This window comes from Ochotona princeps, chromosome 11 (genome assembly GCF_030435755.1).
Source record: "Ochotona princeps isolate mOchPri1 chromosome 11, mOchPri1.hap1, whole genome shotgun sequence".
Classification (NCBI taxonomy): domain Eukaryota; kingdom Metazoa; phylum Chordata; class Mammalia; order Lagomorpha; family Ochotonidae; genus Ochotona; species Ochotona princeps.
In genome coordinates this window covers 3429089-3501177 of record NC_080842.1, presented here as the reverse complement: position 1 = coordinate 3501177, position 72089 = coordinate 3429089, and the positions used below count along the sequence as shown (strand labels likewise).

The 72089-nt window shown below is 41.4% G+C and overlaps 1 protein-coding gene and 1 long non-coding RNA gene across 2 annotated transcripts; both read left to right on the top strand.

Annotated features, from left to right (window-relative positions):
• Positions 1–31655: 31655 nt before the first annotated feature.
• Positions 31656–52079, top strand: LOC131481475 (putative cTAGE family member 3). Its single transcript, XM_058670465.1, has 7 exons — positions 31656–31668; positions 32714–32730; positions 33756–33777; positions 33862–33950; positions 41155–41274; positions 48755–48839; positions 51937–52079. Exons 1-7 carry the CDS (start codon positions 31656–31658, stop codon positions 52077–52079), a joined length of 489 nt encoding a protein of 162 aa, XP_058526448.1.
• A 3465-nt stretch (positions 52080–55544) lies between these two features.
• Positions 55545–60894, top strand: LOC131481377 (uncharacterized). Its single transcript, XR_009246264.1, has 4 exons — positions 55545–55576; positions 57039–57099; positions 57930–57965; positions 60829–60894. It is a non-coding gene; the product is annotated as an uncharacterized LOC131481377 (long non-coding RNA).
• The last annotated feature ends 11195 nt before the right edge of the window (positions 60895–72089 follow it).

Below are 72089 nucleotides of genomic sequence, written 5' to 3'. Positions count from 1 at the left end.
TCCATTGGTGGTCTTGGAATACCTACTCTGTGTTGTGGTTCTACTGTATGTTTCTGTGCAAATCTCGGTAGCACACTACTTTGAGTACTGTAGCTTTAAAGTAACTATGGTATCTGGTAGTAGAAGTCCTTTTTTTAAAAAAAAATTCCCAGCAATTTATGTTTCCACATGAAGTTTAGAATGATGTTTGATTTTCTACCAAATAAAAATTCTGAAATTTTGATAGGGATTGCCTTTTGTCTGTAGATGAATTTGTAGTGGAATTGTCATCTGGTTTCATGAAGTTTTAGGAGGCTTATTGGAAATGTGTTGTTCTCCACTGTTTGTCAAACCTTATTTTTCTCAGGAAACTTTCTTTGCTCTGGTCTTTTAGGGTGTGCAGATGCCTAATTTAGATATTTTTATTATTATTAAATTTATTCATTGATTACATTGTGTTGTAATTACATAGAATCTGGGATTCTCCCCCCCACCCTCCCCCCATGGTGGGTTCCTCCACCCCGCTGCATAACCATAGTTCAAGTTTAGTTGAAATTCCCTCCCTGCAAGAATTTGCCAAGCGTAGAGTCCAACATCCCATAGTCCAGACAAGTCCAAATACTTATTGAGAAGACCCTCTCTGGTCTGAGGGCAGAGTCAGCAGAGTATCCTCCCAGTCAAATAAAAGCACTAATGTACCATCTACAACAATTAACATCGTTATGGAATTAATTGACATGATATTGAGCAGTCAACATGTTAAAAATAAATGCGATTTCTTAACCACTTTCTGTGACCCCCCATTCACAGTTCAATTTTAGTTTATATACTACAAATGACATAATATCCATAACATAACATGATATGCTTAACATCATATCATATTAAATTAAGGCAAACATGTGGTATTTAACCTTTTGGGATTGGTTCATTTCCCTTAGCATTATGGTTTCCAGTTTGGTCCATTTGGCCACAAAGAACTGCATTTTGGTTTTTTTAATAGCTGAGTAGTATTCCATGGAGTAGATGAACCATAGCTTTCTTATCCAGTCCTCTGCTGATGGGCATTTTGGCTGTTTCCATGTTTTTGCAATTACTGATTGTGCTGCTATGAACATAGGAGTGCATGTTGGTTTCTCATAAAACAAGTGTTCTGGATATATTCCTAGGAGTGCTATAGCTGGGTCATATGGTATGTCGATTTTGAGTTGTTTGAATATTCTCCATACTGATTGCCATAGAGACTGTACCAATCTGCAGCCCCACCAGCAGTGGAGTAGGGTTCCTTTTTCCCCGCAACCTCGCCAGCAAGTGTTGTTGGTGTTTTTCATGTGGGCCAGTCTTACTGGCGTTAGGTGGTATCATTGATGTTTTAATTTGAATTTCCTGGGCTTGGCGGCGTGGCCTAGTGGCTAAGGTCCTTGCCTTGGTCCCATATGGCTGCTGGTTCTAATCCCGGCAGCTCCACTTCCTCTCTATCTCTCCTCCTCTCAGTATATCTGACTTTGTAATAAAAATAAAATAAATCTTTAAAACAAAACAAAACAAAACAAAAAAATTTGAATTTCCCTTATTGCCGGGGAGCTTGAGCATTTTTTCATATGTTTATTTGCCATTTGGGATTGTTCCTTTGTGAAATGTCTGCCCATTTCCCGGGCCCATTTCTTGAGTGGCTTGTTTATTTTGGTGTTTTGGCTGTTTTGTAATTCTTTGTATACTCTGGAGATTAGTCCTCTATCACCTATGTCGTGCGCGAAGATCTTCTCCCATTCTGTGGGTTGCTTTTTTACTTTGTTGATTGTTTCCTTTGCTGTACAGAAGCTTCTTAGTTTGATGAGGTCCCATTTGTTTATTTTGGTCTCAATTTCTACTGCTTTTGGAGTCTTTTTTAGGAAGTGAGGGCCTAACTCCTAAGTGATGCAGTGTGTTTCCAACATTTTCTTCCAAAAGTTTGAAGGTTTCTGGATGTAGGTTTAGGTCTTTTATCCATTTAGATTTGATCTTAGTATATGGTGAGAGATGTGGGTCTATCTTTTTGTTTCTACAGGCTATCAACCAGTTGTCCCAACAGCATTTATTGAAGAGACCTTCCCATTTGCCTGGATTATCGTTTGTCCTTTTATTGAAAGATTCTGTGTGGGTTCCCTTCTGGTGTTTCTATTCTGCTCCATTGATCTTCCTCTCTGTCTTTGTGCCAGTACCACGCTGTTTTGATAACCACTGCCCTATAGTATGTCCAGACTTCCGGGACTGTGATTCCCCCTGCTAACTTCCTGTTCTTCAGGATGGTTCTAGCTATTCGTGGTTTTTTGTGTTTCCAGATGAACCTTTGGATCATTGTTTCCAGTTCCGTGAAGAATGTTTTGGGCAATTTGATTGGGATTGCGTTGAATGTATATATTGCTTTTGGCAATATAGACATTTTAATGATATTGATTTTACCTATCCAGGAGCATGGGATGTTACTCCATCTTTCTAGATCTTGTTCAATTTCTTTTTTAAGTAGTTTGTAGTTTTCCTCAAATAGGTCTCCTACATTTTTGGTTAGGTTAATTCCCAGATACTTCATGCTTTTCCCTGTTATTTTGAACGGTATCTTGCTGGTTAGATCTTTTTCCAACTTGGGGCTATTAGCATACACTATGGCTGTTGATTTTTGTTCATTGATTTTGTACCCTACCACTCCACCAAACTCTCGTGTAAGTTCTAGTAGTCTCTGTGTTGAGCCTTTTGGCTCTTCCATATAAAGAATCATGTCATCTGCATATAGTGAGAGCTTGACTTCTTCATTTCCCATTTGGATTCCTTTGATTTCTTTTTCTTGTCTTATGGCCTCAGCAAGTACATCTAGAATTATGTTGAATAGCAGTGGAGAAAGCGGACATCCCTGTCTTGTTCCAGATTTCAGTGGGAAGGGTTCTAGTTTTTCTCCATTCAGTATGATGCTGGCGTTGGGTTTTTCATATATTGCTTTGATTATATTGTGAATTTTTCCATCTATGCCTACCTTGGTTAGGGTCTTTAGCAGGAAGTTGTGCTGGATTTTGTCGAAAGCTTTTTCTGCGTCTATTGATAGTATCATGTGATTCTTGTTTTTCCGTTTTTGATGTGGTGTATCACATTTACGGATTTCCGAATGTTGAACCACCCCTGCATTCCAGGGATGAATCCTACTTGATCCGGATCAATGATCTGTCGGATGATTTTTTGAATTCTGTTGGCTAAGATTTTGTTGAGTATCTTAGCATCAATGTTCATCAGAGAGATAGGTCTGTAGTTTTCTTTCTCTGTAGGATCTCTGTCCGGTTTTGGGATTAAGGTAATGTTGGCTTCATAGAATGAGTTTGGAAGGGTTGCTTCCTTTTCTATTGTTTTGAAGAGTTTGTAGAGGATTGGGGTTAGTTCGGGTCGGAATGTTTTGTAGAATTCTGCAGTGAATCCGTCTGGGCCTGGGCTTTTGTTTGTTGGGAAGTCTTTAATCACTGATTCAATCTCTGCTTCAGTTATGGGTTTGTTCAGGTCGTTTGTTGCCTCTGGGCTAAGTTTTGGCAGGTTGTGTGAGTCTAAGAACTTTTCCATTTCTTGGTAGTCTTCTGATTTGTTGGAGTACAGTGCTTTGTAGTAATTTCTAATTATGTTCTTAATGGTTGTAATGTCTGTTGTTATGTTGCCTTTTTCATCTTTGATGCTGTTAATTCTTGCTTTCTCTTGTTTTTTCTTTGTCAGTCGGGCCAGCGGGGTGTCTATTTTGTTTATCTTCTCAAAAAAACAGCTTTTTGATTCATTGATTTTTTGTATGGTTTTTTTAATTTCTATCTGGTTGATTTCCTCCCTTGTTTTGATGATTTCTTGTTTCCTGTTGTGTGTGGGGCTCTTCTGCTGTTGTTTTTCCAATTCCTGGAGGTGTGTGTTTAGTTCCTGTATTTGGCGCCTCTTTTGGGCCTTGACATGAGCTCCAATTGCGATGAATTTACCCCGTAGCACTGCTTTGGCAGTGTCCCACAAGTTTTGGAATGTTGTGTCAGGGCTTTCATTGGTTTCCATAAATTTTTTTATCTCATCTTTAATTTCTTCCCTGACCCATTGTTCATTCAATAGCATATTGTTCAGCCTCCAAGAGTTTCTGTATTTCCTTGGGCTTTTTGAATTGCTGATTTCCAGTTTCATTCCATGGTGGTCTGAGAGGGTACATGGTATGATTCCTATGTTTTTGAAGTTATTTAGATTTGCTTTGTGTCCTATCATGTGGTCGATCCTGGAGAAGGTGCCATGCACTGCTGAAAAAAATGTATAAGCTGTTGTCTTAGGATAAAAATTTCTATAAATGTCTACCAAGTCCAGTTATTCTAATGTTTGTATGAGCTCTGTTGTTTCTTTGTTGAGATTTTGTTTTGTTGATCTGTCTATAGTTGTTAGCGGAGTGTTAAGATCGCCCACTATTATTGTGTGTGTATCTATGTCTCCCCTTAAGTCTGTAAGTAATTGCTTCACGTAGCTAGGTGCATTGGAATTTGGTGCATATATGTTCACAATGGTAATTACTTCCTGATGGATCAGACCCTTCACCATTATATAATGTCCTTCTCTGTCCTTTTTGATGTCTGTCAGCTTGAAGTCTAGGTCATCTGAGATTAGAACAGCTACTCCAGCCTTCTTTTCTCGTCCATTGGCATGAAATATCTGTTTCCATCCCTTCACTTTAAATTTCTTACAGGCTTTTCTGGTTAGATGTGTCTCTTGTAGGCAACATATTGTTGGGTGCTGGTTGATGATCCATTCCGTTAATCTGTGCCTTTTGATTGGTGAGTTTAGGCCATTTGTGTTTAGAGATAATATTGAGAGAAATTGATTTTGGGCTGCCATGAGTGTGTGTTGTTGTGCAAGTGTGTATTTGCGACTATTAGAGTTTCTGACTGGTTGACTTTCCTTGTATGGGTTTCAGTGGGGAGGTCTTCCCATTTGCCATCTTTGATTTTGGTTTTCATTTTTTCTTTCTGGGTTTAGCACCTTCCTGAGGAGATTTTCCAGAGCTGGTTTCGTGTTGATGTATTCTTCGAGTTTCTCTTTACTGTTGAAGTATTTGATTTCATTCTCAAATACAAATGAGAGCTTTGCTGGGTACATTATTCTTGGTTGGCAGTTGTTTTGTTTCAGGATTTGATAGGATTTACCCCATTCTCTCCTTGCTTGGAGTGTTTCTTCTGATAGGTCGGCCGTGATTCTGATTTTCCTTCCCCTGAAAGTAATCTTATCCTTTTTTCTTACTTGTCTTAGAATATTTTCCTTATGTTCACTTGAGGGTAGCTTGAGGACCACATGTCTGGGTGATGATCTGTTTGGATCATATCTACTGGGGGTCCTTTGTCCTTCCTGGATTTGTGTTGGATTTATATTTCCAGTGTTCTGGAAGTTCTCCTGTATTATCTCATTGAGCACCCGTTGCAAGCCTGTCTCCTTTTCCACTCCTTCGGGAAGGCCTATTATTCTAATATTTGATTTTTTGAGGTTGTCTTTCATTTCCTGCATGGACCTATTGGCTTTCTCTAGATTTGTCTCCAACTGTTTGATGAGCTGCTGCCTTTCATTCTGATTGTCTTCCAATTCTGATATTCTGTCCTCTGCTGTGTTCATTCTGTTGGTTAGGCTTTCAATTTTGTGCTCTATATCGAGGATTCCCTTTTTGACTTGATTTATTTCTGCAGTGACATGGTTTTCGAATACCTTGGACTCTTCCCAGCGCTTCTCACTGTCTCTGATGAATTTTATCACTAGTTTCTTAAATTCCTTATCTGGTATTTCCTCTGTGTCTTCATCTTGCATCTCAGATATTGGGATTAGTTTTTGGTTATATTGTGAGGGAGTGCTTGATCTTTCCTCCGGGTCATTGCTTTTTCTGATACTTCTCCTCATTGTGTTTTTGCTTCTTGTTGTTTTGGGATTTTAGCGTCGATTCAGCTGAGCTGGCTCTGGTTTGGGGTCTCTGGCTGAGCCCAGCAGGGCGTACTGCCTGAGTCACCAGCTACTTTCAGGGTCTGTAGATCACAGCCCCGAGCTGGGTCAGGAGGCTTTGTGGGCCAGCCCAAGTGCCAGGCCCCTTCCCCTGTGGCTCCCTCTCAAAGGTGGTGTCCCACAGAGATTCACTCTGCAGAGCCGCGCCTCGCTCTGGGTCAAGGGGCTAGCACAGCGGGGGTTTCTGCCTCAGTGCTGAGCTGAGACTCTCCTTCAGGGCTTGAGGTTAGCACAGCAGAGGCCCCTGCTGATTGAAGCCTGATATCCCCAACTCTGAGCTGGGCTGGGCTAGAAATCTCCGCTGGTCCCTACTCAGGGGCGCTGTTCCACTGACACTGCAGGCAGGTCTTTCCAAGCGGGCTCCTGCTGGGAGAACCTGTCGGGCCAATTCTGCCTGACAGCTCAGGTCTGGCCTTTCCAGCTGCCCCCAGCATGGGACTCCGCCCCAGAGAAGCCACTTCCTCAGCTGCACTCTCTCAAGGGTGGAAGCGGATTCCCGAGAGGCACAGAGCTGTGGGGGCTTGCAGACGTGCCACCACTAGTCTGCTTTTCCGCCCAGGACGTGAGGTCCCTCCTCTGGAGCTCAGTCCGAGCCCAGCAACAGGATCCACTAGAAGGAGCCAGTCCACAGCTCGCAGCCCATACGGGGATCTCTGAGCCCCAGTCCCACAGCGCCACTCCTGTTCCCTCTGCACTCTCCCAAAAACGCTGAGAGGCGCATTTCTGGGAAATCTCCCCTGCTTGTCCTCCACTTCTGCAGGGGATGATGCCCCCAATGATCAGTCCAGTAGCCTCCTCTCCGGGCTCCTGCCCTCCAGAGGACTGGTGCCCCTGTCAGTGTGGGCGCCTATCCTTCTAGCCGCCTCTGTCCTTGGGACGGTTGAGTCTCTGCCGCCTTCCCCTTGCCTGGGATCGTGACTCACCAAGTTCCCCGCAGCGTGCTGTATTTTCTTTTCCACTTTTTGCGGCTGTTCCTTCACGCTGTGTAGATCTTCTTGCTTTAGTGAGCTCCAGTGACCTTCTCGCACTTCTCCCTACAATTTTCTGTTTCCTAGCCTGTTTCTCTGCTGGATCGGTTCCCCTCTTTCCCTACTCCAACCTACACCAGCTCTCTGTGGTCGGCCATCTTCCCGCCAGTCCTCTCTTTGCCCATTTTTAACGGTTTTTTTTTTCTCCCTGGATTTCTGAAGCTCTTTATAAATTCTGGGTATTAGTCCCCTATCACTTGTGTAGTGTGCAAAAAATTTCTCCCATTCTGTTGGTTGCTTCTTCACTTTTTAACTTGTTTCCTTTTCTTTACAGGTGCTTTTTAGTTTGATGTAGTCCGATGTTTTCATTTTGGCTTTGACTGCCTGTGCTTTTGGCATCTATTCTATTTCTTTAAGGTTTATTTTATTTTATTTTATTTTTTAATTTTATTTTTTTAATTTTTAAAATTTTCTTTATTTTAAAGTCAGATCTACAGAGAAGAGAAGAGATAGAGAAGAAGATCTTCCATGCATCGATTCACTCCCCAAGTGGCCAAAGACTGGAGCTAAGCCAATGAAAAGCCCAGGAGTCAGAAGACTCTTCTGGATCATTCACATGGGTACAAGGTCCTAAGACCTTGGTCTGTCCTCCACTGCTTTCCCAAGCCACAAGCAGGGAGCTGGATGGGAAACCGAGCTGTTGCATTGGATCCAGTGCCCATATGGAATTTAGGTATGTGCAAGGCAAGGACTTTAGCACTAAGCTATCATGCCAGGCCCTTGGCATCTTTTCTAAGAAGTCTTTCCCCATTCCTGTTTCTTGGAGAGTGCTTCCTATATTTTCCTTTAACCGTTTGCTGGTTTCTGAGTGCAGATCTCAGTCTTTGATGCATTTAGAGCTGATTTTTGTACAGTGTGACAGTGCGAGTCTTGCTTCTTAATTCTGCAAGCTGCTATCCAGTTGTACCAACAGCATTTGTTGAATGGACCTGGCTTTTTCCCTGGATTGTTTCAGTTTTTTTTTTCTTTGAAGTTATTTTGAGGTATTTCATCAGTCTCTAAATTTTCACATTCTAATATTGACATGTTCCTTTTGAGGAGTTATGTTGTCTCTTTTTTTCCTGTATTTCTACATTTGTAGGCATTTGTGGAAAGAGTTGTTTTTCTCCATTTCTGATTTTTAAAAATTATTTCATTTATTTAAACAGAACAAATGCTGCAGATATCACAGCACAGTTTCAGAAGCGTCATGATACTTTCCCCATGACCCTCCTGCCTGTGTTCTCCTTGCTCCCTCCCAACTGTTTTCTTTCACAGGTTTTTAGAATGGCATACTTTGAGTTCACTTCTCAGTCAGCTCTACTACTCTCAACAGCTAGAAAACAGAAAACAAAACCAAGGTAAGAACCTAATGTTCTTTAGGAGTGTAGATAAAGGCTGAATTTTCAATGTCCATCTCACTTCTCCATTTTAAAAAGATTTATTTGCTTTTGTTGGAAAAGCAGATTTACAGAGAGAAGGAGAGACAGAAAGGTCTTCTATCTGCTGATTTGTGAGGCTGTGGAAAACAAGAAAATAAAGTGAAGTTAATGGCAAAAAATGTGTAGGAGTTAAAAGATAACATTAGGTGTTTATAGAGATTAAGGTCAAGAGATAGCATTAAAGAAGGGTTAGTTTTAAAGGTTTATTTCATTTTATTAGAAAGTCAGATATTCAAAGAGGAATGAGAAACAGAAAGAAAGATCTTCCATCTGTTGATTCAGCTCCCATGCAGCCCCAACGCCTAAAGCAGAGCCAGTCTGAAGCCAGGAGCCTGGAGACTCTTCCTAGTCCCTCATGGGAGTGCAGAGTCTCAAGCCTTTGGACCATTCTCCACTGTTTTCCCAGGTCACAAGCAGGGAGCTGGATGGGAAGCAGGGCTGCCAGGATTAGAACCAGTGCCCATATGGGATCCTGACGTGTGCAAGGCAAAGACTTTATTCACTAGGCTACTGTGCCAGCCCATGATGGTGGAGAGGGGTAAAGGGAAAAGATGCAAATGTTCAGTAAATGTACCCTCTTTTGGTAAAAATTTACTTGTTTTTATTAGAAAGCTAGATTTTCAGAGATATAGAGAGGCAGATCTTTAAACCTCTGGTTCACTCCCCAATGGCTCAAAACTGGAGACAGGCTGATCTGAAGCTAGGAGCTAGGAGTTTCTTCTAGGTTTCTCACCTGGGCTCAGGGTCCCAAGGACTTAGGCATTCCTCTGTTGCTTTCTCAGGCCTTGAACAAGGAGATGTATAAGAAGTGAACAGCCAGAACACCAATCAATGCCCAAATGGGGTGTAAGCGCTTGAAGTTGGAAGTTTAGCCGATTGAGCCATGATGCCAACCACATGAACTCTCTTTTATTGGACAGAGTATTACTCTCACCAGGTGGGTAAAAATGCTCGTGCTCTATCACGATAACTATTAAGTTTCAACATGAATTTCAGAAGGCACACAAACATTCAAAGTCTAAGATGTACTGTATGTTTTTCTTTGGAAACTTGCCTTTTTAAAATTTGTTTTTGTTGATTTATTTGAAAGACAAAGCAAGAGAATCATATACAGCCTTTTCATTCCTCAAATGAAAAGCCAGGTCTGGACCAGGCCAGAGCCAGGAGCCTGGAACTCCATTCTGGTGCCCCATGTGGGTGGCAGGGACCACAGGACCTAGCCATCACCTGCTACCTCCCACTGTGTGCAATAGCAAAAAGCAGGTTCAGAGGTAGAGCTGGGACTGCATCCCAGGCATGCCAGCATGGGAAATGGGGATCACAGTCGGTGGCTTAGTCCTGGCACCACAATTGCTGGCAAACTCCCACTCACACACACACACTCACAGGCACCAGAATGCCACATTCACATACAGATTCACACACAAGAAAACCTGGCACCACAATGCCACACACACACTGACAACACAATGCCATACACAAACCCTGGCACCACAAGGCTACTGCAAACACACACACACATCCTGGCAACATAATGCCTGCCACCCACACACCCTGGCATGAAGATACCTGTGCCCCCCACACACAATGGCAACACAATGCACACATACACACACACACAGGCCCCGCAATGCCAGTCACACACACACATACACCCTGACATCACAGAGCCTCTCACACACACAGCCTGGCACCACAAAGCCTTGAACACACACTCACATACACCCTGGCACCACAGTGCCCCCACCACACATGCATACACACATACACACCCTGGTTCGAAAACGCCTACTACACACAGACTCACACAAACACCCTGGCACTACAATGCCTGCTCCTCCCCACACACCCTGAACCACAATGCCACACAGACACACACACACAGTAAGACACACTGACACGAACACACTCCCTGGCGTCACAATGCCTTGAACACACACACACACACACACACACACCCTGGCACAACAGTGCCCCAAACTCCCTCACTCTGCCTCTCTCTCGCTGTCTCTCTCTCTCTCCCACACACACACACCCTGGTGCCACAATGCGCCCCCCAGATGGATACTCACATACACACCCTGGTTTGACATGCCTGCTACACAGACACACATACACACCCTGGCACAAAAATGCTTGCTCTTCACAGCAAACATCCTAGGACCACAATGCCTGCCTCCCAACACACACTGGACCACAATGCCTCGAACACTCACACACAACCTGGAACCACAGTGCTACACACACATGCATACACATACTGGTTTGACAATGCCTGCTGCACACAGACACACAGATACACACACACACTCTGTGGCACCACAATGCCTCGAACACACATACACACACACAGTGGTGCCACAATGCCTTGAACACACATACCCTGGTTTGACAGTGCCTGCTACACAAAGACACACACAAACACCCTGGCATTGCAATGCCTTTCCTCCCCGCACACACCCTGGCAACATAATAGCACACACACATACACACAGTGGCACCACAATGCAGACCACACACACACTCTGGTACCACAATGCATGTTGCACACATACAGACACACACACACATTCACCCTGGCATCACAGTGCCTGCTACACACACACAAAACCTGGCACCACAGTGAGTTCTATACACACATGCACACTCAAACATAGACACACACACATCTTGGCACAACAATGCCTTACCCCTAAGCACACTGGCACCACAATGCCTTGAACACACATACACACCCTGGTTCAAAAATGCCTGCTACACAAAGACACACAAAAACACCCTGGCATCGCAGTGCTGGCCCTCCCCACACACACCCTGGCACCACAATGCCACACAGACACACACACACCCTGGTACCACAATGCCTGTTACACACATACAAGCACACACACACCACGTGTACCACAAAGCCTGACACACTCACACACTGGCACCGCAATGCATTATACACACATACACATGCACATGCAAACAGACACACACAAACACACACGCACTGGCACAACAATGCCAGTTGCACATACACACACATACACAGACACATACACACACCCTGGCACCACAGTGCTTCACACATACGCATACCCAGGCAGAATAGTGCCACATAAACACTTAGAACACACATCCTCACAACACAGTGATTGCCCCCGACACACCCTGGCTATGCAATGTCTCCCGCTTTACATCCAGGCACTGCAGTGCCATAAACATACACATCATGGCACCAAAATTTCTGCTACAGACTCACACTCCAGTCCACCACAATGTCTGCCCCCCACACTGTGTCACACACACACACACACACACAGAGTGACTGCACCTCCACACACATTGGCATCACTCTGCCTGCCTCTGCCCAAGCACACACACCCCAACACCACAGTGATGCCCCCCACACTGGTAACACAAAACCTCTCTCTCTCTCACACAGACACACACACACACAATGCCTGAAACACATAATGCCTCAAACAGACACACACACATACAATGACTGCCCATCCCCCCCCACCCACACACACACACTGGCACCACAATCTCTCTCTCTCTCTCTCTCTCTCTCACACACACACACACATAATATCTCCAAAGAAGTATGTAGAAATTGTTATCATTGCGTTTTCCTCCTATTTTCTTCTTTCTCTTTCTTTCCTCCTCTTCCCTTCCTCCTTTCCTCCTCATCCTCCTCTGTTCTGTTTACTGCTGGAGAATATTCCACTGTGACGATACATGCTTGTGTAGTTACCTAATCATCTGTCAGTAGGTCCTTGAATTGTTTCACATCTCTGGTCACAATAAAATTTGGAATATAAAACTGTATGTGTGAATAATCCTACATGTGTCTGGATGTACCCATGGCATATACCTTTATATTTTACATTAAAAACAAAACAATACAAATTGATCACCATTGTTTTAATACTTTCTGAAACAGATACCTAAATATGCCTTTCACAAAAAAGAAAAGATTAAATCACAACAAAAGCAGTATAAGTGAAGACTGTTAAGGCCAAACTTGCACTTTCCTAGGTTCACACACAGCCATATAAAGGTAAATAAGTCATTTTATAAATGTGTATGGTGACAAAGGATGTCAGAATATTTACAGACACCGAGGGTGAGGGAGGCTATGTGAGAACCTGGGGCTGTGGATCTGGGCTAACACCCGGACCCTGCCCCGGCACACAGTCAGACTGGCATGCTGAAGCCAGCAGCCAGGACTGTCTGTGACCACAGCGTGGACTCAGGTTGTATCTGGCAGCCTTGGGGGAATCTGCTCCACAGGCCTGGTGGGAAATCCTGTAGCTTTCTTGTCCTGCCTCCTACCCAGGGGACTTCCCAGTCCCCTCAGGCCAACTCAGAGGACTTTCCGGGAAGCACTGACCTGGGGGGTGGATCAGTGATGACCCAGCCAGCCCAAAGTGAGACACACGCACAGAGTCCTTTCACAGAACTGCATGGAAAAATGCTTTTTTTCTTTCTTATTCTGCTCTTTTGCTTGTAGTTCTCTACATTTCCATGCTTATGGCATTATTCATGTTTGCTATTATTTTTTGTTTTGTCAACAGTGACATTCATTGAAACAAACATCTGTGAACAGCCCACTTCCTAGAGCGGTCAGAGGATCCCAACCCAGCCAACAGCGGCAGTGGTTGTAGCAGAGCCCTGATCTGGTTCTAGTCCTCCTTAAAGGTCAGTCTGAGGGATCTGAACCCAGGGGGGCTGGGGTGCAAAACTGTGGTCCCTTCCTGACACTAACATCCTGGACACCACCACCAAGGAACCAACTCCGGAACAGGATCTTAACCAGGTGTGTGTGTAGAGGGGGTGGGTGCTGCTACATACGGACTGTTGGAATCACACTTCCTTGTTATTACAGGAGATACCAGGATATAGAGAGGCCTAACACAAAGGGAAAAGTCACAGTTGGGAGAGGCTTCAGCTGTAATGAGAAGGGGCCTCCTTTGAGACATGGTTCTTGACAGGAAAAGGGGTTTTCTGCTTACCTAGCATGTGGAGGGCCCCATGCTCCCAGGAAAGAGAAGTGCCAAGCCCTGGGGCAGCTGCACAGCTTGTAAACAGGACTCAGGAGGGTTAGGGAGGACCTGTAGCTCTTTGTGTGTTGGGAATGAGGGGTAATCCAGAAAGGCAGGGGCCTCCCAGCCCTTGAAAGCCCTTGAAACCAGCCTGAGTCTTCAATGCGCCAGAACCCAGGATGGACCCTGATAGGGTGGGCCTGGGACTGTGAGTGGGATGCGGTCAGGGTAATGGTCAACCTCTCCCATGTTGAGGTTATTACAGGAGTACCAGTACTCCAGAGAGGGCAGGGGGTCACGTGGGAGCACTGGGTGAGTCTGAGCTCCTCTCCTCTCACAGTTTTGTTGCCTAGGGGCTTCTGAGACCCTGAAGGTACCTCTGTGCTGCCTAGGTACCCTCTGAGAGAGATGGGGTCTTCAGAGGCAGCTGGATGCATAGTTGTTGGAATGTCTAAGGAAACACACACCCCTTGGTGCACCCAAGCCTTATGCACATGCCAGCACCCCTCCCCAATTCTCCCACACAGTTGCTCGTATTCTCCAGTAACAAAGGAGAACACAGGAAAAGGTCAGCCCAGCTTTGGAGGCTGATGTGTTGCATGCCAATGAAAACCCAGCAGAATCCCAGCCTGAGGTCAGCTTGCTGCTGCCTGGGAAGGTCAGTGTAGACCCTTGAATCTGGGGGAATAGCAGATAAGGGGAGCTGGATCTTCAGGGGGTGTGAAAACATCCCTGCCCTAGAGCCCTCAGGACTATGGGTGGGCACAGGCATGAGGTGGAAGGAGGAGGGCTATGGGAGCTCTGCAAAGTCTGGCCTGATGTAGTCACCCTTCTTGCAGGGCCTGAGATGGAACATGAAGTAGTCACTGGGGGCTATGCTCCCTGCAGGGCTGGGGACCATGCTCCCTGCAGGGCCGGGGACAGGGGCACAGAGGACTTCCTGGGGATCGTGTTCACTTAAGGGCTGGGGGCAGGGGCACACAGTAGGCACTGGGGGCTGTGCTCCCTGTAGGACCCAGGACCATATGCAGCTGTTAGTTTTCAGTTTAAAATAAAACAGATCTGTAATAAAAATAGCAAAATCGTGGTAGATTGAAAATGATTTGGTAAACCATCAGGGTGAGAAGATGGAAAAGGGAAGATCTGTCTTAAAATGTTAATGAGATTTCTGTGATTTAAGAAACAATGGATGATAGTATTCATTCTAAGTGTATTTCTTTCAGTTTCTCTTTTAATATAAATAAGGAGACTAGATACATTCTCAGGAGATCTTAAAAGATATTTCTTCTTTATTGCATAGGTAGATTTACAGGAAGAAGGAGACACGGGGCGAAAGATCTTCTGTCAGCTGGTTCATTCCCCAAGTGGCTGCAAAGGTCAGAGCCAGCTGATCCAGAGCCAAGCACTTCCGGGTCTCCCTCATGGGTGCAGGGAGTCCAACTGGCCTGGCTCTTGGCCGCCCTTCCCATCCCACTGGGCTCGGGACCCACACCTAGGAAAGGTGAAGGCGATGCCCCTGTGTGCAGAACAGAGCACCCCTGAGGATCTGCGTCCCTCTTCCTTGGGTGGGGTGGCCTGCAGGTCCCTCTGTGCCAGGGAAGCCCACCGTGACACCCCATTAGGGACCCCACGCTGCATGCTGTGGCACAGAGCTGCTGGGTTGTCCAACGAAAATGGAGGCATGGAAGGGAGGGGGTTGAGTGCAAGGAAGATAGTTCCTAGTGGGAACTGCAACCCATGCCCCTGCAGTCTCACTGGAGGCAAGTGCCCAGCCATGGCCACAGGCCCAGCACCCTCCTCATGCCCGTCCCCACAATCTCACTGAAAGAGGCTGCCCAGGCCCAACACCCACCTCATCCATGTCCCTGCAGTCTAGGTAAGAGGCCACTGCCCTGCAGTGACCACAGGTCCAGCACCCCAGTGCCTGTCCTTACAGTCTTGCTGGAGGCTGCCACCCAGGCCCAGCACCCCCATGTGCCCATCAACAGCCTCAGTGGAGGAGGCAGTCAAGCCGTGACCACAGGCCCAGCACCCCCGCGTCCCTGACCAGCGGCTGGGGAGACTGGAGGATGCTGATCCACATCACTGCCTCAAGGACTAGGGCGAAAGCACCTCTTCCTGGGAGACCCACTCCCAGGGCTCTGCCTGCAAGAGACCCCAAAAGGGCAGCAGGTCTAGGGAGAGCAGGAGCGGGGAGTCAGGTTTCAATTTTCCACAGCCACTATAGCTACAGGGGCCCAAGGCATCTCACGGGTTTTGCTGGGGACTTAGCAGATGAGGGTAGTCACCACTGCACAGAGTGCCAACTGCCATGCTGCCCGCAGCTGCAGTCATAGAGGTGAAGATGGCTGGATGGTGCAGGTGAGTGGGCGGGGCCTCGTGAAGGAGGGCGGGGCCGTGTGGAAGTCTGCGTGAGGGTGGGGCGGGACTGCGTGTATGTGCGTGAGGGCGGGGCTGCGTGTGCCTGCGTTAGGGTGGGGCCACGGGAAGGAGGGCGGGACTGCCTTTGCGTGAGGGCGGGACTGCGTAGGTCTGCGTGAGGGCGGGACTGCGTGGGCCTGCGTGAGGGCGGGACTGCGTGTGTCTGCGTGAGGGCGGGACTGCGTGGGTCTGCGTGAGGGCGGAGCTTGGCGCGTGGGTCCGGGTTCCTGTAGCGCGGCCGCGTGATGCGTCGGAAAGCAGTTTTCTGCAGCCACGGAGAGAGACCCGGCTTGAGGTCTGAAGCAATGTTCTTCACCAGGAGGAAACTTCCTCAGGCGGTGCCGGGACGGAGCAGCGAGGTCCAAGGTCCGTGCAGGAGCCGGGGTGATGGGGTTGGTGCTGAGCCCCCGCGTGCAGGCGGCCTGCGGAGACTCCCCAGGAAGCCGAGCTGAGACGCTGAGCTCTGTGAGGGCCGCCAAGGGGAAGCGGGAAGTGGAGGAGGGTGTGTGGGCCTTGAATACTGGCCGGGACATGTGGGAGTGTGGTTGGCGGGAAGTGGAGTGTGTGACAGGGACAGGGTGGCCTGGTGGTGGAGCTCGGGTTTGGTGCTTGGTGCTGGTGAAGCACAGGTCAGCTGGAGGGCGGTGAGGAAGCGCGGGTCTGCGGGGGAGAGAGGCGCAGGTCAGTGGGCACTGTGGGCATGGACGTCCAGGACTTGCTGGGGGCTGTGAGGGAAGCATGGTCTGCATGGGGTCAGCAGGGCAGTGCAGGGCTGCCTGGAGCAGGACTGGAAGCTGGGGTGAGATGGGGGAAGCTGGGGCCTGAGGCGGGTCTGCGTGGAGCAGCGGTTAGCTGGGGTCTAAGGGGGTGTCTGCGTGGAGCAGGGGGAAGCTGGGGTGTGAGGGGGATCTACATGGAGCAGCGGGAAGCTGGGATCTAAGGGGAGTCTGCGTTGAGCTGGGCGGGAAGCTGGGGTGTGAGGGGTGATCTGCATGGAGCCAGGCGGGAAGCTGGGATATGAGGCGGGGTCTGCCCACAGCAGAGCCCGCAAGGCTGAGGTGAAGCGGGACTGTTGGGGTTGGTGGAGACACTGGGCAGGGTTGGTGGTCGTGGCTGGTCCTGTGTCCGAGGTGGTGAACTCGGGTCACCCAGGAGGCTGCTGCAGGGAGCCCAGATCTGCACCTTAGGTGGAGGGTTCCTACGAGGCAGCAGTGAAGCTTCTGAGATAGAGCAAAGTTTGAGGAGAAGTGTGGGTGTATTCTAGCTCAGCGGGGCAGAGGCAGGGTCTGTCTGGGGGCTTGTGGAGCTGGGCAGGAAGGCAGCATGACATGTGAGTGCCTCCATCAGCAGGAGAAATGCGTGGGTCATGGTTGGCAGACACGTGCGGGTTAGCAGTAAGGCAAAGCACAGGTCTCTAATGCGGGGATGAAGCCCAGAGCCGAGGTGTGGGTGAGGTGGACAAGCTCCTGTTCTGAGAGGCACCAGCGTGGATCTCCAGGGTCAGCGATATCCATGGCGCTTGGAGTTGGGACAATGGAGACAGGCAGTTGTGCTGTCTGCATCTGGTAGACCTGCAGCAGGAAGCCGCAATGGAGTGGACAGAGGTGCAGAACTCTTGTTTATGGTGAGGGCTCAGCTGTGACAGTCTACGCCTCTGTCTGGGGGCCATGCACCTTGTCCTGGGCGCAGAGCTGTGCGCAAGTTGAGTTACCTCGTCTCTCGTGAGGCTGCTCTTCAGGACACTGAGATTCCTGGACTTCCGTCTCAAGCAGGCCAGCTGTGCCTCCTTCCACCTGCTGAATTATCCTTGTTGGATGGTGAGTCGGGTTTTGGTGGGCAGTGAAGGGATCACCCTCCCGTGGGAGCAATGGCAGTGATCAGAAGATGTGCTTTTCCTTGTAGCCCGTGAGTATGAAGGAAGAGTTTTCGCAGTCAGAAAGAAGAACTTCAAGTACTTGATCGTGGAGGTGATGCAAATCTGGAACTTTCTGCCTAGGACCCTCAATCAGGAAGTCCTGGAGAGCTCCCAGAAGTTGAGGATTGTCAACAGAAGTGAGTCTCCCTGTGTTCTCAGCAGGCATTGGAGTTGGGAGGTGTATAGTTCATTCTGCACAGGTTCACCCTAGATGAACAGCAGCAAAGTAACTGTGAGTGACCAGAGAGGCTGTGAGTGACCAGAGTTATGCTTGTGAGGATGGGTGCCAGGCAGAAGTGGGCTACTTTCTGAAGTACCTGACATGACCTCTCCCTTTCTCCTTTGTGCTGGCTCTGCTGCCCAGCAGATGACGTTTAGACATCTGAAAACTGGAAAAGAATTAGGTGTTTTACTTGTGTAAATGAAGGACTTTGCTGTGTTCTTGTCTGGCATGGAGTTACTGGCTGAGCCTTGTCAAGTGCAGACTTTAAAGTCACAGTGGAGTTGCTGTGAGAAATAGCCATCTAGGATCCTGCTGACATTGGAGATTACCCTGAGGAAGACTTGGCCCTGGCCTCTCTGAGAGCAAAGTAGGATGAAGGTGTTCTTTTGTGGTTGAGATTGATTTATCAGGCCCTGGTGGACAGGTTGCCATCATGGCATGACAACTACATGGGCAAGGAGATGTCAGAGGTCAAGGGTGTGATTTTTGTGGGCTGAGCAGATGAATGACCCCATCAGCACAAAGCCAGAGACAGAATGCTGGTGGTTGCTGTGCGAGGACAGCCTTATGCTACAGGGGCCGATTTCTGCAGTGACGACCTTGGCTCCTCACGGGCCTGTGGGTTTAGGGACAACCTCAGGGATAGCTTTGCTGGACAAGGGTCGGTGGGGGCAGAGATGACCTCATGTGACAGGATTCCATGGGTAAAGTAATGACCTCACCCATCTGGGGCCTGTAGGTACAGATGAGGTATTGCAGTACAGGCATCAGTGCATTAAGGGGTGGTCCTGTGTGACAGTGGACTATGGGTATAGGATGACATCCCACCATGTGGGATGTTGTGGAGTTTGTTGTCCATTTCCTTGGGATGTGGTTTGGCTTTGCAAGCCAGGGCCCGTGGATGAGGGGCAGAGCAGGTGTGATTGTGGCCTGTGTTGTGGACTGCCCCACCATCTGATTCCTCTGGGTTCAGAGATGGCCTTGGATGACAGAGGCCTGTGGGTGTAGAGATGACCTTACACAACAGGGATCTTTGGGTTCAGGCTGGCCTGATGTGTTAAGGGCCTGGGAGGAGCAGCATTGTACAAAAGGCATCAGTGGGTGCAGGATGACATCTTATGCCACAGAGGCTTGTAGCTACAAGGAAGGCCTCATGTGTTGGGCTCTTAGGTGCGAGTACAGCCTCAGTGTCTGTGACCTGTTTGTGCAGGCCACTCTTGCGTGATGGAGGCCTGTGGACTACAGGGTAAAGGGTTTTTGGGTGTAGGGACAGCCTTGTCTTCCAAAGGCTTGTGGGTCTGGGGAGACCTTGGCTTGTGCATGTGTTCACAGTTTACATGCCCAGGGCCGCTGTGTTCATGACAGCCTAAGCTATCTTGGTCCTTTAGGTGCAGGAGAGCCTCTCACAATATGGATCTGTGGGTGCAGGGTCTGCCTCAATGACAAGGGTGTGTGGGTGCAGGGTCTGCCTCAGTGACAAAGGTCTGTGGGTGAATAGATGGCCTCGTGCATCTGGGCCCTATGGGGACAGGGAAGGCCTCAAGTGACTGGGGTCTTTGGTTCTGGGTTGGTCTTTCATGTCCAGAGCCTCTGGATGCAACAAAGAGCTCACACACATCTGTGACTGGCTACAGTGATGGCAAAGCATGACAGGGGCCTGTGGGTGCAGGGATGGACTCACATGAATAGGGTCTGTGTATGGGGATGGCCTCATGGCTCCAGGGCAAATAGGAGAAGAAAAGGCCTCACCCATCATTTTTATGATCAGGGATGGCCTCAAGCAAATGGTGCCTATGTTTGTGTGGCGGGGGGGATGACCGTATGTATCCAGGGTGTCTTGGTGGCCAGAACGCCTCGTGTAACAGTGGCCTTTGGGTATAGAAGTTACGACACATGTCTGGGACCTCTGTTGTGGGGTTGGCCTTACACATCAAGGGGCTGTGGATGTAGTGATATTTTTGCACATCTGTGGCCTGTGGTTGCAGGAATGTTAAGCCATGAGAGGTCCTGTGGGTGAAAGGATGGCCTCGTAGGCCCAGGGTCCCTGAGGTCATGGATGGGCTTATATAACAGGGATTATAGGAGATACAGGGCTGGTCTGTCTCAAAAGGGTCCTGTTGGTTTAGGAATACCCTGGCATAGTCTGCCTGTGGGTGCCTCACATGTCTGGGGCCTGTTCATGCTGGAATGGCCTTGTACATTCATGGTCTATAGATGCATGGATGGCCTTGTATGGACAGGGGCTTGAGGTAGTGATGGCCTCTTGTGACGTTGCTTTTGTATGCCATGATGGCGTCATGTGACAGAGACCTGTAGTTGCAGCATGGCCTTTTACTACGTTGGCCATTGGTTGTAGTAATGGCCTTCTTTGACAGAGGCTGTGTATGTGTGCCTGGTGGGCTCCTGTGACTTGGTCCTGTGGTCCAGCATGGCATCAAGAACTGACCTATGTGTTTTATCAGTGCATGTGCATTCAGGTATGGTTTGGAGTGACAGTTGCCTTGGGTATAGGCTTGGCCCTACATGAAATGCAGGAATGGGTTTATGTGACAGGGGCCTTTGTGTGCAGAGATGATCTCAGTTGACAGGGGTCGTTGGATTAGGACAACCTTATGTGACAGTGCCTGTGTGTGCAGGGAGGGTCTCATGTGACATTTGCCTCGTGTGCAGATGTGGCCTCACGTGATGGTGGCCTTTGTGTGCAGGGATGGCCGCCCAATGAGAGTGGCCATTGGATACAGTGATTGCCTTATGTGACAGGTCCTTTGCATGCAGAGATGACCTCATGAGTGTGGGATCTGTAGATGCAGGTGGGGTCTATGAGTGCACTGATGAGCTTGTGTGACAGAGCTGTGGGTCTAAGATGACTTCACTGGCCTTTGGTTCCGGAGATGACCTTGTGTAACCGGAGCTTGTGGGCACAGGGATCGCCTCATGTTACAGGGATCTGTTGGTACAGGATGACCTCATGTGTCCAAGTCCTCTGGCTGCACGGATGGCTCACAAGATAGCAACCTTTCTGCTCTGGGATGGCGTCATGTGAGACATATCTGTGGCTGCAGGATAGGCTCATGAGATAAGAGCCTGTAGGTGCTAGGATGGCTTTGTGTGACACAGACTTGTTGGTGCAGGACAGACTCCTGTGACATAGGCTCTTCTTGCAGGGATGGCCTTGTGAGACAGAAGCATGTGTGTGCTGCAGAATGGTCTCATGTGACATTTGTCTTTGTGTGCAGGAAAAGTCTCTCCTGACAGGGGACTTTGGGTGCAGGGATAGCCTCATGTGAGAGAGACTTGTGTGCAGGATGCCCTCATCTGGCAGGTATCTATGGGTACGGCATGGCCTCCAGCACCAGTGGTCTTTGGGTATGGGAGATTGCCCCTGGATCTCTTCCTGTTTGACCTATATGGGAGTTCATACGGACATAGCATACTGAATCCCCAGGGGAGCCCCTGTCAGTGATATTGGCAGCCTGAGACTTCAGCTTGACCTGATCACTGGCCATACAGGCTAGAACAGTGGGCTGCACCCCAGCCTTCCTTCTCTGTCCTTGGATGAGCTGTGCTGGGTCTTCCTTGATAAGCAACTCTGACAAGTTGGTGTGGTCCCACATTACCTGCCAGGCACATGTGGTTTATGTGACCTGCATCAGGATTGGAGGATCTAGAGAGGTAGAGCTGCCTTCTCGCCAATTATATGCCATTGGTGGGTGAAAGGATTGTCAGGGGATACCCTCCTGCCTTCCCTTTTTCTTTTTCAATGTAAGTTGTACTTGCTTTATGATAAATAGACATGCTTAACCAGACTGTATCTGGTGATTCTTGCTGAGGAACACCATCACTTCATCTCCTTGGTGGTCATGGGGGCCTGCTACTCAGAAACCCCTGAGATTTAGATACAGGGAAGGGCTCTGGTGATAGTGGCCTGTAGTGCAGAATGACTTCATGTGACATTGATTTTTGTTTGCAAGAATGACCTCAACCAAAAAGGGTTCCTTATGTGCAGGGATGACCTCATATGACAGAGGCCTATGTGTGCAGGGATGAACTTCATGTGTCAGGGATGTTTGCATGTAGGACAGCCTTGTGTCACATTGGCTGTTGCTACAGGGATGGTTTCATGCAGCACTGACCTGTGAGAGTGGTTGGTCTTACAGGGCTGTTTGCTGAAGTGTTTAGAAGACAAGAGTCTGTGGGTTTATGGACAGTCTCATGACAGGACCCTTGAGTGCAGACATGACCTCATGGGTGGGATTCTTTAGGTGCAGGGATGTGCTTGTGCAACAGGACATGTGCATTCCGGACGACCTTGTGTTACTTTGGCCATTAGCATTGGGAAGACTTCATTCAGCAGAGGCTTGTGTGGATGGACAGCCTTGTGTGACATTGGGCTTTGGGTTCAGGGTGATCTTGTGTGGGAGAGCCTGTATATATTGCAGAGATTGCCTCATACATGAGGAATCCATGGGTGCAGAATTTCCATGAGTGACAGGGGCCTTTGGATACAGCAATGGCATCATGTAGCAGAACTGTAGGCATAGGTTAGCTTCATGTGACATTTGACTTTGCGTATAGAAATGGCCTTATGCTACCAGGATTTGTGGGGAAAGTACTACCCCGTGAGTCGTAGGCCTGTGGTTGCATGGTGGCCTCATGGACCAGGGCCTTTCTGTCCTGGGATCACCCCATGTGATAGGGACCATTGGATGCAGGACAACCTCGCACCACATTGGTCATTGTAGCAGGGATGGTTTCATGCAACAGAGGCCTGTTTTTGCAAAATGTCCTTGTGCAAGTTGGGCTTGTGATTAAGGATGGATTTGCAAAACCCCTCTCTCATTGTGTCTGCCAGATCTGCCTGGAAGACAGGATGGTGTGGGTCCAGGAAAGTTCCTGTGCAAAAGGGCACTTAGAGTCAGGCATGGCCTATGTCACTGTGGCCTTAGGTGCAGGGATGACCTCACGCTAGATGGTTCTGCACGCATAGGACGGCCTGAAGTGAGATACTATTATGCTTCTGGGTCCCTCAGTATAGGATGGCCTCATGGAAAGGAACTTGGTGTGGAGGGATGCCTTGTGTGACATTGTCCTTTGTGTGTAGGGATGTTTTCATATGACATTGGTCTCTGGATACAGGGAAGTCATCACCAAATGGATGAGGGTAGAGTCATATGACAGGCTTGAGTATACAGGAAGCCTCATGTGACAGGTGCATTTGGGTGCAAGGATGGCCTGTGTGACAGATGCCTTGTGTACAGGATGAACTTGTGCAACTGGCTGTTGGTACAGGGGTATCCTCATGTGACATTTGTCATTGAAGGCAGATGTGGCCTTGTGTGAAAGGGTTGTTTGTATGCTGAAATGGCCTCATGCGTGAGGGCCCTGTGGGTACAGAAAAGACTCTAATATCAGGGACCATTAAGTACAGGGATGGCCTCATGCAATGGAGAACTGTGGTTGCAGGAAGGCTTGACTCAACCTTGACCTTTGGTTGCAGAGATTTCCTCATGCAGCAGAAGCCCATGGGTGCAGGTATGGTCTTGTGTGATAGTGGTTTTATAGGAATGATCTCATGCAAAGGAGCCTGTGAGTGCAGGGTTGGCCTCATGAGAAAGGGGCTTTTGTATTCAGGGAGTGTCTCATGGGAGAGGGATCCATATGTGCAGGATAACCTCCTCCCCCATCCTTGCTGAGACAGAGGCAGCTGCTGTCTGGGAGTGAAACTGTATCCTGAGCCAGAAGTCCAGGCTGTGCCTCCCCCACCCCGAGTGATGGCCTCACGCATGGAGCACACAAGGAGCCATGAGTTCTCCTATCCACACTAAAGGCTCATCTTCACCCAGAAGCCTGTTAGAAGTTCCAGGAAGCTTCAGTCTCCCATCTGAGATGTAATTCCAGCAGAAGCCCTTTCTCCACAAATGAAGATGTCACCAACTCTAAAGATGAGATAGTCTCAGTGGCAAGATCAATTTCCCACCTTATTTTAGTGAGTTGTTCCTCCACATTCTCTTTGAAACCCTTTCCCTTTGTCTTCCTTGTGAAAAGCAGCAACCTGCAGGGCTCTGGCCGCTGGCACATGCTGTGAGTTGGCTATTGGCACAGACCTTGTCCAAAAGGTACAGTGGCACTTGTCGGTGCAGGAGAGAAGCAGTGTGCACTCCCAGCAGCCTTCGCCTTTGCAGCAGCTCTGTTTAATTCCCTGATTTACTGAGGTACTACAGCTGAAAAAAAAAAAGACTATTCCATGTGCGTTACAATCATAAGATTCCGTCCTTGGTGAATACTCTGTTCTGACATTCGATTTTGGCAAAGGACTGTTCCATTCTGAACATTCATAAAGTTTCTATCCCTGGTGAATTTCCTATTTCATGAGAACAGATTTTCATAAAAAGGCATTTTGAAGTCACTACTCTCATGTCTGTCCCCCTTTTCTGACTTCACTGACGTCCATAAGACATGGTTTGTACAGAAATCTTTTCCAGAGCCATGTAATCATGAGGTCTCTCCCTATGTTTGTTCCGTGATGTATTCTAAGTTGTGATTTCTAGATAAAGGCTTTTCCAGTGGTGGAATTCATAAAGTTTCTCCCTGGTGGGTGTTTGCCAATGTCTTACAAAGGATGACATATGGCAAAAAGTTTTTCCACACTCATTACATTCGTAAGGTTGTTCCCCTTTTGGAGGATGAAGTAGGTGATTGTACTTACACTACCAAGGATCCTGTTTCCCAAGTTGGACACCAGGGCCAATTAGTAACAGGATCCAGAAATCATCATCCACTACATAGAAAGGAAAAAGCAAGGTGCCTCCCTCTGGTGAGGATGCAAGTTCATTCAAAGGTTCAACCTGTCTTACATTTGGCCCTAATAGTGTATCAATCAGTGTCAGAGGCAGGAAGAGAGGTGAGCACTTACTACACTGATGGAATGGCAAGTCCGTTCTGAAGCCCTAATGCTTCCCAGAATCCAGCCAGTGGCTGTAATCAGCCCTGACATTGCAGGAGGAGTCAAGAGATCCAGTTTGGAAGGTGATTAGAAATGGAGTGTCCTGAACTAACTGCTATGAGCCATCTGGAGGGAAAAAAGATCTCATAGAAACGACCACTCACAGACCTGGTTAAATGGAGTTACACTGGCCATGCACATCTGCTGTCTATCCACTCTGTATTGCTCACTTAAAACAGCAAGTATTTTAACTAGTTTAAACTCTTCCCATTTCTGAAAAGCTGCATTTTTATTTGCTTCCTTAAAAATTAAGAGGAAAAGCTGCATGTGAACCTGCGCGCGCACGCACACACACACACACACACACACACACACACACACACACACACACACACACCATCCATCTGCTACTTCTCTCCCCAATGGATGACAACAGCTGCAGCTGGACCTGGCTGACTCCAGGAGCCAGTGTTTGGCCCGTCACATGCTCCTCTTATTCCTGTGCATTAGCAGGAAGCTAAGTTAGAGCGACATTGCAGAGGAGACAGAACTAGATCAGATCACATGTATTCCAACATGGGATGAGGGCGTCCCACACAGCAACCTAACACACTGCAGCACAACAAAGGCTTCTGATCTTTATTGTTTAATTTATCTAAAAAGTCCAAATTAGAGAAAGACAGATGCAGAGAGAGATTATTCTGTCTGCTCTGATTCATGCTCTAGTTTATTGCAATGACCAGGGCTAGGCCAGGCAAATGCTGGAGCTAAACGCTGCATCTCTGCTTCTCTTATTGGGAGCAGGGACCCAAACACCATGCCAGCTGGATTGAAAGTGGAGCACCCAAGGTTTGAACCAGCATCTGCATGGGATGCAGGCACCACAGGCTGCAGCCCTACCTGCTGTGTCACAATACCAGTTCCAAGGCTTTCCATTTTTACATTTATATTCTCTTTACTCTGCGGCCTACAGCCAGCCTTTTGTTTTTGAATGGTGAAATTGATAGACCTATCTCAAGCATTTAAAAAACCTATTTTTGGAAAAGGAAATTGATTTGGTAAATCAAAAGACTTTGTGAGCACCTGGTCTCATGCTGAGAGCTCTTCATCCTAGGAAATGGGGAGGGCTTGGAGAGGGGCTGTCCTCTTGCCCATCATTGTGGGGACCTGATACTGAACTGGTAGATGACCTTGCTGTGGATCTCAAATCCCTTCCTGAGATCCATTGAAAGTTCTCAAACACAAGTGTTTGTTGGTATGCTGGACCATATCTGTGATCATTGGTTGGGTTCTGGGTTTCCCTGTGGTTGTGTAGGGCACTGGATACCCTCATCTCTCCTGCATTGCTTCCTCCCCTGGTGCCAGAAAGCCCCTCCAGGCAATGCCCAGAGCAGGTGATCATGCTGGTGCCAAGTGGAATGTCCAGCTTGGATGGAAGAAGTGGCTCAGGGAACATCTGGAAGAGGGGGGCACCATGGACAAAAGCATCTCTAACTCACCACATTTTTTCTGCAGGGATCCCAGCAAGCAGGTGTCACATGCCACACCCCCTCAGCCACTTGATCAGCAGGGAGACTCCTATGTCCTGATCTGTGCGCATGGTCAGGCAAGTGGGCAGGCGAGTGTTTGAGGACTCAGGACTAGAGAGCCCGAGACTTTCAACAGAAGTCAGGCTTCCCATTTCTGTGCTCTGGCATGGTCCTAGATCTGGGTCAGGGCTCAGAGCTGGAAGTACGGTGGCAGCACATCCTCAGATGGCAAGAAGATGCCTCTTAATGGGTCCCTACCAGCCCCTTTCCCAGAGTGGCCACATGCAGAATGGAGCTCACAGATTCCTCCCACCCCCTGAGTGCCATGATTGACCAGCTTCCTGATAGCACTTGGACATTTACAGGCTGTCCCTGTGTTGTGCCTCTGTTACTATTGACCAGCTGCTGAGGCTCAGGCCTGGGCTGGCTTGGGCTGCTGGGTCAAGTGGGGTACACTGTAATCACCCCATGGAGCTGCACCATGAGACCCTTGGAAGTAGCTTGGCAGCTACCACCACAGCTTCCCAAGGCCTGAGTTTCTGAGCCACAGCCCCAATCTTTCTGGCTGTGTAGCATACACTATAGCTCAGGACCTGAGGCCCAATTACATTCTTCAGGCCCAAATACTTTATCTTCCTGGATTTGGGGGGAATACCCAGGTATAGGTATAGCATCTGCCCATTTAAGAGAGCCTCCCTCCAAGATGGAGGGGCCAGCATGTGCCTCTGTACCTCACAGTGGCAGTTGGATAATTCCATTTACATAGAGGGGAGGGGGTGGGATGGTGGGAAGGGGGTATGCCACAGGCTCTAGTGGGATGGATTCAGACCTGCATTATCCTGAAATAGAAAGTTTAATAGAAGGGCCATGACACCCTAGCAGTTGTGTGGTGTGACACCACAGGCCTGTGGGATCCATTTCCCCTGGCTCTCCCTAGTCCCCCATAGCTGGCTCTGCAGTGGTACGTTCCGGTTGCCAGGTTTAGATTTCAGAACAAAGTCCGTGTTCTTTGCTGCGAGGCCGTGGATGTGGTGGTGACCACTGAAGCTGCCTTGCTTCATGGAGCCGCCAGGGGCCACCCCGCATTCATATGTGGGGTGGTTCCTGGATGAGCTACACGACGTGAGTCTGGGCGCCATGAGGATTTTGTGATCTGAGCCACTGTTGCCACAGGGTCTGAGGCCAGCCCTCTCCTATGGCCAGGTGTATTGGGTGGTTTATTCCTATGGTAGAGCAGGACCTGGGTATCAGGAACATGAAGAGGGAGCTTCATTGGTTTATTGGTTTATTGGATGTCACAAAGTAAGGGAATGGTTTCAGAGTGTCAGATGAAGTGGCCTTTTTGTTATGTTTGTTTTAAATTTTGGGCAGGGATCCATGACACATGATTTTTCCAACTGTGACAATTTTGAGGACAAATCTCCCCAAATCAATTTAGTGATGAAACCTCTTGTATTGAAAGGACACTTGAGCTCAGTTGAAAGTTTGGGATTATATCTCATTATCTTCAATGAAGAGTGCCCCTGAGGTTCTTCTCAGTGAGATTCTTCACCCTCTTTCATCTTTGTCTTGTTAACAGAAAGGAGATTGTTAAAGCTTAGTGATTGTCAATTCCCAGAGTTACTTTTTTTTTTTTTTTTTGGTTCAGTTCATTATTAGGTAACAGAGACCTCATCCCTTTCCACGTGTATAGTTGTCTTTGTTGCATATTGCCAAGTTTAAAAAAAAACACTAATATTTTTAAAAGACTAAACATTGAGGCAGATGTTATTATGCTGTTCTTTCATTTATTGCACTGTAGCGTGAGGGAGGGGTGTGTGTGTGTGTGTATTCTGAGTGAAGTAACAAAGTTTTGGCCACCAGTATCAAGGTGTCAAGGAGAAGAAGACAACAGTTAGAACAGATCACTAGCATTAAAAATCAAATGCTTACTGAAGCATACACACCTGCTAGGGAAATTTATAGGCTGGGCAGCTGACATGCTCCTGAATATGGAAGTCTGTAGGCTGAGGAAATGTTTAAGCAGTGCAGGCATGAAGCACAACAGTGCTTTAAGGTAAAAAGCAGCTGTGTTAGTGGCAAGTGGGCTCAGGAACTGATATGTTGCATGCTTGCTGGCATTGGGGAGCTGTTTGAAGCCTTTTCAGGAGTTAGACCTGGGCCTTCCTGAGCCTAGGTAAGGATGTAGGTTAGATGTCCGAGAAGCAAAACTGAAGATAGAGCTGCAGTGATAGGGGACAATGAATGAGGACATATTTAAGCATTGGAAATTAAAATGGATATTGCTTTAATTAGGGATGAGGGAGAAAAAGGATCTGGAATAACTGCCAGCTTTCTGGCTGTGGCAGTCTAGGCATTCAAGTGCAGGCATTTGGAGAGTGAAAAACTAGGGGAGAACTAGTTTGGTTTTTCTTTTTGTGTTGTTGTTCTTTTTCTGTCTCCTCCCACAAAAAAAAGCTATTATCAGGTTTATTTATTTGTTATAGGTTAATGAACTATAGACAGCAACCTGGGTGTGAGGATTAGAGTTAGAAAAATGATTTTGGAGGGGAGAGTACTTATTAAAGGGTATTTTTTAGGCAGAAAGTTCCTAGCAAGTGAACAGTTGCTGTAGAGATTTTGGATTGAAACCTGGAAAGAACAAACGTTGTACTTCAGAAGACTCTTTAAAATGTATTTTTTTAATTAAATTTATTCATTGATTACATTGTGTTGTAATTACATAGAATCTGGAATTCTCCCCCCACCCTCCCCCCATGGTGGGTTCCTCCACCTTGTTGCATAACCATAGTTCAAGTTCAGTTGAAATTCCCTCTTTGCAAGTGTATGCCAAGCATAGAGTCCAACATCTTATAGTCCAGTCAAGTCCAACTACTTGTTGGGTAGACCCTCTCTGGTCTGAGGGCAGAGACAGCAGAGTATCATCCCGGTCAAATAAAAGCACTAATATACCATCTGCAGCACTTAAAATGCAGTTCTTTGTGGCCAAATGGACCAAACTGGAAACCATAATGCTAAGGGAAATGAACCAATCCCAAAAGGTTAGATACCACATGTTTGCCTTAATTTAAGATGATATGATGTTAAGCATAACATGTTATGGATATTATGTCATATGTAGTATATAAACTAAAATTGGACTGTGAATGGGGGGGGTCACAGAAAGTGGTTAAGAACTCGCATTTATTTTTAAAATGTATTTTCATTCTCCTTCTTTCTCCTACCTGCCTCCTTTGTTTTTGGTAGAGTAGCATCTGGGGCTTGGCAAAGAAACAACAGAAAAATCTCATTGAGTGATGATGGGTGATAAGCTGACCCAGAGAAAGTTGAAGCACAGAAACAATGTTGGAAGTCTTGAGCTGTGTTGTGCTCAAGACCTACGGTGGGGGTGGGGGGAAGAAATCATTTACAAGGTCACAGTTATGGCATGACTACCATGAATGGGGGGGGGGAATGTTCACCCTCTGAATTACCTGAGTGTTCCAAATGTCTCATTCCCATCATAGATAATCAGAGAAACCTATAGAGTTTGGATGCAGGAGTTCAGAATCTAAACACTGGGACCAGAATCATGACATTGCCATTCTATGCTGAAATACTGGCTATTCCACTTGTGATCTACTTACTCTGATGTACATGGGAAGAAGCAGAAGCTGGCCCATGTGTTTGGACTGCTGCGGCCCATGTGGGAGACCCAGATGTTGTTGTAGACATTTGATTTGGTCATTCCTAGCTTCTTCTGCTTTTGTGATTGGGGGAAGTGGATAGAAGAGTTATCTCTGTTTCACTCTACTTCTGAAGTAAATAAAATGAGTTCTTTAAAACAGAACTTTAAACTCAAGCTTGTCATTGGTTTTTAAACTTTTTAATTGAGATATTTGTTTGAGAGTTGTGGAGATTGAGTCAGAATGAGAGTGCTTTCACTTGCTTGTCTGCTCCCTGAGTGTCTGCTGTGTCTGGGGCTGAAGCTGGGAGTCATGCATACAACTTAGGTTTCCCATGTGGGGTCAGGAACTCAGTTACTTGAGCCATCACTGCTGCCTCCCATAGTCTGCATTAGCAGCAAGCTGGAGTCAGTACCTGGAACTGGGAATTGAACAAGGTAATTCTGTGGGATGTGAGTATCTTAATCATTAAACATAAATATCCACTCCCCAACGTCCATTTGCAAGCTTCAGATAAATGTTTTCTTTCCAGTAGGAAGATATTTTGTGTAAAATACAGTATAATTTATATATAAAACCCCATTGGTATTAAAAAGTAACAGAACTTAGGGCACTTTTGGCCTTCTTTGTCTCTGTTCTGTTCTTTCGAAGCTCTGGGAACACATCTGTATGCTTCCAGTTGAAGAAATCATTGCCTTTCCCTCTATTGCACTTCTCTATTGTAGAGTGACAGTAGGTAGAAGTTTGCAGAAAAATATCCTGTGGTGCCTTCTGTGTGGTGATTTTGTTTCCTCAAAAGAAAATGAGGGAATTGACTATATAGAGTTGTAACTGTGTTTGTAATCTGTACTTATTACCTAAATTGCATTTTAAGAACTTAATTTCCTTTGTCTTTAAGGTTTTGATTACGCTACCTGATACTATTGGACAAAGCCAAGATTCTCATGGTTTTCCATGGGACTGGAAAATCTATGTAACTGTTGTTGCATGTTTTCTAATTTTCATGTTTTTGTGGAGAATTTTTCAATGTGTAAGTAAACAATGCTATACTAAAAAAGTTCATCCCATTTTTAAGCTGAACAGCGAATGTAAGAAATGTGTATTGCTTTAAGGACAGGCAATCACTTATGTTCTATGTCTAATATAAAAACCAAAGGCATTCAGAACAATTTTGTAAGTACAAAATTTTGAAAGAATTTCCTGTAGAAGTTTTCTGTAGTATTAAAATACCAAAATTCTTTCATTTCTTTTTTTCTCTATTTGTAAAACTTTATTAGAGAGCGAGATAGAGAAACACAGAGAGACATACAGACCAAAAGAAATGTCCACTCTGCTATTTCACTGCTCAGATGCCTCCAACAGCTACGGATGGGCCAGCTGTGGTTGTGAGTTGAGAACCCAATCAGAGCCTCCCGCATGAGTAGCATGACCTGAATACGTGAGCTATTGCTGGTGCCTCCTGTGGTTGGTTTGTATTTGCAGGACCATGGAGGCAGGAGGTAGAGCTGGAGATTGAACCCAAGCCCTCTCCTTTGGATTGTGACCATCTTACCATACTGTTTTCCATCAGTAGGTCAAGTTCAGAAGTTTATTATGGTTACTGATAATTGATGTACTTAGTTTCTTCAAGCTTAGTTTATTAATTTCTTCCACTTAACAGAAACAAACAAACAAAAAGAACATTATTTATTTGAAATGTAGCAAGAGAAATAGAGGGAACAAGCAATTAATCTTCTAATGACTGGTTCATTCTTCAAGTGGCTGTAATAACTAAAGCCTGGGTCAGAATGCAGCCGAGAAATTACATCTGTGTCTTCCCCCATATGTGCCAGAAATTCAAGTTCTTGAGCAACCATTTGCTGCTTCCCAAGTCAGTCATGGAATTGGACTGTAAATGGAGCTGCTGATCTCTTGGAGAAACTGATCCCGTTTCCAAGATATGCTCCTTTCCTGTGGAACTTGAGGGTGACATCATGCAGCCACTCCCTTTCCTGGGTCAAGAGAGCCATGCAGCAGGAAGGGTTGCACTCTCTCCTGATGAACATAGATAAAAACACAAGCTTCTCTTTCTCTCACTTTCCTCATGCTACACATCTATCCCCAAATATGTCTGTGATCTCTTCATCACTTACATAAACATTACAGAAGATAGTTTTAGAAGGTTTGGTGGAAGAAAGATTTATTTGAAAGGCATAGTTGGAGGGGGAGATGAAGACGGAGGGAGGGGAGTTATTTTTTCATCTGGTTCACTCCCAGTGAGGCTGAGCCAGGCCAAAATATGACAGAAGCCAGGAGCTTTTTCCAGTGTCCCAAGTGGGTAGCATGGGCCCAATAACATGGGCCACCTCTTACTGCTTTCCTGGGTGCATTCACAAGGAGCTGGATTTGAAATAGAGCAACCAGTGTTCATTTGAGATGCTGCTATCACAGATGATAGCATAACATACTATGACATCATAAGGGCTCTTTAAGGGTCTTTTAACTTGTTATTCTACTTTAAATATAATGTGTCTAGCGATAAAATTCCTTTTCTCTATCTTTTAGACTTCTGCAAACTCAAAGTTAGGATTGTCTTTTTGTAAACATGGAGAAATTTTTTCTTCATTTTAAAAATTACTTTCTCTTTTTGAACTAATGTTTTTCAGGTATTGCTTTTTAAATTTTTTTCTTAATTTTTGAAGATTTATTTATTTTTATTGGAAAGGCAGATTTACAGAGACAAGCAGAGAAGAGGGCAACCTTCCATCTGCTAGTTCACTCCCCGAAGTGTACCCATGGTGGGAATGGAGTTGATCAGAAGCCAGAATCCAAGCTCTTCTTCTAGGTTTCCCACATGGGTACAGGTGCCAAGCCTTTGGACCATCCTTCAGTTCTTTCCCAGGCCACAAACATAGAGCTGGATGGGAAGTTGGGCATCCAGGATGAGATCTGGCACCCTTATGGGATACTGAGTGCTGGCAGGCAGAGGATTAAGCAGTTGGGCTGATTTTTTTCCTTTAAGCTTGAGGGAGTTTCTCAAAATAATGTTTTAATTCACTAGTTTACCATTGTAGCATTCTGTTATACCCTATTTTTCCTTGTTTAATTTTATTTGTATCCATATTTTGTAGCTGAATTAAGTTTTCTTTTATTTTCTTCCTCGTCCCTAATGGGGCTGTTGAAAATGGATTTTTTTTAACTATTATTTGATAACGATCAAAGAAAAGTAAGGTTTGCTTTACTGTTTTCTTTACAATCAGTTCAGATGTGTCCAATTGATCATATTTATCATATTTATTTTGAGTGTTAGCATTAGGGGATGTGATAATAGTTTTCTGAAAATATTTCTTTTAGTGCCAGATTTGTTTAGGGAAAGTAAATCAGTGAAATGAAACAGGAATCTTTACAAAAAAAACGATTTCAGAGCTGTTTATACACTACTTAATTTAAGAATTTGACAGGAAGACTTTCACATGTAGATTTTCTTATTGGAAATAGAGCATTTGTCATGCAGAAATTATTTGTAACATTTACATTGGCAGAAGTTAACTTGGATTTACCTAAATGTATATTTGCTTTAACATCTTTTGTTCAAAATTTGTTTCAGGCTAAGAGATATGGTTTTACAGGTAAGCTTTTTTTTGTTGTTCTATTTTAGATCTCATAATTTTTGTGTATAATCTGAAAACTTACAGTTTACCATATGTTTTTAGTGAATTGCAAAAAGCTTGCTGTAGAAGTTTCTGGATTAATACAAGAAAAACATGGACTACTTGACAAACATAGCTTTGCGGATAAAGAGGTAAGACAGTTTTAAAAATAAGAGCCAGAAAACTAATTATTATGTTCATAGTTTTGTGTAAATAGTTTATTTGGAGTGTAATACAGCATTATGCTGTTCTTCACGTCAACATTTAACAGTTCTTACTAATTTTAGCCATTGTGTTAGGAGTGACATTGTCTCATTCTGGTTTTACCCTGTGTTGTCCTAATGAGTTTGTTTATATATCTTTGAACCACTTGAATTTTCTTTTTATGGACTTGCTTTTTCACATTTAAAAAGCATATTCATGTTTTCCTTTTAATAATTTTCCTACATTTTATAAGGGAGTCCTTTTTTCATTATGTGTATTTCAATTATGGTTTTCTAATGTGGCACTTGCAAACTGGTGTTTTTACAAGCTGTCTATGTGTGAAGCCCTGCCTTCCAAACAAATAAGTAAGTGTTTATTAGAATAATTTATAGTTTGTGCTAACGGTGTTGGTTTGTTTCAGAATGAGAATTTAGAGCCGTCTTTGAAACATTCCAGCGTTGAGGAGTCCAATAAAGCGCAAGCTTTGAAGGTAAAGAAACCAAATGACCTTTTGAAAGCTGGGGCAAATATTGTTGCTGATGACTAACATAGACTTTATAGATAATGTATTGTCAGTAAAGTAAGTTACAAAGAAGTGTGAAAGAATAATTTAACTTTTATAACTTAAAAATGGTTAAATATTAGAAATAGGTCATTGCTAGGTAGTATGTTTTGACTGAGGCATATTCAGTTCACGGTAGAGCTCACTAGAAGCTGTTTGTTCTTCCTTCCTGGAAAATTCCTGAAGTGACCTTTGCTTTTTTGGACCCAGTTTACTCCACAAGGAGAAGAAGGATTCATTCAAACAATTTCAGGAATAGTTGTCTGCAATAAATTACCTAAACTGTGTAATGGTATTTACCTTTCTGTAATCCTCAAAACACTGGGAATTATTCAGCATCAGATCAGGGATTTGCATTGTAAATATTGATATGCTGCTAAGTGTTTCAGAACTGGCTGTCCAAAAATCATTTACTGAGTTCTGAGGAAAAAATGTTCCCCCATGGCTGGTCTGAAGTTACCAACCTGAGGTTACTGAATGAGGAGTATTCTCATGATTCAGCTTTCCTGAGCCTGGTGTGATTCAACTCCTTGTAAGGAAAATATACTACACTTTAGTTTAATTAATTAAATATACTACACTTTTAAATATACTACACTTTAGTGTAATTAAGATGGATTAAGTTAAGTGACTAGAATATGCCACTACCACTTAAAGATCGGGATGTGACAAGCAGGAAATAATAACGCAGTACGGAAGAGGTCTGCTTCCACCGATGTGAAGTTAGAAGGTGGTAGTCACTTTAATTTGGTGTAGGAGTTCAATTCCATGTGGCAGTTTCAATCACTGATGTCTTTCATCATCAGAACATCTATTTGTCATTAATTTCCTTGTGCAATACAAAGGATGGTATAAATTGTTGCAAATATGATATACCTATTAATGCTTTCTTCCTGTGTTACCTAGTAATATCAAAAGCATATTGATAACCTCTTATACTTGCTAACCCTTTAAAACACGATCCTAGTAGTAATTGACTAATGGTTTGATGACTTAGAAGAATTTTAGAAGGCATTTGGCATGCTAACAGAACAGGAAAAACTCAATAGCAAACACATTTACTCAACCTGGAGTATATGTGTAGACAAACTGAAATAATGGAATATGCCAGCCTGTTGTGAAGGCATTTCAGTTATGTAACATACCAGAAAAATTAGCTAATTGGATATTTTGGAATGTTTTTTTCTTGAATTACTAATTAAGACGACATAGCATTTATTTTCAGGGGTAGTAGTCATAACTGAATACAAAGTGTGTGAGAATTTTCACAAATTTAGTAGTTGAATCTAGAAAAAAAATTAAACCAGTAGAGCAGGTAGAGTGTTTCTGATTCAGGTCACAGAATTGCTATAAAAATAGCCAAATTTAGAGAGATAGGAAAAGTAAGTTTTGTTTTTCTCAGCAGCACAATAGAGCTTTTTTTAAAAAAAAAACTATTTTTGTTTGCTTTACATTTGAAACTTTTGATTTTGTTTTTTCAATTTTAAACAAGTTTGTTGAAGGCTCACAAATGGCAAAGGCATATTTATTACATTATTTAAAATTCAGTAGGAATAATTAACGTAATATGTGTGAATAACTGTGATAGAGATTGTGTGGCTTGTAAGCCTGAAATGTTTTATCTCTGACTGTGAAGAAGCTTGTTGGCACTTGCTTGTTGGCACTTTGTTTTGACAATCATTAGGATCTGTGAACTAGACTTAACTTATACTCCATATTTTTGGATGTAGTCACCTGGTTTCCCTAACTACAAATTCCCACATATGTCTTACAAAGTTGACTTTTCTTTTAGGAAACGACTGAAAAGCTGGAGAGTTGCAAATTCAACGTACAGAATGATGTTTTCTTTTTAGAAAAACAATTAGAAAAAGAGAAATTGAAACATTTTGAAAGAAATGCATTGGTAAGACTTTTTGTATTTAATGACAATATTATAAAATGCTAATGGGGTTTCAAAATGTAATGTTATTGGCCAAAGTATAACATGTATTATACAAAAAGTAAGGAATATTGAGGTCGAAATGGAGAGCAGCATTTTCCAGATCCTCTATTTTCCCTTCTTATATGCCATATGTAAAGTAGTGTCTTTTTGCATATTTTCTTCTCTTTTTTTAAGATTTACTTATTTTTTTGCATATTTTCTTACAAAACTTTCTACATTCACTACTGATGTAGGCCATATGTCATTTAAGTTGAATGATCACATACACACTATAGTTTTTATTCATTAAAAATTTTGGTTAGGACATTGTAAATATGAGCAGTTAAAATCATGATGTGTGTAAGGTGTAATGTACATTATGTACCTTAAGTGTTGTGAAGTATCAAAGTTGAGATGTGGCATCTTGAAAATCGGAGGGGTTTAGTAAATACTTCTCTACTAACTGATACTTTCTTTCCAGGCAAAACAAAGCATCCAGACCCTGGATGATGAAAGAAAACTCCTCCAATCAGAAATTGCTGAAGTAAGTTGAATTTGTCTAACACTTGTAGGTCTGTTGCTTTTGCAAATAAATTAAATTTGGTTGTTGCTTTTATTATTCAGGAATACTATTTTTTTAAAGGTTTATTTATTTTATTACAAAGTCAGATATACAGAGAGGAGAGACAGAGAGGAAGATCTTGCATCCGGTGATTCACTCCCCAAGTGAGCCGCAACGGCTGGTGCTGCGCCGATCCGAAGCCGGGAACCTGGAACCTCTTCCAGGTCTCCCACACGGGTGCAGGGTCCTAAACATTGGGCCGTCCTCCACTGCTTTCCCAGGCCACAAGCAGGGAGCTGGATGGGAAGTGGAGGTGCCGGGATCAGAAACGGCACCCATATGGGATCGCGGGGTGTTCAAGGCGAGGACTTTAGCCGCTAGGCCACGCTGCCGGGCCCCAGGAATACTATTTGATGTTAGGGTTTCAGAGGTAGATGATCTTCAGTTTACATATACACACATATACACACATAAGGCACTTGATGAAAGTTTATTGTAACACTATACACATATTTGAAAAGCTGCTGCTATATACTGAGTCCTGTTGAAGATGCTTGGTGTTTAACATATTAAGGCAGAAAAACTGTCATAAAGTTAGCTTTTAATGGAGGAGATACAGAATACATGGTTCACAAAATTTGCTTTGCAATACATGGACATTGATCACAGGTTGTGTCATTTGTCCAAGGTCACGTGGCAAATTGGTGGCAGAACTATACTCTGATTCTAGGTTGTTTCTTCCTGTTGTGCTGGGCTGCCTCTGTTGGCATGTTGCTGCCTCTGTTGGCATGTTGTTTCCATGCTTAGGATGCTTTAACTGTTGTCCACGTGGATATTCTAGGGAGTCCATGAAGATGATCTATCTATTGTGTTATGTTAATTGTTACTGACTTAATATGTTTTATACTTAGGCTGAAAGAACCACCAAGAGCTTTCAAACATGTTTGGATTTACTTAAGGTATTGAATGAAAATTTGCAGCTTCACGAATGCTTCAAACAGGTTTGTACTCTATAGAGACTCTAGCTTTCAACTATGTCATTAGAAGCACTTTGGGCATACTTGTGACCGACAACATATTAAGAGCCAGAGTAGATTTTTTTTCTTGTTATTATCAGAGTAGGACACTTTCTTTGTCCACTTGCAAGTGTCTATTTTAGGGAGGGGTACACAAGTGTATATTCTTCTACTCTTTCCTGGGAGTGAAAGTAAACCAGCGTATTTTATACCTTGGCAATCACAGCAGATAGCAGTTACACCCAAATCTTATCCTAGGTTTAATGGCACACATGATTCTGGAGGTAGATAAAATGAGGACTTTATATTTATCCTTTTCTTCCCCATTTATATAGGTAAGATACACTCATTCACATGTATTTCTTTTCCCAATAACTTGATAGTTTTTCAGTGGGAAACTTTACATATGATCAATAATTGCATTATCATAATTCTCTAAGTGCTATATCTGGGTCTTGTAATAGGATTACATTTTCTGTCTCACCAACATTTTCTTAGACATAATTATTTTGTTTCCTATATACCTATTCATAATCCATCAATACACTGTTTTCAAGAGATGTGAATCTTATAAAAATGCATTTATTTGAGACGTGGAGATGGAGAAAGTTCTTATCTTCTGGGTTACTCCCCAAATAGTTGTAATTTTAGGCTGAGCCAGGCCAACACTCAGAACTGGGAGCTCAGTCTTGGTCTGCCATGTAGGCCGCAGGGATCCACCTTCACAAACCATCACCTACTGACTCTTCAGGGTCGTATTTATTGGAAGCAGGAAACTGGGTGGACTGAGACTTGAGCCACTTCATTATCAGAGATACTGGATGTGGATGTCGAGTGGTGCCTTGTTACATGAGAGGCTCAGTCCAATTCTTCTTCCTCCTCTTCTTCCACCTTCCTCTTCCTCCTCCTCTCCTTCTTCTTCTTCCTTCCTCCTCCTTCCTCCTCCTTCTTTTCACTCTGATGCTCTTGCTGGCTTTTTTTTTTTTGCCTTCAGACTATTTAATTTTTGGGGGGTGTTACCAAATTAATCTGCCTTTAGGCCTTCCCATTTTTATGTCTTAGCTTCTGAGGTCTACTAAGTTTATTACTATTTTTCTGTCACTTTCCATTTTTTGTTTTGACAGTCATCTTTGATGCATTTCCTATTTTACCTATTAAACACTATGCCTGTAAAATAACAAAAAGCACCAATCTTTTGTCATCTAATGTGAAGAGCAAGTGATGGTCAACTAAGTGTTAAGCTTGTGATAGAATCAAAAGTAGACTTTTATATTAAAAAAATGACTTAGATGGCATTACTTGTTACAACTACTTTTATGTAGTTTTAATTATCAGTGTTCCTGAAACAGATTATTGTAATAATGATCATTCACTAACCTTTTATGGCTGCATGTGTTTTTTAAAGATTTATTCATTTTATTACAGCCAGATATACACAGAGGAGGAGAGACAGAGAGGAAGATCTTCTGTCCGATGATTCACTCCCCAAGTGAGCCGCAACAGGCGGTGTGTACTCAACCGAAGCCGGGAACCCGGAACCTCTTCTGGGTCTTCCACGCGGGTGCAGTGTCCCAATGCATTGGGCCATCCTCCACTGCTTTCCCAGGCCACAAGCAGGGAGCTGGATGGAAAGTGGAGGTGCCGGGATCAGAAACGGCACCCATATGGGATCCCGGGGTGTTCAAGGCGAGGACTTTAGCCACTAGGCCACGCCGCCGGGCCCTATGACTGCATGTTTGCCTCACTTTTTAGCACTGTATTAGATAGCATCTAGTCACTAAATTCGACGATTTTTTCCTTGGTTGCGATTTTTTATTTTTATTGCAAAGTCAGATACTGTGAGAGGAAGGGAGACAGGAAGATCCTCCATCCATTGATTCACTCCCCATTGTCCACATTGGCTGGAGCTGAGCTGATCTGAATCCAGGAGCCAGGAGCCTCTTCTAGGTCTCCCACACAGGTGCAGGGTCCCAAGGCTTTGGACCATCCTTGACTGCTTTTCCCAGGCCAGAAGCAGGGAGCTGGATGGAAATCAAGCCTGCCTGGATTAGAAACAGTGCCCATATGGGATCCAGGCACATGCAAAGCAAGGACTTTAACTACTAGGCTATCATACCGGGATGTTTAATTTCAGGTTTTTAGGATCTACTTTTATTTACAAGAGAGACATGTAGTGTTATAGAGAAAGAGAGATCTTCTCCTCTCTGGCTGACTCCCCAAATGGCTGCAATATCTGAACTTCTTCTGGGTGTCTTGTATGGATTCAAGGGCCCAAGAATTTAAGCCATCCCAGACTGCTTTCCCAGGATATAAGCAGGGAGCTGGGTCAGAAGTGGAGCCACCAGTACTTGATTGGATACCCCCAGGGGATGCAGGTCTTTCAAGTGGAGGCCTGACTGGCTGTGCCACAGCACAGGCGCCAGTATTCGTTTTATTTTGCCTGTTAGCCATCATCTGATTCTTTTGTAATTTTACAGAAAAGGATTTTTGGGGGTGTGATTGTATAGGATATTCTCCAATGAAGGGCCAGTTTGGCAGAGAAATTTAATGTTTATTGTTTGATGATAAAGTTATGAAGTGTAAGTAGATGTTTCTTTCATATATATACGGGCAATTTCTTTCATGAATTTATACTTTTTACTTATCTACATAGTCTCTTTTCAGCCTAAGTTTGTTACTTTTAAATAAAGGATTTTCTTTCTAGGACAGGCAAAGTAACAGAATGGCAGAGGGATAGAGGGAAATGGAGAGCGATGAGTGTTTCCAACCATTTTATAGAAAAAAATTCATACTATTAAAAATTTGCATGGATTTTAAAGAATTTTTAGTGACAAACTTCTCCCTAGTCATTTTCCATGAACTTTATAAAGTACCTGTGTTTTTGTCTCAGAAAACTTGATTTTATATACATATGTAAATCAGTTAAAGAATACTTAAGCCTATTATTTTATACTACCCCAATTTGAAAATTCTTTGCAATAGGAGTAATCTTCTTTCTTGTCTTTTTGATGTCTGTTATTGACATACCAGTCTTGTAATGCATCTGTTTGCAAACGTGTATGATGAATTGCATTTTTTGTTGCGATTTCAGCTTATTCGAAAAGCTGAAATATCAAAACAAGAGGTGAATGGACTTAAACAGAAAATGACATTTATACACACTGAAATACTGGCAGACCAACCTGTCAATGACAGTGAAAATCACATTGAGGTAAATGACTCTACTGATGTGTGTGACTGAGTTGGATAGAATTGTATCTTAACTTAGAAACTTAAAAACTTGGTTTTCCAAACAAAATAAAATGAAGCAAATCATTGCTATGGCAAATTATGAATTAAATTGCTAGGCTGGAATCTTGGCAATATTCTTAGTATTATATAGCTTGCCCTCTGCACCCACAAATTCCACAGCTATAGATTCAAGAAACTGTGCATTAGATCTATTTGAAAAAAAAAAAGCATTGTGTCTGACAGGTTCTTCTTCTTGTGCTTATTCCCTAAATATATAATGTTATCACTATTTCCATAATAGAGTTACTAAGTATCACTAGCAGAATAGAACTGAGTTAAAATATAGGTATTTATGGACTGTATATGAATAATGCACTATTGTGCATAAGAGACTTGAACATATGTGAATTTTTGCATTTGTGAGTTAGAAGGCTTGTCCTTGAACCCTTCCTTTTGAGGATGCAATATGAGAAATGTATTGTTTAACTTTTTCTCTAAGCTCAAAGATTGACAGACCTTGAAATACATGTGCTTTTATTTTATTTTATTTATTTATTTTAATTTTATTGCATTGTTGTTAACAATGTTTACTTAGTTAACTACGGTTAAAAAAAAAGGTTCATGGGGTATAGGGAAGTGGGTAATACTATTATGTCCATATTGTTTCCATCATGTATCCGAGGTAAAGGGGAATATTGAGGGAGAAGCCCCACCCGGTTTCCCGCCTCCCCCAATTCCCGGATGTGGGGCGTGCTCTGAGATATTTGCTCAAGTGGTTTTAACAGTTCTCCAGTTATGAATCGCTGCCAGTTTCGCTCGATGAGGTCGTCCACTGATTGATATGGTCCATCATAAAGTCTCTGTTCACCCCATATTTCGCTGCCAACAACATACAGCTGAGATGAATGATTGACCTGTTCTGTCTTCTGTCTTTTCTTGGTTAGAGTTCTGGGTCCAGCAGTTTGATTGGGGAGATCCCCAAAGAAACTTTGTCTGAGGTGTTCCCAGACTAGATTCTTGTATGTCCTAGCAAGCACAGGGCCTGGCACAGTCCATCACCCTGATCAGCTGGTGGTTTCAATTGCTGGGTTGGTTCTGTTTTCAGTCCCGAGTTGCACTGGAACCAATGGGATTGCAGTCCAGTCTGGTTCTGTCCAGCACATACTCGGCCCTTACATCAACCAGTGGGAGCTGCAGCCTAGTCGGGGCGACCCACAATAACCCCTACCAGGCCCACTCCCTACCCTGGTTTGTTTTTGGCATATTTTCTTCTTTTTTTTAAGATTTACTTATTTTTTTGCATATTTTCTTACAAAACTTTCTACATTCACTACTGATGTAGGCCATATGTCATTTAAGTTGAATGATCACATACACCCTATAGTTTTTATTCATTAAAAATTTTGGTTAGAACATTGTAAATATGAGCAGTTAAAATCATGTGTGTAAGGTGTAATGCACATTATGTACCTTAAGTGTTGTGAAGTATCAAAGTTGAGATGTGGCATCTTGAAAATCGGAGGGGTTTAGTAAATACTTCTCTACTAACTGATACTTTCTTTCCAGGCAAAACAAAGCATCCAGACCCTGGATGATGAAAGAAAACTCCTCCAATCAGAAATTGCTGAAGTAAGTTGAATTTGTCTAACACTTGTAGGTCTGTTGCTTTTGCAAATAAATTAAATTTGGTTGTTGCTTTTATTATTCAGGAATACTATTTGATGTTAGTGTTTCTGAGGTAGATGATCTTCAGTTTACAAACACACACGTAAGGCACTTGATGAATGTTTATTGTAACACTATACACATATTTGAAAAGCTGCTGCTATATACTGAGTCCTGTTGAAGATGCTTGGTGTTTAACATATTAAGGCAGAAAAACTGTCATAAAGTTAGCTTTTAGTGGAGGAGATACAGAATACATGGTTCACAAAATTTGCTTTGCAATATATGGATATTGAGCACAGGTTATGTCATTTGTCCAAGGTCACGTGGCAAATTGGTGGCAGAACTATACTCTGATTCTAGGTTGTTTCTTCCTGTTGTGCTGGGCTGCCTCTGTTGGCATGTTGCTGCCTCTGTTGGCATGTTGTTTCCATGCTTAGGATGCTTTAACTGTGGTCCACGTGGATATTCTAGGGAGTCCATGAAAATGATCTATTGTGTTATGTTAATTGTTACTGACTTAATATGTTTTATACTTAGGCTGAAAGAACCACCAAGAGCTTTCAAACATGTTTGGATTTACTTAAGGTATTGAATGAAAATTTGCAGCTTCACGAATGCTTCAAACAGGTTTGTACTCTATAGAGACTCTAGCTTTCAACTATGTCATTAGAAGCACTTTGGGCATACTTGTGACCAACAACATATTAAGAGCCAGAGTAGATTTTTTTTCTTGTTATTATCAGAGTAGGACACTTTCTTTGTCCACTTGCAAGTGTCTATTTTAGGGAGGGGTACACAAGTGTATATTCTTCTGCTACTCTTTCCTGGGAGTGAAAGTAAACCAGCGTATTTTATACCTTGGCAATCACAGCAGATAGCAGTTACACCCAAATCTTATCCTAGGTTTAATGGCACACATGATTCTGGAGGTAGATAAAATGAGGACTTTATATTTATCCTTTTCTTCCCCATTTATATAGGTAAGATACACTCATTCACATGTATTTCTTTTCCCAATAACTTGATAGTTTTTCAGTGGGAAACTTTACATATGATCAATAATTGCATTATCATAATTCTCTAAGTGCTATATCTGGGTCTTGTAATAGGATTACATTTTCTGTCTCACCAACATTTTCTTAGACATAATTATTTTGTTTCCTATATACCTATTCATAATCCATCAATACACTGTTTTCAAGAGATGTGAATCTTATAAAAATGCATTTATTTGAGACGTGGAGATGGAGAAAGTTCTTATCTTCTGGGTTACTCCCCAAATAGTTGTAATTTTAGGCTGAGCCAGGCCAACACTCAGAACTGGGAGCTCAGTCTTGGTCTGCCATGTAGGCCGCAGGGATCCACCTTCACAAACCATCACCTACTGAGTCTTCAGGGTTGTATTTATTGGAAAGAGGAAACTGGGTGGACTGAGACTTGAGCCGCTTCATTATCAGAGATACTGGATGTGGATGTCGAGTGGTGCCTTGTTACATGAGAGGCTCAGTCCAATTCTTCTTCCTCCTCTTCTTCCACCTTCCTCTTCCTCCTCCTCTCCTTCTTCTTCTTCCTTCCTCCTCCTTCCTCCTCCTTCTTTTCACTCTGATGCTCTTGCTGGCTTTTTTTTTTCTTCAGACTATTTAATTTTTGGGGGGTGTTATCAAATTAATCTGCCTTTAGGCCTTCCCATTTTTATGTCTTAGCTTCTGAGGTCTACTAAGTTTATTACTATTTTTCTGTCACTTTCCGTTTTTTGTTTTGACAGTCATCTTTGATGCATTTCCTATTTTACCTATTAAACACTATGCCTGTACAATAACAAAAAGCACCAATCTTTTGTCATCTAATGCCAAGAGCAAGTGATGGTCAACTAAGTGTTAAGCTTGTGATAGAATCAAAAGTAGACTTTTATATTAAGAAAATGACTTAGATGGCATTACTTGTTACAACTACTTTTATGTAGTTTTAATTATCAGTGTTCCTGAAACAGATTATTGTAATAATGATCATTCACTAACCTTTTATTACTGCATGTTTACATCACTTTTTAGCAGTGTATTAGTATCTAGTCAGTAAATTTGATGATTTTTCCTTGGTTTCAATTTTTTATTATTTTTATTGCAAAGGCGGATACTGTGAGAATAAGGGAGACAGGAAGATCCTCCATCCATTGATTCACTCCCCATTGGCCGCATTGGCTGGAGCTGAGCTGATCTGAATCCAGGAGCCAGGAGCCTCTTCTAGGTCTCCCACACAGGTGCAGGGTCCCAAGGCTTTGGACCATCCTTGACTGCTTTTCCCAGGCCAGAAGCAGGGAGCTGGATGGAAATCAAGCCTGCCAGGATTAGAAACAGTGCCCATATGGGATCCAGGCACATTCAAAACAAGGACTTTAACTACTAGGCTATCATACCGGGATGTTTAATTTCAGGTTTTTAGGACCTACTTTTATTTACAAGAGAGACATGTAGTGTTATAGAGAAAGAGTGATCTTCCCCTCTCTGATTGACTCCCCAAATGGCTGCAATATCTGAACTTCTTCTGGGTGTCTTGTATGGATTCAAGGGCCCAAGAATTTAAGCCATCCCAGACTGCTTTCCCAGGATATAAGCAGGGAGCTGGGTCAGAAGTGGAGCCACCAGTACTTGATTGGATACCCCCAGGGGATGCAGGTCTTTCAAGTGGAGGCCTGACTGGCTGTGCCACAGCACAGGCCCCAATATTCATTTTATTTTGCCTGTTAGCCATCATCTGATTCTTTTGTAATTTTACAGAAAAGGATTTTTGGGGGTGTGATTGTATAGGATATTCTCCAATGAAGGGCCAGTTTGGCAGAGAAATTTAATGTTTATTGTTTGATGGTAAAGTTATGAAGTGTAAGTAGATGTTTCTTTCATATATATACGGGCAATTTCTTTCATGAATTTATACCTTTTTTACTTATCTACATAGTCTCTTTTTTCAGCCTAAGTTTGTTACTTTTAAATAAAGGATTTTCTTTCTAGGACAGGCAAAGTAACAGAATGGCAGAGGGATAGAGGGAAATGGAGAGCGATGAGTGTTTCCAACCATTTTATAGAAAAAAATTCATACTATTAAAAATTTGCATGGATTTTAAAGAATTTTTAGTGACAAACTTATCCCTAGTCATTTTCCATGAACTTTATAAAGTACCTGTGTTTTTGTCTCAGAAAACTTGATTTTATATACATATGTAAATCAGTTAAAGAATACTTAAGCCTATTATTTTTTTTTAATTCTTTTTTTGTTTTTTTTTTAATTATTTATTATTTAACTTCATTAATTACATTGTATTATGTGACACAGTTACATAGATACTTGGGTTCTCCCCATCCCTCCCCAAACCCTCCCACCATGGTGGATTCCTCCACCTTGTTGCATAACCACAGCTCAAGTTCAGTTGAGATTCCCCCATTGCAAGCGTATACCAAACATAGAGTCCAGCATCTTATTGTCCAGTCAAGTTCAACGGCTTCTTAGGTATACCCTCTCTGGTCTGAAGACAGAGCTAGCAGAGTCAAGGGAAATGAGCCAATCACAAAAGGTTAAATACCACATGTTTGCCTTAATTTAAGATGATATGATGTTATGTATAACATGTTATGTTTTGAATGTTATATGTTGTGTATAAACTAAAATTGAAGTGTAGGTGAGGTGGTCACAGAAGGTGGCTGGGAACTCGCATTTACTTTTAACATATTGGTTACTCATTACTATGTCAGTTAATTCCATAATGATGTAAATTTTTGCTGATGGTATGTTGGAGCTTTCAATTGACTGGAATGATACTCTGCAAGCCTATTTTTTTATACTACCCCAATTTGAAAATTCTTTGCAATAGGAGTAATCTTCTTTCTTGTCTTTTTGATGTCTGTTATTGACATACCAGTCTTGTAATGCATCTGTTTACAAACGTGTATGATGAATTGCATTTTTTGTTGCGATTTCAGCTTATTCGAAAAGCTGAAATATCAAAACAAGAGGTGAATGGACTTAAACAGAAAATGACATACACACTGAAATACTGGCAGACCAACCTGTCAATGACAGTGAAAATCACATTGAGGTAAATGACTACTGATGTGTGTGACTGAGTTGGATAGAATTGTATCTTAACTTAGAAACTTAAAAACTTGGTTTTCCAAACAAAATAAAATGAAGCAAATCATTGCTATGGCAAATTATGAATTAAATTGCTAGGCTGGAATCTTGGCAATATTCTTAGTATCATATAGCTTGCCCTCTGCACCCACAAATTCCACAGCTATAGATTCAAGAAACTGTGCATTAGATCTATTTGAAAAAAAAAAGCATTGTGTCTGACAGGTTCTTCTTCTTGTGCTTATTCTCTAAATATATAATGTTATCATTATTTCCATAATAGAGTTACGAAGTATCACTAGCAGAATAGAACTGAGTTAAAATATAGGTATTTATGGACTGTTTGTGAATAACGCACTATTGTGCATAAGAGACTTGAACATATGTGAATTTTTGCATTTGTGAGTTAGAAGGCTTGTCCTTGAACCCTTCCTTTTGTGGATGCCATGGGAGAAATGTATTGTTTAACTTTTTCTCTAAGCTCAAAGATTGAAAGACCTTGAAATACATGTTAAACAGAACAATAATGAGATAGTATCCTAGCACTGTGTGCAAAGCTGTAGACCTTTTCGTTTGGTGCCGCAAACTCTTAAAAGTGTGAGGCAACTGAAGGATGGAAATTGTAGAGCGGAATAGATTTAAGTGGGACTTTCCTGAAAAATATATGATACAGTGATGTGATATTTTCGTTACAGTGCTAGAAAATATTTCTGCAATCCAAGAAAAAACAACCCAATGCTGGGAAACGTCTCATGTTCTTATTTGAATGTTTCTTAAGAATGTATTTTATCTCGGTTGAACTCCTGACTTATGTTTTCTTTTTAATGCATTAAAATTTTAATCTTTATATCACAGATTGATCATTATATAAAATATATACTTTGTGTAAATGATCACTTTTTTTGTAGCAGATAATCATCTCATACAACATTTTGACATTTTAAAATATGGATTTAGCAAGAATGGACTATTATAAGATGTTTCATTAAGAATCACTAGTTTTGGTTTTATCTTATAGAACTTAATAGCCACAACAGCCTTGCCTGGACTTTGTTGTAGCCAGCAGCCAGGAACTCCATCTGAATGTCCAATCAAGGTGGCAGGGATGCTTCTACTTGCACCACCTGCTGGTGCGGCGTTTAGGGGTGAATATGGTCATGGAGGAGAACTAAGAAGAAGTTGGAATCAGGAGATGTAGTGAGGATGGGAACCCAGGCATTCAGATGAGAATATGGGCATCTCAGTGGGCTTCTTAACTATTGTGCCAAATACCTACTCTAGGTAGATTTATTTAAAAAGTGTAATTGTACATCCACAAGAAGTACATTTGGGCCGGTATTGTGGCACTGTAGGTGAAGCTACCACATACATGAGCATCTCATAGCTCCTTGGTGCAGTGTACTTGGAAAGGCAACAGAAAGATGGCCCAATTACTTGGACCTCTGCCACCCATGTGGGAGACCCAGATGGAGGTCCTGGCTCCTGGCTTCAGAATGTTGTGATAATTTGAGTAGCAAACCCATAAATGGAAGAGTGTTTGTCTTCTCCTCTCTGTTGACTTTGAAATAAAGGAGTAAATCAATCTTAAGAGAAAAGAAATAATAAATGCACTAGTGTAAGTTATTAACGTCTGTCTTTTTTTTTTTTAAATCTCTGAACACTTTCTAAAGACGGAAAATTGCTCTGCCATCCTTGGAGAAGATATTACCGATGATGACAGTGTGGAACAAGACATGACGAGTGACTCAGAAAACGGTACTCCCTTAGGTGTTAAGTCAGGATTCATCTTTTGATACAATGATGGCTACTTTTGGTTGTTTGCCTGCAGTCCTTGTTTTTGATACACTGTGCTTTGGCATGTCTGCAACACAGTGTCATTGTCTCCCTTTACATTTACCTTCAGCTGGAACACCTTCAACCAATCCCTTCAACTCCTTAGAGAGACTTGTAGTCTCCTTCCCTACTGTTCTCCTCACAGCTGATACATGTCTTCCTTACAGCAGTTTTAGAAAATTAATACCATAATCATTTCAGTGCTTGCTTCTCTCCCTATTGTAGGCTAAACAAATGGGTAGGTGACATGCTCAAAATATGAGTGCTACATAAAGCACTAATTCATAGCTCAAGATTTTTATTAAGTTAAATTGTTACACTACTTTGGATCATCACAGTAATTTTTACCATTACCCATTGCAGTCAACCTGCCAAAGAATTGGGTTAGCTGAAGCCATTCACTGTGTTCTCAAACCAGTTCTGATGACTTTGTTTTTTTTCTTTAAGTGACATCTAGGGGCTGGCATTGTGGCACAGTGTTTTAAGGTGCCACCTGCAATGCTGGCATCGATATGAATACTTGTTTGAGTCCAACCTGCCATACTTCCTTTCCAGCTTCCCGCTAAAGTAGCTAGAAAGACAGTGGGAAATGGAAGATGGAAGCACCTGTGTCCCTGCTTCCCACAAGGGAGACCTGGAAAGAGCTCTGCGTTCCTGGATGCTGTTTGTCCCAGCCCTGACTGTTGATGTGTTAGGGATGTGAAGCAGCAGAAGAAAGTTTGGTCTCTGTCTCTGGTTCTCCTTTACTCTCCCTCACTCTCTATAACTCGGCCATTCAAAGAGATGCGTCTTAGAAAATATTTTATTTTGAAATTGTTAGAGATTTACAGGAAATTTGAAAGTAATATAGACAGATCTCATGTTCCTTACAACAAGTTTCCTTCCTTGATGGTTCTTCCAAATGTTATGCTTTTTCCCCCCTGAACTACAGCACAAGTAATAAATACTTTCATGAAGAAAGATGTGATTTTTAAATTGTGAAGGATTTATGTATTTATTCATTTACTGAAAATGAACAATGACAGACAAAAGATGGGTGTTGAGAGATTTTTTATTACTGATTCAGTCCCCAAATGCCCATATCAGCTGGGGTTGGACCAGACGGAAGACCAGGAATTGATCCAGGTCTCCTAAGTGGTTGGCCTGAACCCAAGAATTTGAACTTTCATCTGTTGACTCCCTGGTACATTAATAGGAAACTGGACTGGAAGTGGAAGGTGTACTTAAAATGGTGTGTGTGTGTGTGTGTCTGTGTATGTGTGTCTGTGTGTGTGTGTGTGATACAGCGATATTATGGCAAGAGAAAATTGCTTCTCATAGTAGGCTTATTTAGTAAGGGGAATATTGCATGATTTTAGGCTTGAAACTGACTTGTTCTGAATCTCACAATTTATTATTTCCTTTTTTTCCTGTAAGTATACAACTTATAAAAAAACTGAATTAATGGGTGAGACAAATTAAGAGGTTAATAAAAAAACTAAATATAAAGTGATATTTATAACATTTCTTTTATAATCAGTTTTAAGTTTGAAGTTTTAAGTTGGGTTTTAAAAAGCATCTCATTTAAAAATTTTTAAATCACAATTTATATTAGTAAAGTATTGAAGGAAATATTTGAATGTGAATAATGATCATTTTTGAATAGAGAAGCATGGGCAGTTTATAATCTAATCTGTATTTTCAAAATTCTACACTAAATGAGCATTATCTCTAATAATGAAACACTGTTTTATAAATAATTCTCGGGCCTGGTGCGGTGGCCTAGTCCTCACCTTGAACGCACCTGCATCTGATATGGGCTCCGGTTCTAATCTTGGCAGCTCCACTTCCCCTCCAGCTCCCAACTTGTGGCCTGGGAAAACAGCCGAGGATGGTCTAAAGCCTTGGGATCCTGCACCCGCGTGGGAGACCTGGAGAAAGTTCCTGGCTTCTGGGTTCATATTGGCTCAGCTCTGGCCATTGTGGTCACTTGGGGAGTAAATCATTAGACAGAAGATCTTCCTCTCTGTCTCTCCTCCTCTCTGTATATCTGGCTTTGCAATAAAAATAAATAAATCTTAAAAAAAAGAAAATACTCAACATCAATTTAATAAATAATTATTTTTAGCAGTGGAATAGGTAGCTTAACTTAAAATGGGTTGCAAGTTTTTTAAAAGTACAGATATACATAGTTTTGTGTGTATTCAGTCATTTATTTTTAAGATATTTACATAAAAATTCCTTGCATTTTCATTTAAGTAAGTAGTGAGTATTTTAGGATAGTTATATACTCAATACATGTAATTACTAAAATTTTTGACTTATTAATACGATTTTGTATTTTTTCTTTTCATTAAGTTTGTGGCAGTGATTTAGTTTGTGGTAGTGATCCATGCCACATTTTGGAAAATTTATCTTTCCTTCATTCTATCATCAAATAATACACTGATTTTGAAGCACTCAGATTATTTAGAATTGTTAGTTTTCATTTTTATAGATTACTGTAGGTGAATTAGCAGTTGAAGGTAGGTTAAAGTTTATACTTTTCTCTCAGACATAGTTTGGTTTAAGTCTAGAGGACATCTGAGTATTTATTAGCCAAAAGGTCTAAATTCCTTGTATGATTTATAACACATATTATGTTTAAGCCTAAAAGTTATTGCTGAATAGAAATATAATACTATTGACAGGCAAATTCTTTACTAGATAAAATGGATATTATTGATTGTTATGGAAATAGTTTAAGGAACTATTGAAAAAATGCTTTTAAAAGCCTTTTAAAATGCATTTTAGCTTCTAGGTTGAATAATAGATGCTAAATTCAAAGGAGGTTTTTGAGGATTTTATACGAAAATATGAAACTATTTAAAATAGTAGATCTAGATCTTTAAACTGTTGAAAAGCATTAGATATTCTATTGTTGGAGCCATTTTAATTTTGTTAATTTTGTCATTAACTTATTAATTTGGTAACTTTTGCCCTCAGATGTTAGTGTGTAACTTAAAATATTCCTTCTGTTATGACCTAAAATTTTCTTTAGAACATATTGAAAGTCATCTGACTGAACAAATACCTTTGAAGTCAGAAGGGACACAATTTGGAAGTGAAATTGGGACACATCCGCAGGAAGTCCCAATGATGACTGAAGTATATCAAGGACATGACATGATGCCATGCAGGTAATAAAAATCATTGCCAACTCCATTGGATGACAAGTAAAATAGCCTTTGAAAGCAGAGTCATATATTGTATGTTCAAATTTCTGTGATTACTGAATATTCTTAATTTATGATTAGATTTGCTCATTCATTTTTTAGGGTGGAATACTGTTCACCCATTGGAAAGTCTGATATTCTACCATCTGCAAGAAAGTGGTCCCAAACCATCTACCATTATATTATGCTCACTGAAAAAAAGCCAGTACCAAAGGGAACATGTGTTTTCTCTGATATAAAGAAACTTTCATGAAACATAGAAGTTAAATAGATATGTAGGTAAACATGTATATACATACATTCCCTCTGATGAACTGTGGAATGGAGAGTAGCATAGTGGGAAGTGAAGATCCACTGCAGAGTGTGTCTCTACTCCTAAATAAAAGAACTCTCAATGAAAGTAGTTAAATATACCTTGATAATAGGATGCTGGACTTTCTACCATTGTCTGTACCTACAATGTGTGATACATTTAAATTGCAGAATGTTGGATGTGTGATTGTTGCTGAAGGGCCATACTGTTGTAATAACATGGGGGAAAATGGTGGGGAGGGGGATTGAGTAGTGGGAGGGAGGAAAGCATGTGCCTATGGAACCATAAAAATAAAACACACGTATGTTTGTGTGTGTGTATACACACACACACACACATATATATATATATACATATATATATATATATAAGAAATTTTAAAAATATTATTTGACCTCAAGATAGTTTCTTTAAGAAAGAAACTGGGGCAGATAACAGAAAGAAAGTGTTGAAAGTACTATTGGAAGTTTTGAACTAGTTCATAAAATCTTGTGTAATTTCCAGGAATTGGCTATTCAGTATGTGATTGCCTTAAATTAAATGATATTTGAGACTACGTCAGGGAATCTGAGCATGTCTGGTTTCAGTATCCTTTATACACATCTCCAATGTATGGAGTATCTCATTTAGAAAATTTTAAGTGTCAGTTAGATTTTAAATCCCTTATACACAACTCCAATATATGGCTATGGAGTCTTCAAGAACACTCTTTTCTCCCATATCCATATTCATGAAAAGTTGTTTCCTAATGAGGTGATTTCATTTTCTTATACTCGCATGATGCCTCATATATAGCATCTCTTTCTGACCAGTATTTGCTATAGTGTGTGGGATGTAATACATTTATGAATCTCCCTCAGGATTTCTTCCATAGTGAAGTCACTAAAATTCAATCCAGATGGATAGTGTAGTACCAAAGAATCACTACCTGTGAGCCCTGCCTGTGGATCAGATCACAGCCATGCATTGCACACTGTTGTTTAGGTCAGACAGTATATATGTGGGTGGTCCCTAAAGTTTAAATTACCTGGTGACATGATACCTATGTCCAATTTAGTGTATTTTCACTGTTCTGTAGGCACAGAGATTCCCGCTTCATACCTCATTCTGAACTTCTGTATTATAGCAATAGTATCCTATAGCAACAATCACAAGTCTATGATTCTTCTATTTAAGTTTATCTTGGCTTTGTAGGTATAGACAGTGCTAGAAAATCTCATATGCTATTGTCAAAGTATATTTAACAGTTTCATTGTGAGTTCTTTTATTAGGAAGAAGAGGTGCATATTGGAAAGTATCTTCAATGATAAATATATGTATGTATATGTTAGCCTAAATATTGATCTGGTATTTTGCGTGAAGGTTGACATATCAGAGTGAATATGTGATGTTTGTCCTTTGGGGATTGACTTATTTCACTGAGAATAATGGTCTCTAGCTGGGACCATTTTGCAGCAAATGGTAGAATTTGATTCATTTCGGTGTCTGAGTATTATTCCATGTAGTAGATCTGCCACAGTTTCTTCATCCATCATTTGAAAGGCATCTGGATTATTTCCATGCCTTCACTTGTATGGCTCATGCTGCTATAAATATAGGGTTGCAGGTCACTTTTTCATATGCAGATTTCACATTATTTGGATTTTTTTCAGTATTGGACTAGCTGGACAATATGGTAGATTCACTTTCAGTTGTCCTAATACTCTCCATACTGACTGACAAAGTGGTGGCACTAGGTTGCATTCCCACCAACGGTGAAACAGGGTACCATTCTTCCCACATCCATGCCAGCACCTGTTGTGAATAGATTGACAAATATAGACCATTCTCACTGGTATTTGCTGGAATGGTAATGTGGTTTTTATTGGCATTTCCTGAATAAGTAGGGAGCAGAACCCTTGGAGCTTGTGCCACACTGGGGACCCTAGGATGGCATTGGAGGGCCATTCCCTATCCCCAGGTACTGAAGCAGTTGAGAGTCTGGGTGTTGCTCCCCTCCCATTCCCTGTTTTCCAAGACACAGAAAGTAGAAAAAATTTGAAACGATGGTCTCATCTACTTTCCCCTAATCCAGCACACTTCCCACCCTAATTGACTATGTAAACAAAATAAAAAATAAAATGTATATAAAGAAAAAAAATTTATCTGCTTTTATCATGATACAAGACCTGACTTAGTTTCTTGCATTCATATATATATATATATATATGTATATATATATATATGTATATATATATATGTATATATATGTGTGTATATATATATATGTATATTTAATGGATTGTAGTATTTTTGTAGTGCTGTTTCAGTCTTTAAGCAAGATCATTACATGTAAGGCCTAAGGATAGATTCTGGTACAATCTCAGGGCTTCAAAAGCCACTTATCATTGCAAGAAGTATGCACACTAATAAAAACATTACTGATGATACTACTAACATAATTAACTTTGGGTACAGTATGATTTTGTTACTTTCTGATCAGACCCAGAAGCCAACTCAAGACTTAAAACTGATTTAAAATGATTCATTTTCTTATTTGAAAATCAGCATTAGAGAGAGGGAGAGGGACCTTGCATCTGCTGGTTGATGCTTCACATACCTGCAGCAGCCAGCGCTGTGCCTGGCAGAGGAGCTGCATGCGGGATTCCCACATCATTAACCACCAAGCTAAAATGACTTAAACATGGTTTATTGTGGCTGACTCCTTTGTAACAAATATAATGTTGCTTTATATGGGAAGTCTGGATAAATGTTATATATTCTCATAATTCCGTTTTTTTTTTTTTTACCTTTTAAATCTTAATTTCTATGTGAAATTTCTTCACAAAACTTTGGCATCTGTTTTGATAGCAGTAGTATTTTAGATGGTTTGCATTAAAATTTGAGTTTATAATGTTAAATACTAAACCAGGAATGTTTATATAGCAATTTTATGTCGTGTTTATAATGATAAGTATGGAAATACTTTTGGGAATCACCAATTTTGGTTTAGTTAAGCAATAAAATTCATTGTTTTATGATGTGTATTAAGGGAAATGTGTAATATTTTGCTTAAGGAAATTGCAGGTAGAAGGAAATTGCCAACTAAAGAAAGAAGATCATCTTTTCAAAGTGGATGATAACTGTGAAACAGCAGTAGTCAACATCTATCGGTATTAAATGTTTTTTCTTTTGTGAGTTGGAGAATAGCTAAAAGCTCACTACCAGAAAAATCAGAGAAAATGCACAATCAGTTAACATTATTTGGATAGGTATATGAGATTTTTAAAAATTTATTCAATTTTCTTGGAAAGGCAGATTTACAGAGAGGAGATAACAAGGAGAAAAGATCTTTCATCGGCTGGTTCACTCAAGTGGCTGCAATAGCCAGAGCTGAGCTGATCCAAAGCCAGGAGCTTTCTGGGTCTTCCACATGGTTGTAGGGTCCCAAGGCTTTAAGCCACCCTTCTTTTCCAGGCCACAAGTAGGGAGCTGGATGGGAAGTGGAGCAGCTGAGATAAGAACTGCTGCCCATATAGGATCCCTAGGATTTGCAAGGTGAAGATTTAGCCATCACACTAGGCTGTTTAAAAGTCTCTTTTCATTTATTTATTTTATTTGAAAGTTAGAGGTACAGAAAGACAGATAAAAATTAGATTGGCTTGGCCACATGACCAGAAATAGAGCTCCTGTAATCTGAATGAGAGGCCTGTATAAGATTATGGTGCCTCAGGCGGAGACTTACCTATTATGCCACTGAGTCAGCTTTGTTTACAAGATTTTAAGTCCAGCTTTAACCTTGAATCCTCCTTCAGTTGATCCAAGGAAATAATGTAAAAGCTATAGACAAAAGGCAAGGTTAAGCTGTATGTGAATAGTTGTGCATCACACAAAAAGCAAAGTTGGATTTTATCTGAAAGATTTAGCTTGATAGTCTTTTTTAATTGATTCATGTATTTGAAGGGCAGTGAACAGAAATGAGGAGAAACATGGAGCCAAGGAATAGTTAGAGAAAGAATGAATGAATGAGTCTTTTACGTGCTGACTCATTCTCAGTGACCACAACTGTGGGTGGGACAGTCTGAAACAAGGAGCCAGTAGCTTCCTGAGGGTCTGCTACATGAGCCCAAACACGTAGGCCATCTTTCTCTGCTTTCCCAGGAACATTAGCAGGGAGCTGGATAATGTGGGGCAGCTGGAACTTAAATGAGTGCCCATGCGAGATGTGGGTGATGCAATAGCAGCCTTTGACCACCTTGTCACAGTGCTGTCCTCATCATTTTAATCTTGCAAAGGTAATAAATAACATTTGTCAAATAGAGGACATTAGTTTCGTATGATCACATTAAGATTTTGGATGTCTGAATAAGCCTCCCATGATCAGACTTAAAGCAGATCTACACAGTCTTAAATCTTGGGATGACCTTTGTTTCAGGAGTGCCTAAATACTAGAATATTAACATCAGATCATGGTTTTTTGGAGAATGTGATAATTCCTCATGTTTATTTCTCAATACATATTGTTTGGGGAGGGTTTTTTTGCCAAAAATAGAAAACTCTGGGTATAAATCATGTTTTATGAGTGCCCTGTGTATTGTGCTTATACATTAATGTAAAAATAATTTTTCTTCATAGATGGAAGATCAGAGTACTTGAACAAGAATTGGAAAGAACAATTGATTATTTTCAATTTCAGGTATGTGTGTGTGTGCATGCACATGTGTGTATCATTCATTATTACCAGGTACAGGTGTGTGTGTCTGTGTTTACGTACATGGATGTATGTACCATTCTTTATTACCAGGTACAGGTGTGTGTGTGTGCATGTGTGTACCATTCTTTATTACCAGGTACAGGTGTGTGTGTGTCTCTGTGTACCATTCATTATTACCAGCTTTACATATGTGTGTGTACATGCATGCATGTACCACTCTGTTATCAGGTACAGGAGTATGTGTATGTGTGTGCATGCACACATGCATGTATGTACCATTCTTCATTACCAAGCACAGGTATGTGTGTGCGCATACATGCATGCATGTACCATTCATTATAATCATGTTTAGGTATGTTTGTACATGTGTGCAAGCACGTGCATATATGTAGGTCCTAAAACCTGCGTGTTGAAATTGAATCAAAAGAGAAAATGAATTGCTCCATCAGTTGTACACTTTTGTTTAGAGTGTCACATGTGGGTAAGATATTTCAACAGTTTCAGGATTTCAAAGAGCTTGATACAAGAATTCTTAAGTATCATGTCTCCTGCTTTGTTCTAAAAGTACATTAGATTTCACAAATGAAAATTATTGACCAAAGAACCTAAAGTGGAAGTGTATTAATTATATTTTAATTGTCTTCACATATACCTATAATACGTGATGTGTACATGAAAATTTGCATCAGTATTGTTGTTACTGATGTTAGTGATATTTGGAATAGTTTTGACTTTTTGAGTTATTTCCTAAGCAAATGATAGGTATGTTTTTATATAAGAAAAGTATACATTTAAAATATTCTGTTTTTCAGATTATTTATTTGAAGAAAAATGCAAATGACAATTGGGTAAGTATCAAATTCCCATAAAGCTTTTTACCTTTTATAAATCAAGTTATGATTTTACTTCTAGAAGACAATACTGAGCAACTAAATTGAAGAAAATAAATTACTGTGTAAAAGAATCACTTTATTCTAATTGCACCAAAGGTGGAATTACCCTTCTTGTGAGAATTAACACATTGACCAATCCATACAGTCTAGTTTTAGCACATTGCTATTTTGAAAGGAACCTATACTGTCTGCAAGGGTCAGAAGGATGTGATGTGCATATACAAAGATCATGGTCACAGATTCACATTTTGGGGGCATTGGATTACCCCTTGTTATTTATGAAGAAACAAAGTTCTCTGAATCATTTTAATCGTTTGTAAACAATGGGGCGGATAAAGCGCTAATTAAGCCCCTTCTAGTTCTAAAATTCAGAGTTCTTTAAATATTTATTGAGTTACTCACTACATATTAAGAAGTGGATGATTGTGAACACTGGTCTGTGCTGCAGAGGAACTGCATGAGGTTATGAGGTGTCTTTCGGGGAGTCCCTGACACAGAGGTGGAGGAGGCTACTTTTGCGCCTTTTAATGTTCCAGGCATTGTACTTGAAAATAGTGTGAAATAACATCCATTAAGTCCACTTAATAACTGTGAAGTAGATTTTATTATTACAGATTTTATAGATGAGACAACAGCCCAAGGTCACATGACTAGGAAGTGAAAAGTAGAGGTTGCAATCCTGATCTTTCAGAGTCTAAGTCTTGTACATTTTCTATCACTTTGCATTGAATTTATTAGTAAGTGTGACTTTATGTTAAAAGATACAGAAAGTGTGCCATCTAGATCTCAATGAAGCAGTATTTGTCACATCCACTACAAATAGCATATACTTACTGAAAGTTCAGATCAGGGCAGTTATTTGACCTAGCATTTTGGATGCCAGTTAGAATGCCTGCATCACATACAGGGTATTTCTCTTGAACTGCTCCTTCAATTTCCTTACTTCCATCTTTGCCCTCCCTGGCCCAGTTCCAGCTCATGTTGGATTTGGGAAGTGAAGCAGAGTATAAGGAGCTTATTCCATTGATCTGCCTCCTCACATAAATAAATATGGCAACCCAAATTCAGATGATGTACAAATCCCGCATTTACACACATTTTGAAAATATTTCTAAGATTTGTTTACTTATTTGAATGATACAGGGGGATGCAGAGAGAGACATTGAGCATTCTTCCATCGGTTGGTTAACTGTCCAAAATGGCCACAAAATGTGCCTAGATCTGATTGTATCCAGGATCTAGGAACTCCCCATGTAATCTCCTGTGTGGTTGCAATGAGCCATCATTCCTTGCCTCTATATCACGTTGGCAGGAAGCTCTGTATGAAACTTAGAGTAACTGTGACTTGAACCAAGCACTCTGATATGAGATGTTGCCATAAAGATTACTAAAAGCTCATATGAGCATTTACAAAAAGTGGAGTACATTATATCCTATCTCTGTAGCCTTATTTGTTAATGTGTTACAGGTATATTTTTGCCTTTCTAAAACCATTTTTATTATTATTATTATCATTTTACGCTACAATTCCTAGGCCCTGGGATTTTCCTTATCCTTTTCCCAAGTTCCCTTCCCCTACTGAGTTCCCCTATATTATTACTATAATATGTAATACATAAACAGCCATATGTCTATCATTGTGGGCCTGGACCATGGCAAAGAGTCCAACTTTGTAGCCTTATTTCTTAATATGTTACAGGTATTTTTAAACAAATATTTCATAATTTATTTTAGAAAGTCTTGTTTAATTAACCTGTTTTTCATTCTTTCCCTTGTAATTTCAAATAATTTTGGTTCCGCATATCAATAGTTCAGTAGTTTATTTTAGTAATTATCTTTGGCATAATTTCTTAGTAAAAATTTGCTATATCATTACATATAGGAATAATATTTACACATGTATTTTTCTAAGATGGCAAGCTTTGCAAATAAGTGATGCATTTTGTAAATATTTATGTGATTTATTCTTTGTCCAAGCTATTTTCTACCATGTAGTTCAGTTTTTAATAAATATCAGAGTAATTACTTTTATTTTTAAAAAATGCAGACTAACTTCTTTTTATTTGTACTAAATTATAAATTAAGTGAGTTTGCCTATACTTATGTGATAAGCCTAGTGAATCATATGGTTTTCCCAGTCCAAAATGATTGCAAATGATGTGGAGATCTCTCAGAATGAGGTTGACCTTTCCATAGGAATGGTTGTGATTATTGCATGCTGTTGATATTCACTAGGTTGTGCAAGCTTTGTTCTCGGTAACATTTGATTTCATCTTTATCTCTTACTGAATAAAATGGGATATGATTTATGCAGTGCCATGAACTTACTGGAAGTACAACATGCATTGATAATTTCATCTGTTTTTAAAACAGCATTTAGCCACATGCTGCAAAACTGTTTTAGACCTTTATGGTTTCACAGAATCATAGTGAATTTTCGGTAGCGATGATCTCCTTGAGGCAAATATACAAAGCTGCCATATGTAATGATTCTGAGTCTCTGTTGCCATTGCCTGAAGCTTGCATCCTCCCACATTGCCCTTAGCATATTACTTGACTAATCGAACAGTCCTCCATCTCACATCAGAGGGCAGCATTCATTGGCAAGTGCACAAGTCATCTCCAGTTTTAGGCCCATGTCATCTGCTTACCTGAAATATTTCCTTTTCCAAAAGATCCTTCAACTCAAAATGTTTTATCTGCATTTCATTTCAGGGGATGCATACATTGACAGCGATGTTTGTATGCTGTAGGATGTTCATGCTCATTTGCATCTAACATTTGTCTGCATGTTTCTCCATCTTTTGTTATTTTTCAGTGGGCAGCTCGGTTTGCCGAGAGAGAACTCGATGACTTAAAGAAAGAGTATGTTTGTAAAAGGAAAAGGTAAGTTTCTTAATGGTAACACTTAACAACTTTTATCTCTTTTATTGTTACTTTCTTAATTAGATAATATTATAGAGATAAATAATGAAATTTCAGTAATTCCAGCATTTTTCACTGTAAGTATTTACTCATTTTGTCCTTTGTTTTAAATACTTAGGTTGCCTGAGTGTTTAATTTTCCTACATAATGCTTATTTGCCTTATGTCTAACAGGCATTACATATATACACACACACACACACACACACATATGTATGTAATTGGTTCCACTTTGCTTTTCCCTATGAATTTTGCTACTGCCCAGTTATTCCTTGTCTTTATGAAAAAATGTCATTTGCCTTATTGTCAAGTTGACTGCTAAAGCCATGCTTTTCTTGTGTTGTATGTATTAGTAAGATTTTTGTGATGTTATTTATAACACTTGAGAGGAGCTTCTTAGGAAGGTAGATTTATTTTGGCTCACAGGAGACACATCATCAAAAATTGTGTGATGTTCTGGGTTCAAGATCTGTTGTGGCATGTGTACAGTAGAGTAGCCCTTCATTACACAGCCAAATAGTGTCTTACTCCATCACTATACAGTCCTTTAATTGAGAAGCCACAAATAAGTTTGATAACAGATATGATGTTAAAGCAAAGACAAAGCAAAACAAAAATACAGTACCATAGAGTTAAAAAATATGCCATTGAATAACCAATTCATAGGTGATGGAAAGAAAACACAGAAGTCTAATTTTCATGATGGTTTTCTTATATTAGAGAGAACATGTGGTATTTGTCCTTTTGGGTTTGACTTATTTCACTGAAGATGATGGTCTCTAGGTGTGACCATCTAGTTGCAAATGATATGATTTCCTTCTTCTTATTGGCTGAGTAATACTGCATAAAATAGAGGTACCGCTCTTTATTTAACCACTCCTCTTTGGATTGGCATCCAGATTGTTTCCATGTATTTTCTACTGTAGATTGTGTTGCTGTGAATATAGGATTACAGCTGCCTCTCATATATGCAGTATTCATTTCATTTGGGTATATTCCTAGGAATGGGATACCTGGTTCATGTGACAGGTTCATTTTCAATTCTCTAAGTACTATCCATACTGATTTCCATTATTGCCATACTAGCCTGTACTCCCACCCGCAGTGAAGGAGCATATCTTTCTTCCCACTTCCCTGTAAGCAGGTGTTGTTAGTTGAGTTCTGAATGTGGGTCAGTCTGAATGGAGTTAGGTGGTGCCTCAGCATGGTTTTAATTTGTATCTTCCTGACAGCTAGGGAGCCTTAGTATCTTTTCATACGTCTGTTAGCCATTGGATCTCTTCTTTTGAAAAATCTCTGTTCATTTCCTTTGCCCATTTTTCACAAGGTTGCTTTATTGATTGATTGATTTTTCTGTCCCTGGGTTTCTGAAGCTCTTTGTAAATCCTGGATATTAGTCCCCTATTACCTGTGTAATGTGCACAAATTTTCTCCTATTCTGTTAATTGCTTCTTCATTTTGTTAATCATTTCCTTTGCTGTATAGAAGATTTTTAGTTTGATGTAGTCCCATTTGTTTCTTTTATCTTTGACTACCTATGATTTTGGGGGTCTTTTCTAAGAAATCTGGTTCCATTCCTATTCCTAGGAGAGAGCTTCCTCTATTTTCCTGTAATACTTTGGTGATTTCTGGGTGTAGATTTAGGTCCTTGAACCATTTAAAGCTGATTTTTGTATAATGTGGCAAGTGCAGGTCGTGTTTCTTGATTCTGCAGGCTGCTATCCAGTTGTCCCAACAGCATTGGTTGAATTGCCAAGAATTTTTTTCCTGGATTATTTTCAGTTTTCTTTTCAAAGAGTTGGTAATACATGTGTGTGTTCCCTTCTGATGTTTCTATTCTATTTCATTGATACCCTCCTGTTTCTGTACCAGTACCAGATTGTGTTGATGACTATTGCACTGTTGTATGTCTTGAGGTCTTGAATTGTGATTCCCTCTGCTTGATTTTTCTTCTTCAGGATAGCTCTGGCTATTCGTGGTCTCTTGTGTTTCCAGACAAATTTTTGTATTTTCTATTTCTGAGAAGAATGCTGTTGGGATTTTGATTGGGATTGCATTGAATCTGTATATTACTTTTGGTAATATGGACGTTTTGATGATGTTGATCCTGCCAATCCAGGAATATGATAAATTTCTCCACTTTTCAGTGTCTTCTATTTCCTTTTAAAATATTTTATAGTTTTTATCATAGAGGTCTTCCACATATTTGGTTAGCTTAATACCTAGATATTTAAGATTCCTCTCTGCTTTAGGGACTGTACTTACAATTTCCTTCTCAGTCATGAAATTATTTTTGTACACTAGTGCCATTGATTTGTGTTCATTAATTTGTATCCTGCTACCCTGCCAAAGTCTCTTATGAGATCCAGTAGTGTCTTGACTGAGTTTCTTGATTCTCCTATGTAAAGGATCATGTCATCCTGCGAATAGAGATACTTTGAGTTCCTCATTTCCAATTTGAATTCCTTTGATTCTGTTTTCTTGCCTAATAGCTTTGTTATGAACATCCAGTACTGTGTTGGATAATAATGGTGACAGTGGACATTCCTGTCTACTTCCAGATTTTAGTGGAAAGGCTTCCAGTCTTTCTCCATTTAGTATGATGCTGGCATTGGCTTTGATTGTGCTGTAGAATGTTCCTTCTATACTGATCTTGCTTAGGGTTTTCATCATTTAGTGGTAGTGGATCTTATCAAATGCTTTCTCTGCATCTATTGAGATGATCATATTTTTTTTCAATTTGTTGATGTGATGTATCACATTTATTGATTTACGAATGTTGAACCTTTCCTGCATGCCTGGGCTGAATCCCACCTGGTCCAGGTGAATGATCTGCCAGATGTACTGTCTGTTCCTGTTGGCTAGTATTTTGTTGAGGATCTTTGCATCTTTTTCATGAAGTATATTGGTCTACAGTTCACTTTTTCTGTTGTTTTTCTATCTGGCTTTGGTATTAAGGTGGTATTGGCTTCATAGAGTTTGGAAGGGTGGCCTCCATTTCTATTGTTTGGAAAAGCTTATGGAGGATTAGAGTAAATTCCTCTTGAATAGTTTTTTAGAACTCAGCAGTGAAACCATTTGATCCAGCACTTTTCATGGTTAGAAGGGCTTTAATTTTGAATTCAATTTCAGTCCAATGTATAAGTCTTTTTAGGGTAATTGCCTCTTGATTTAGTTTTGGTGGATGTATGTGTCCAAAAATCTGTCCATCTTTTCTGCATCTTCTGATTTGTTTGCATATAATTGCTTGTACCAGTTCCTAATATTTTCCTGTGTGTCTGAGCTATGTGTTGTTAGATTTTCTTCTCATCTCTGATGCTGTAGATGTTTATCTTCTCACTCCATGTTTTGATTAGTTGGGCTAGTGGGGAGTCTATTTTGTTGCTTTTCTTGAAGAACCAGCTCTTTAATTTATTGTTCTCATATATAGTTCTTTTGGTCTCTATTTAGTTAATTTCATTTCTTATTTTGATTATTTCATTTTTCCTACTTGCCTAGGGATTACTTTGCTGTTGTGTTTTGGATCCTTCAATTGTAGGGTTAACTCATTTATTTGGTTCCTTTCCAGTTTCTTAACATTAGCATTGATTGAAATGAAGTTTCCTCTTAACACTGTCTTCATTGTGTCCCAAAAGTTTTGGTTTGTTGTGTTGATGCCTTCATTTGTTTCAAGCAATTTTTAAATTTTCAGTTTGATTTCCTCTCTATCCATCAACCATTTAGTAACACATTATTCAGTCTCCATGTGTTTGCAAGTCTTCTTGGGTGCTTTGACTCTTGGTCTCTAGCTTCAGTCCATGATGGTCTGAGAAGATTCATGGTATGATTTCATTTTTTTTAAATTCAATGAGGTTTGTTTTGTGGCCTGTAACATGGTCAGTTCTGGAGAACGTTCCATGTAGTGATGAAAAAAAAAGTGCATTCTCTGTAGGATGAAAGTTTTGGTAGATATCAAGTAAACCCATTTGTTCTAGAGTTTGGATGATTCTGTTGTTTCTTTGCTGAGTTTCAGTCTCGCCAAACGGTCCATTGATATTAATGGTGTATTAAAGTCCTCCACCATGAATGTATTGGAGTCTGTTTCTCCGTTTCAATCCATCAATATTTTTTTCGCATGGCCAGATGCCTTAGCATTTGGTACATGTGCATTTATTATATTGATCTCTTCTTGCTGAATGGATCCTTTGCTCATTAAGTGGTGTCCTCCTTCACCTCTTTTGATGTTTTTCACATCAAATCTATATCATCTGATATAAGAATAGCTTCACCCACACGTTTTTCTTTACCATTTGCTTGGAATATCTTTTCCATCCTTTCACTTTCAGTTTCCTCTGATCTTTGTTGGTGAGATGTGTCTCCTGCAATCAGCAAATAGATGAAGTTTGTTTTTTGATCCAGTTCTCTAATCTATAGTGCTTGATTGATAAGTTTAAGCCATTTACATTCAGTGTTAATGTGGATAGGTTGCAGTTTGGTTCTGTCATTTTAGCAATGGGTTGTTATTTGATTTAGTCTTCTGCTAGTCTTTTAGTGGAATGTTCTCCACATTTGCCTTTGGTTTTGGTAGTTGCTATTCCTTTTTGCTTTCACGAGAACATCTTTCATATCATTTGCAAGGCAAGTCTAGAAAGCAATTTCTTGGATTTATCTTTGCTGTGGAATAATTTTATTTTATTTTCAAAGACAAAGGAGAGTTTTTCAGGATACGGTACTCTGGGCTGAAAATGTTTCCTTTTTTTTTTTTTTAAAAGATTTTATTATTATTGGAAAGCCGGATATACAGAGAGGAGGAGAGACAGAGAGGAAGATCTTCCATCCGATGTTTCACTCCCCAAGTGAGCCGCAACGGGCCGGTGCTGTGCTGATCCAAAACCGGGAACCAGGAACCTCTTCCAGGTCTCCCATGCAGGTGCAGGGTCCCAAAGCTTTGGGCCGTCCTCAACTGCTTTCCCAGGCCACAAGCAGGGAGCTGGATGGGAAGTGGAGCTGCCGGGATTAGAACCGGCGCCCATATGGGATCCCGGCGCGTTCAAGGTGAGGACTTTAGCCACTAGGCCATGCCGCCGGGCCCATAATGTTTCCCTTTTTGAATCTGGAATAAGTCACTGCTTTCTCTTCTGGCATTTAGTGTTTCCTCTGAGAGGTCAACTGTGAGTCTGGGGTTCCTCTATAGGTCATTTGATTTTTTTATGTGCATATTTAAGGATCTTTCCTTATGTCCAACTGAAGAGAGCTTGATTACATGTGTCGTGGTGAGGTTTGCTTTTGATCAACTCTGTTCGGAGTGTTATGACCCTCCCGTATATTGTTTCCCGATTCTTTTCCAGCTTTGGGAACTTTTCATTTATTATTTCTTTGAATACATCTTTAATCACAGCTTCTGTTTCTGCACCTTCTGGAACTTCCATAACTCTTAGGTTGGGTCTTTTAATAGTATCTTTTAATTCTTGGATACTTTTTTTTTTTTAGTTTGACCTTGCTCTGCTTCCAGCGTTTTGATTGTTTACCCCTGTTGACAGGAAATATCTTCCAATTCTGAAATTCTTTCTTCGGCTTCATTCATTCTATTTTTTTGAGAGTCTCCACTGTATTTTTAATTTGCTCCACTGTGTGCTTAATTTCTGATATATCTGTTTTCATTTGATTCATTGCTATTATTTACTTTCTAACATCTTCCTTAAATTCCTTGTGCTTTTCATTGTTTAGAAATTTTATAATGAGTTCTCTGAATTCCATGTCTCCCATTTTTTTCAGGGTCTTCCTCAGTTAACTCTGAGGGTGGTCAAGGCTTTTCCTCCTTTGCTGGAGAGTCTTCAGTAACAATCATAGTGCCTCTGTGTCTTCTTTTACTTTCTGACATTGCATTTCTGGTTGGCAGATTCATCTCCTTAGTGCAGATTTCTAAGATGCATTACCTGGCTGCCACAAGAGTTGAGCCGTGGCTGCCACTAGATCCTTGGTTGTTTCTGGGGTCTGGGTTGTTTTTCACCAGCCACTGGTAGGGATTGCCGTTCACTACAACACTGCTCCAGCATTGCTGCCACTTCCCCTTGTCAAGAAGGTCTCCAGGTACCCCCTACGAACTGCCTGACTCCTTTTTTTCCTGTAATCTGTCTCTTGTGCTTCATCCTAATGGGTCTCTGTCATCCAACACTAATTTTTCTGTCAGCTGGTTAGGTAGTCAGGATGTTTGTTGGCTGCTGCCATCTTGTGGGTGACAGGTGCTTTCACTCTCCTGGGTACTCACCTTTCCTGTTGTGGGGCAGATATGGGGCTGGTATAAATTAGATAGTTTTGACAGTGGAGTGGCTATTCAGAGTGTTTAGGCTGGCGAAGGTCCCCCACTGCCTTGTGCTTTTGCGGCCACTGCCTGCCCAACTGGTGCCTTGAGTGGGAGTGGTCCAGCTCCTCCCACACAGTGTATAATCAGCAACTAGCCTTTCTACACTCCGAGGGCACTGCATCTTCTCCCAATTGTGATGGGCCAGTGATGGCAGGTTTTGTGCTTTTGTTCTCACCCACCCACTGCCACCAGCTGGGCAGTTCACTTTGTTGTAGCACCAGTCTTGTTTACTCCTGGAATCTGCCCTCCCATTTCTGGGTTACCAAGAGAAGCCTTAGTCTCCCAGAGAGACCTTTATCCCCTAGGCGCCTTAAGTCTCTGTTTTGGGTTATTTAGGTGTCTCTCTGAGTGGCCCCAATCTAAGAGAGCATTCAGGTGGCGATAGGCTCAGATTCCACCACATGAGACTTCGAAAAGTGACTCACCAGTTCCTCTTTTTATTTTTTTCTTTGTCTGCGACAGTGTTTACCCTAGATGGTGCCTGCTTCCACTAGTTCAAGTTGCCGTTTGCTGTCTTGGGAGGTTTTACTTGCAGTCCTTGATGTCTGCTCGTCCCGCCTTGATCATGCCAACTCCGGGGAGTTTCAGATGCCTTTTCCAGCAATTCTGCTGTTCCTATTCTCTACTCTTCCAATTTTTGTCTCTATTTCTGCATGCACGTAGCTACACCAGCCTCTACAGTCTGCTACCTTCCTAGACTCCGATCATTAACTTTCAAATTTCAGGTATAATTCCATGAAATCAGCGAGCCAAATAACAGCATTTTTTATTCATTCTGTAATTAAATTTTGGCAGTTTTCTTATACTCATTTTTTTCTTTTTTTGTGTGTGTTTTTGTTTTTATGAACTTTCTTGACACAGAGAGATTCCCTATTCCACCTCTGCTTTCTCCCTCCACATCTTCCTCCCATCAATTTCCCCCATATTATTACAGTAGTACAGTCCTACAGCAACAATTGGTTGTCAGCATTCTGCTTTTTAATATAGACATCCGTATCTATTCTCAAGATGAATTTATTGACTAAGTTCTCCTTTTGTTTGACTGTATTGATAGATACTGCAACATAGCTTCTATTCTTCTGTATGTTAATCTTCATGATATAATTCTTCCTCTATGTATAGACACATATGTATGTATGTATATGCATATATCTAATGTGTACACATACACATACAGATATATATATACTTACACGCATATGTGTACCTACCCGCACACTCTGGGTTTGCCTGTATATCTGTTTAGTGTTTTACCTGAAAGTTGCTTTATATCAGAGAAGACATGTTATTTTTCCCTTTTGGGACTGGCTTAATTCACTGGGTATGATGATCAACTGTTGCAAATGATAGAATGTTGCAAATGATAGAATCTCTTCCTTAATGGCTATATTGTATCCCTGAGGTAAATGTAGCAGTTTTCTTACTCATCCCTCCTTCAGTGGGAGTCTGTATTGTTTTGATGTCTTTGCTATCATAGATTCTGGTGCTATATATAGGGAGGCAGGTTGATTTGCCATGCACAGATATCACTTCATTTGGATATATTCATAGGAATGGCACACCTTGGACATATGGTAGATCAATATTCAGTTGTCTGAGCACTCTTCACACTGTCATAGTAGGTATATTATTCTGTGATTCTACCAACAACGGGGCAGCTTATTTTTTTCTCCTTATACTCAGCAGCAAGCATTGCTAGTAGATTGCTGCAGATGCAGGAGCCTCGTTTTGGTCTTCCAGCTAGGTGGCAGGCATACAAATATGGCAATCATTCTTACTTATCTTAGTGTATTTCAAGGGAGGTTATCATAAGTGAAGCATGTGGGACATGATTCAGCATCTACAGAGGGTGCTGGTGTTGCAGGTGTCTCCTTAAAGGCCACAACACTGCTGAATCCCTCTTTCATGATTTGTGGTGACTTTATACAATGGAACCAGCACAAATAGTAAGTGTACTGAATCTATTTGGAACCTAATAGGGAACATTAATATTATGTTGAGTTTAAAATGTTGGTAGTTGTTTAGGCTAATTCAGTGTCCTGTTATAACACCTCAACTCCAGCTTTGGATTCAATTCAAATTTTTTTTTAAATGTCTATTCATCATGGACTTCTGGACATATGCATTTCTTCAGGATATCAAATAAGATTAAAATTGGCAAAATGCATCAGCAGATGTATGGTTGCCATGATTCAGGTAGTAAAACATGAAGTAAGTTCTTATTAGGCTCATGTGAGAAAATTAAGTGATTTGGATGTTAACTTAGTTAGGTGAAGGAACTTTTTGACACTATCATGAAAACATTAAAGAATGTTGTTGATTAATGAATTTTAAAGAGTGCTGATTTAAAATTCTGAAGAGGAAATGGTGCTTTTTGTTGTTTTAAAAAGGTGATCCTGACTATGTGTATTCTTTCAGTGTGATTTCACAGACACAAAAAAATATTGGATTGTTGTGAATTGATACTAATACTAATGTGTCATTCTTGCCCATAAACTGTTTCCTAATGGGATTTAATGGATGTTGCTGCTAGTAATTCTTTAGTGTGCAAATACAATCAATAGTATAGGTAAAATGTTAATTTTTAATTTTTGAAAGCGTATGGTGCATTTTAGCTTCATTGATTTTCTATATGCTGGCTGTCTATTTCTCATCACCAATTTGGTGCTTTAGTAACACATTTCCAGATTTAATACTGGAGAAAAGGAAATGGAAGAGTGTAATAGTCAGGTGTGCTGCTTTAAATATTTGAAGTAAGAAACAGTCATGTATTGATCATATCATCAGGGTTTCTTTTGCATTGATACTTTAGTAGGCCCTTTCAAAGCCAAGGAGAGTGTACAAAGGCCTCATCTCTAGAGGGACAGGTGTCAAAGGTTTTCTGACTGTGTGCACCTTATGCAGTCTTTAAAAATATTCTTCTCTCCCATACCCATGGTCATTATAGTTTCATGTCCTTCCAAATGTGGTGGCTTTATTTTGCTTAATGCTTGCACAACACCTGATATGGTGAAATGCTTCCTAAGTGACATTTGATATAGAATCTGGAATATAAGACATTTACTGAGCCCCTGAGCTCCATAGTGAATTCACTAAAGGTCATAAAGATGCAGAATCATCTGTTTGGGACTTCAAATATTACGTCAATCAAGATGGATAGTGTGGCATCAAAGAACCGCTATCCGTGAGCCCTGCAATCAGATCAAATCACAGTCACATATTGCATACTGTTGTTTGGGTCAGACAGTGTATGTGATGGTGGTCCCAAATGTTTGTATTACCTGGTGACGTGATAAGTATACTAGTTCAAGTATATTTTCAGAATTTGTCCTTGTTTTTCAGTGACACAAGGCTTGACTTTGTTTCTCTGTTTCATTTACATTTTTATTCTACAGGAATTTTAGAACCGTCTGTATCCCTGTTCAGTCCTTAAGATCAGGCTTTAAGTCATTTTCTGGTGCAGTCGAAGGGCTCCATAAGTACTTATCACTGCAAGCAGTATGCACACTAATAGAAATAGGCAGCACTGATTTCACTACTAGCAAAATTTACTTTGGGTGTAATATAATTTTGTTTCTTTCTGATCTGACCTGGAAGCCTCGTCAAGATTTTAAAAACTGATTTGAAAATGACTTATTCATTTACTTATTTGAAAATCAGCATTGGAAAGAGAGAGAGAAAAAGAGAGAGAGACCTTGTATCTGCTTGTTGATTTCTTCAGGTAGCTACAACAGCCAGGGCTGTGCCTGGCTGAGGAACTGCATGTGGGATTCCCACATCATTAACCACCAATCTAAAATGACTGGAACCCAGTTTATTGCGGCTTACTCCAGTGTAACAAATATAATGCTGCTTTATATAAGAGTCTGGATAAATATTATATGTATTATATGTAAGACTATTTTAAGAGGTGTTGCTTTGAAATTTGAGTTTGTAATGTTAATTGTGTATCAGAAATGCTTGCATATTAGTTTTCATGTTGTGTTTGCAGTGATAATTATGGCTATTTTTATGGGAGGCTTCAGTTTTGGTACATTTAAAAACATATTAGTCTTTTCTTTATGACATGCCTTGAATATATTATAATTTTCACTTTTGCTTTAAGGTACCTGATGGTCAAGGAAAACTACCAGCCAGACCAAAGGACTGATGTGTCACTTGTGGATGAAGTCTGCAACTATACAAAAAAAGAAATCTTGATCTATAGGTATTCAATGCCTTTTGTCTTTGGATGAAGCATATCTAAAGCTCATTTCCAGAAAATAATGTTAAAGTATCTAGAAAAAGTGGTACACTTTTGTCAGTCAGTTCAGGTTTCTTTGTATTAAATCTAGTTTTAGCCTTGAATCCTTCTTCAGTTGGACTAAGGAGATACTGGAAAGCCTAGAGACAAAGGGCAAGAATTTTCTGTATATGAAGAGTTTTGGTACTTCTTTTTATGTTAGGTCGGTTAAGGTTAATTTTTACCAAAAAAAAAAATTTGTAATGATTTATTTAGTTGAAATGCAGAATTAGAGAGTGTGTGAGAGAAGGTGAAAAGATAACAGAGAATAAGAGAGACAGTGAAGCTTCCATCTGCTGGTTCACTCTCTCAATGGCCATAACAGTCGTGGCTGAGCCAGCTTGAATTCTGGAGCCAATAGCTTTCACTTATTTTCCTGCATGGGTACAAGGTGCCAAGCATCAGGCTCATCCTCCACATTCCCAGGAACATTGTCTGGGTGCTGGAATTTATGTGAGCAGCTGAACTAGAACAGTTGCCAGCATGGAATTACTGTGAGACAGGCAGTAGGTACAGCCCATTGTCTCATG

Bases quoted from the DNA above. Each gene is read 5' to 3' on its own strand.
- LOC131481475 (XM_058670465.1), top strand. The intron at 33,951-41,154 runs GTAAGACAGTTT...TTGCGATTTCAG, and splicing joins ATAGCTTTGCGGATAAAGAG to CTTATTCGAAAAGCTGAAAT. The intron at 48,840-51,936 runs GTACTCCCTTAG...AATTTTCTTTAG, and splicing joins GACGAGTGACTCAGAAAACG to AACATATTGAAAGTCATCTG.